Source organism: Dermacentor andersoni, chromosome 1 (assembly GCF_023375885.2).
Source record: "Dermacentor andersoni chromosome 1, qqDerAnde1_hic_scaffold, whole genome shotgun sequence".
NCBI lineage: Eukaryota > Metazoa > Arthropoda > Arachnida > Ixodida > Ixodidae > Dermacentor > Dermacentor andersoni.
In genome coordinates this window covers 373,252,924-373,325,012 of record NC_092814.1, presented here as the reverse complement: position 1 = coordinate 373,325,012, position 72,089 = coordinate 373,252,924, and the positions used below count along the sequence as shown (strand labels likewise).

General features: G+C 44.6%; 2 protein-coding genes and 4 non-coding genes across 6 annotated transcripts; all 6 read right to left on the bottom strand.

Moving 5' to 3' along the window:
* Window positions 1–9,820: 9,820 nt before the first annotated feature.
* Window positions 9,821–9,895, bottom strand: TRNAR-UCU (transfer RNA arginine (anticodon UCU)). The gene has a single exon. It is a non-coding gene; the product is annotated as a tRNA-Arg (tRNA).
* Window positions 9,896–19,837: 9,942 nt separating this feature from the next.
* TRNAR-UCU (transfer RNA arginine (anticodon UCU)) lies at window positions 19,838–19,912 on the bottom strand. The gene has a single exon. It is a non-coding gene; the product is annotated as a tRNA-Arg (tRNA).
* A 16,448-nt stretch (window positions 19,913–36,360) lies between these two features.
* Window positions 36,361–37,566, bottom strand: LOC140219857 (uncharacterized). Its single transcript, XM_072289869.1, has one exon. The coding sequence runs from the start codon at window positions 37,552–37,554 to the stop codon at window positions 36,361–36,363; it is 1,194 nt and encodes a 397-aa protein (XP_072145970.1). The 5' UTR covers window positions 37,555–37,566.
* A 10,022-nt stretch (window positions 37,567–47,588) lies between these two features.
* Window positions 47,589–47,663, bottom strand: TRNAR-UCU (transfer RNA arginine (anticodon UCU)). Its single transcript has one exon. It is a non-coding gene; the product is annotated as a tRNA-Arg (tRNA).
* A 12,742-nt stretch (window positions 47,664–60,405) lies between these two features.
* TRNAR-UCU (transfer RNA arginine (anticodon UCU)) lies at window positions 60,406–60,478 on the bottom strand. The gene has a single exon. It is a non-coding gene; the product is annotated as a tRNA-Arg (tRNA).
* Window positions 60,479–64,091: 3,613 nt separating this feature from the next.
* LOC140215405 (uncharacterized) lies at window positions 64,092–65,338 on the bottom strand. Its single transcript, XM_072285979.1, has one exon. It carries the CDS (start codon window positions 65,324–65,326, stop codon window positions 64,133–64,135), a length of 1,194 nt encoding a protein of 397 aa, XP_072142080.1. The 5' UTR covers window positions 65,327–65,338; the 3' UTR covers window positions 64,092–64,132.
* Between the last annotated feature and the right edge of the window lie 6,751 nt (window positions 65,339–72,089).

The following is a 72,089-nucleotide window of genomic DNA, read 5'->3' as shown; positions in this document are numbered from 1 at the left end:
AGGGTCCGGATAATCATGGTATGCGAAGAACGTGGCAGTTGGTATTACGGTTTCTTGTAACAGGATGACGTGGGGTTTGACTTCGCGGCTGCGGAGGTATTGCTGCAGGGAGGCTTTCTACAAGGCGAAGCTGCTGCAGTTCGACTGCCAGATGCGAAACGCGTCATTTAGCCATGCCATCTTGAATAATGTGGGGGTTGGCACGTGCACCCGGCGGGTGGAAAAGGGCCACGTGAGGGGGTGGACTGGGCGTGGGTGTGCGTAGTGAGACTGGCTTACCCTTGCCGATGGCTGGAGGGACCACGTGTCAGAGATAGTTTTCAACTTGGCCCAGCCGATTACCGTGGTCCGCGAGGATGGACTGCACGAGGGCCATGAACTCGTCGAAGCAGCGGATGCTCTCCTTAATGGCCGAGAGCGAGCTCTTAATATCGTGTAATTCGTGCTTTAGATCAGGCTGGTCGAGGGCGACCGCGCGGTTCTTAGGTGCACTCTCGCCATCGTAGTTACCGGTGCCTACGTGTTGCGGTATGGATGGCGCCACTGTATTGGCAGCATTGGCGGCGGCGGGTGTAGCGGCGCGCGCGATGCTGTCATTTTCCAGTTCAGCGATGGCGGCCGTGAGTTTGTGTATCATTTCTTTCATCAGCGCGTTTTCGTGTTTTGGGAATGCCATCTCAGATGCTTTCAGTATACTCGGTTAGCCTGTTAAGAATTACGCAACAGGCTAACCGAGTATACTGAAAGCTGCTGCCCCATACGTTGATAGGCTTCAGATCAAATCTGTCAACTTAAGACATTATGTGGCAAATTCAGCAAGATATCCTACATCCGGGCCCTATAAGAGCCACCCGTAGAATTCTAGGGCTGGACGTGACTAAAGCGTTCGACAATGTGTCACATGCTTCAATACTTACAAATCTAGCCCAAATGAATGTCGGGAAGCGCAATTATAGCTATATTACAAGCTTTCGCAGGGATAGCACTGCAGAAATACATTTTGGGGACATTAAAAGCGGACAATTTCGTTTAGGTACAAGGGGCACCCCTCAGGGTGCGGTCCTCTCCCCCTTCCTTTTTAATGTAACTATGCGAAACCTCCCTCCATTACTGGAAAGGATCCCGCATATCAAACACTCCATTTATGCCGATGATATCACCATCTGGACCAATAACGGTTCCGATGGAGAAATCACGGAAACATTACAAGCGGCCGCGGATACCGTACAAAATTTTGTGCGACGGAATGGTCTAGCTTGCTCGCCGACAAAATCGGAGCTTCTCGTCATCCGTGATAAATCAACCAAACACGCCACCGAAAAAGACGAGTCAGCTTGGAAGACGGCCCAGTTCCGCCCGTACTGACTGTAAGAGGTCTGAGCATGCTAATTCAACATAACACACATAATTCTGAGGCGATTGTCCGATTACAGACGACAGCCCGCCAAATATGTGGCCTAATCAGACGAGTAGCCACACGACACCGCGGTATGAAGGAGGCTGATATCTGCCATCTGACGCAGGTTTTCCTCATCAGTCGAATCGTGTATTCATTCCCTTACTACCACCTACGCCTTTCTGACAAGAAAAAGGTTAACAGCATCATTCGCACAGCTTAAAAAGCTGCCCTTGGTCTCCCGAGGTACGCAAACACTGAACGATTACTTGAGCTAGGTATATTCAAAACCCTATACGAACTCGTGGAGGCCCATACAACAGCCCAACGTGAACAACTCTCCAGCACCGCAACCGGCAGGGTCATTCTAAGTAAACTCGGGCTGAATCCCGTTATGAATTCAGCAGGAAGAACAACATTACTCGGTGCGGTCAAACGCCGTTTGGTTATAAAACCGTTACCCAAGAACATGCTCCCTGGGAGACACAAGAGGCGGTCTGCCAGAGCCAAGGCCCTTCAAGAAAGGTACAAAAGCAACCAGCACACCGCTTATGTCGATGCAGCAAAGCAAAATCACCAAACTTACGTAGTGAGCGTCATGACCGGAGAGGGAAGTATCCTCAACGCCGCGACCATAAAAACAGTGTCCACCGTGGGGAAGAGACTGCCATTGCTTTGGCCATCATGAATCCCTCCGTGCAAACTATCGTAAGCGACTCAAAAAGTGCAATAGTCAGCTTTTCGAGAGGCAGCATAGGCGTCTGTGCAGCGCGAGTCCTACGGGACTTTACAAATGAAAATGCGGTAGAACTCGTATGGGCCCTTCCCATTCAGGGAATCAAGGGAATGAGGAGGCGCACTGAGTAGCCCGAGGTCTAATCAACCGGGAGGTGTGCCCCTCAGACTCGGATCCCATGGATGAGGCACCGACCACATACCACGAGATAACAAACTACTACAAGCAAAAAAAGGCGAATCTACCCGCCTCCAAACGCAAGCCTCACGCGAGCGCAAGCCTCAATCCTGCGTCGAATCCAGACTAAGTCGTTCCCCAGCCCACATTGGCTGGCCATAATTACCAACGGGCAATGGAACTGAATATGTCAAAATTGCACAAACGAAACATTGGCTACCCAAAATCACATTCTTTGGGGGTGCGAGGGCGTACCCCCTCCCAGGTCGCTCCTGCCAGCTCCCTCACAACAGACGTGGGAGGAGCTGCTCAGAACGCCAGATGAAAAACTACAAAAAGCCTTCGTTGCCTGGGCTTAAATGGTCGCTCCTCGTGAGGGGCCATCCTAGGACTCGGGCGTGCCAGATAACTGAGCAGAATCTCAATAAAGTTGTTACCACCACCACCATCTCAGATGTGGTGTGTGTGTCGGGCTCTGGGAGTGAACCTGACCCTATCTGTGATGTAGCGTTTCCTCTTCCCCGGACGGTGTCCGCCCAAATGAGGGTGCCTTGCTTATTCTTATTGGAGTTGCCTGCAGGTGGAGGGGCCAGTGGGCTGAGCGATCCTTGGGAGACGGAGCGGGTCCCGGGGCGGGAGCCCGAAAGAGACCAGGGACGGCCCCGCGATGCATGGCTCCGCGTGGCGCACTGTAGGAACGGAGCCGAGGACCGCTCCGGGATCTCGATGCGCACTTGGAGCGGCTCCCGAAAAGGCCCCTGGACCGGGACCGGGATCGTTTGCCAACGCAATGGCTATCTCTCGGAAGTTGCGTGCATTCATCGTCATCGGCGCCGGCGTTGGACTTGGACGTTGTAGGACGATCGTCGTCGCCTCGCGTCGAACGCGCCGACTCCCATCGCTGTCGTCGCACTACGTAGGCAATGTGGTGGGCTCCGCCACACAGCTTACACTCTAGTGCACACTGATGCTCCCTATCGGGGTTCGGGGAACCACAGCCTCGGCAGTTAGCGTCCGCAGTGTTGGCGCAAACGTCCGCGCGATGGCCGAGCCCAACGCAGCCATAGCAGATATTTATCTGCCTGCGCTACAGCGTGCATTGCATCAGCACCGACTCATATCGTGCGAAATTGGGCACGCGATGTCCGTCGAAGGGGGCCACAATTACTGCGGTGTTACTGCCGATGCGCTGGGCGGTCAGGGCTAGTGGATTTTTGTCGTTGACGATCTTTGCATTAATGTCCGCCGAACGGTCTTGCACGGGGATCCCACGGATGACGCCTTTACACGAAAATTGCGGTGCCACTTCGTAGGTACTAACCTCGAAGATCTTCTCACGGATGCAGATTTGTTTTACCCGTACATAGCGGTTCGTGTTTCCTCTTTTTGGTGTGCTCGCGACTAAGATGTTCTTTTTGTTGTTAGGACAAAGCGTGTCCGAGTGTTGTGCCTGTAATGTAATGCTTTTAAATAAAAGCAACACATCGTAAATGCTAGCAGTAATATTTTTAAAGTTACTTTTAAAGTTTATTATTTTTAAAGTTAATTTAAAGTTATATTAGTTTAGATTATATGCTCGCGTATCAATTACAGACGCGTCATCTGCACGAGAAAAATTCGGGTAACACTGAATCTTATCATTTTTACTGCGAGGGACACATTGCAACGGCAATACTACTGCCTGGTGATCTGAAGTGCCGTCTGTGACCACACATGAGACGTCATCTTGTATATTTGAACCTACAAAAGATGGATAGAGAACTGCTTTTGAATCTTTGTGGATTCTAGTGAAATGCTTATCTACCTGTTATCCGCCAAAAATCAAAGCAATATCAGTGATTTCACAACGAATATTTGTGGTGGAGCGGGAAGGGAATGTGCTCCACTCGACATTTGGCAGGTTACTCTCACGGGTTAAGATTAGTTTATCTATCTGCTTCTTTAAATTTGGTGTACATCTTTTCTCTTAAGCATTCCAACTCTGCAACAGACGAGTTAGGAGTCTGTATGCGGCACCAAGAATGTATTTGACATTGTTAATAAAAAAGTTGCAGAAAACGCATTTTACTTCCGAGGTGTCGGGCATTATTAATATTTGGGGGGAATGTTTAAAAATGATGGCAACGCCTCCAGCTTTTCTGTCACAGTCTTTCTGTAGTTTATCGGGACAAATTGGCTATCATACATATCATCATATAACCAGGTTTCAGTCAAAACTGCAATATCGGTGTCCAGCGAGCGAAGGATGCCTTCAAGCTGCTCTACTTTGTTGACAACGCTGCGGCATTTAAGGATTAAGATGGTGAATGGTGATTGGCAACGGTTGTCATATTATTTGCTCCTTCATTTTAGCTTACAGCTTTTGTCGTTTTCCAGACAACACAGACAAACATTTCACCATCTATGCTGCATTTATCAAAAACTATTTTAACTTTGGAGGCTTCATCACATCCTTCTTGTGAGCATTGCCATAATTTTTTCCTTATCTCACGAACTTTCAAAGAAATGTCCTCTGTTATAGAAAGTGTTCTTGCAGCTTTTTTGTGCTCTTTCAGCATTGAAATTTTGTCGCAATAGTCCGAGAACCTTAAGAGCATGGGGCGTGCTTTTTCTTTTTTCTTTCCCAGCCGGTGACATCATTCCACATTATTAATAGTAAGTCCATGTCTTTCCTTGAAAACATCTTTTTTGACCACATTCAAGAGACTGTCGTTTGACTCCCCCGTCTTCTTCATTTGGGCCGTACACAATCTCATTGTTTCTTCTACCTCTGTTTACTAGCTCATCTACTTTACATACTAAACCGGAGACGTATTCCAAATCGGTTGCTGTTTTCTTGACATTAGAGACATCAGTTTGCAATAACATTGAAGTACTCGGTTGAGTTTCGGAGAGGAGCATGCGCTCTTTCAAATCAGCGATATCTGTTTCAATTGTACTCCGTTTAGACAGTACATCATTGATACAGGCACTTATGTTACTTTGGCCAGATAAAAGCTGCGACAACACTTACTCAATAACGGCACATGCCAGAAGATTCGTTTTGAAAGGTTACAAAGCTGTCACACCACTGCTTGCAGTCTATAGTCTACTATGCAAACAACTCTGTGGGCAACAAAGCATCACCAGGAATCGAATATCGGATCGGATACAGTACTAGTCGTCCACGTAATGTGCCTGCGCAAGCAAGAAGAAGCGTTCAGGCAGCATGCTGAAGCTGCTGCTGCTGCTGCTGCTGCTGCTGCTGCTGCTGCTGCTGCTGCTGCTGCATTGCCCACTGCCGGGGCGCTGGAACGACGGAGCTTTAATACTGTTGAAGCTTGGCGTCACCGATCCGATGGCGTCACCGGTCGGAGTTGCCGCGCTAGGAGCATCCACGGGAGTGCGCAGAAACACTAAAGAAGGAAGAACGTACGCAGGAAATTCACGCCCATCATACGCCTGGACGATAGGGCTGAACCATGACGAATTGACGGTAATCACCACATGTTCGAGTGGTGCAGGGCGCGCCATGCCCCTGTGACGAACGGCATGGCAAACCAAGAAATCCAGGAGCTGTGGAAACAAGAAGCGTTTAGGCAACATGTTCAAGGTACTGTTGCTGCATTACCCCCTCTACTGTAGAGGGTCTGTAGAAACAGTCGCTAAGGTGTGTTTCTTTTTGTCTACTTCCGCTCTATAGATATCCCATGGACGAATGTCGATACAGTCTCTATTTTTGCCAATTCTATGTTTGTAGACTGTAGGCGAAAGTCGATAAGGTTTCTATTTAATTTTACCTACTCCCGCTTTATAGATTGCATATATCGAAAGTTCATAACCTGTTTGTTCTATTTGTCCGCTTCTGCTCTATAGACTACCTATGCACAAATGTTGACACAGTCTTTATTTAATGTTTCCATTATTTGTCTATAAACTGTCCCGAATATTTTTCACTACTCCAAGCTTAGAAATTGTCTATTTTTTGTCCATACCGAGTCTATACCTTCTTCACACACACACACACACACACACACACACACAAAATAACTAATTAAGTTTTTATAGTAATCACATTATGGCACATATTGCAATTAGCAAATTCTAGCCGTGGAGCTCCTCAGGCTAGGCGAAATATCTTATGGCCCATATTGCAATTTACAAATTCAAACAGTGGATTTCGCGATGCGGATCCACTTGGAACGAATTTTCAAGATGACACCAGTTTCGAGATATAAGTTCCCGCACTTTACGTAGGACTACCATTTAATTGTTAACAAAACGTCATTTCATGCACTGAATCACAGGAGTAACTGGAACGGCAATGCATTTTTCCGCAAAGTTCGGGAATTTATATTTCGAAACTCGTGTATTCCTGAGAATTCGTTCCAAGTAGATCCGTTTTGCTAAATCCACTACTTGAATTTGTAAATTGCAATATGGGGCATAAGATAATTAGCTAAGAAGTTTAGTAATGGATTCTTGTTAATTAGTCGATTTTGTGTTTCAGATTTTAGTCCAAGTAGTATCCGCCGCTTCGAGTAGACCAGTTCCTAAACAAGAATAGAGCTTTACAAAATTTTAAAAATTTGAGATTATTCAATGAAACACACTGTATGTATATATATTGCCACCGTATTGCCGCTCGAGGCACGTACAGGCGCCGACAAAAGTGGTGCACTGCACGCAGATTGCTACTGCAGCGGTGTCGCTCGGTATTTTGGCGAGCTCAAGCACGAAACATTGACACGAGTCAAGCGACATGCCTGCAGATAATAAAGGGCACCCATTGGCTGTCTCGATCCCAGATGCTGCCTGTAGATGGCGTTGAGATGCAGTTTGACATTGCTCCGGCTCCCGCTGCGTGGAGTATACAACTTTTTTTCGGCGCCTGTACATTGCGCCTATTCGCGAGCTTGTTTCATGCCCAGAAAAACACTTTTATGTAGCACATTTTAAGCAACAGAAAGCTGTATCGGGAGTCTCTCACATTCCTCTATAATTTTCTCCCTGTGACTTTTCAATTAAGACTAATTACCTAATTAGGGGAACGCAAAAATAAACTAACTGCTTTAAATCGGCGGAAAACATTACATTTGTTCTCTCCAGCTACGTAGCATCTGTATATTTTAAATTTCGGCTCAATTTAGGTGAAGCATCCTGCATACTTCTTTGCAATTCAAATTATTCGCCACGGTTTCCTATATCACCACCGATGAAGGCCATAGAGCGACACGTCACCAAAGGTTATGTTAACATGAGCGAACATCCCATATACCGACGGTGGTAAGCCGTGAGATGAAGAAGAAGATAGCCGATACTGTAAAAGTCTTATTGCTTTAGGTTTACATGCCGTCTATAGATTGACTGCAGACAAAAGTCGTTCATCGGCGGCCCAACCCGTGTACGCGGTAGGCAAGCGCACATACCGGTGCATAATACGGAGATACGTTAGATATTAGCCACTGAAGTTGTATACTGCTGAGATTGCTTTCGAGCCTATGCTTAGATTTTAGCATACAAACAGTGCATATCTCCGCATTTATTGATCATATGACATGAACTACGTAGTCGCTCTCGGCAATCCCAAGACAGTCTTCACAGTTGTCAAAGCATGACCTTTGCGGCAGTAGAATAAAGAAAACAAAACGCCGATCCAATCCTGCTAACAGATGTTATGAACACCAATTTTAGCTACAAGCGGATTGGAAACAGGCATCAAGCTTACAGCACAGAGACTCGTAATGTTTGTAGCTGACAACGCAGACTTTGTGAGTGTGTGATGAACCGATGTCGCACATTTTGTGTGCGCCTTGTGTGTCTTCCGATACTCGGATACTTTTGACGTTGCCCTCATACCTCTGCTGCGTCAGTAATATCGGGTGGTTTTTCGTAGACTGATATCCGGCTCAATAAAGTCATCAAAGTTTCTCACTCACTTAATTAAGTGCCAAATCATCCGAACCCACCCAGTGCTTCGCAGGAGGTATTCTTGTAGGCCGAGCATATGCGTACACAATTACTGTACAGATTGATTTGACCTATGATTGGATCAGAAAACTTGCACCAACATGTGTGCAGGTATCCCATTTGGCAGTACGCTGGAAGATATGCCAGAAACGCATTGTATCACTTATCCTCGTTGGCAATGATGCAAGCGCCTGACGGGCCTTGTAACGGCTTTTGCAAACACTTAACTCATCAAAGTGTGCGTGTCAGTTCCATACGATAGCCCACAGCGTTTGTAATACAGCGCAGCAATGCCTTTCCTTTATCCATGAAAAATAAAACAGAGAAATAGAAAAGAAAAGCAACCCGTTTCGCGCGCATGGCGCGCAGAGAGAGAGAGAGAGAGACCCAGTAATGAAAAGGGAAAGGGCACTCGGACTTTTCGGAAAAGGGCACTCGCACCCTCGTCGCCCTGGGTGGCAGCTTGAGGGATTTTAGTGGCACACAACGGCGGCGCGCCATGTTTCCACGTCATTTTCAATTCTCAACGTCAGCGCCAGGCGCGTAACGCTTGTTTCAGCGGTGTGCGGTGTCTCCCTGTACCTTGGTGTCTGCCACAAGTCAACTACACGACAAGTACACGACAACTACACTGAACGTTAAGTTTTAGCAAGGATGTTTTCCGTCAATAGCTCATGATTAGGTGAGCGCATTTCGTAGAGCGAACCGGCTGCATATAGTGTAGGCGACTCGGGCATAGTTTCGATTTGTCGTTTGCGTGATATGATAACACGCTCTTGTTTTCGCTTCCATTATATGGAATTTTTTACGGTAAGCGAACAATCACGACTGTTGGTTTTAGCGTCATAGTTGATGTACGTAACAATGAAAATGCACCAAGATTTACCTTGATACTGAGCAGCCATTAAGAGGTGATACTCAGCAGCCATTGGTGTTGAGCAGCCAGTGTGGGTAATCACCGTCTAGTACTGCAACTAGTCCACTGTCGGTGAATATATTGTTTGAAGAGTTGAATATATTGTTTGAAGAGTTGCTTAAACACGCCGACATACCGGGGAAAAAGAATGTCAACAAACTACAAAAGGCTAACAAAAACGTATTTACAAACAGCGCATACGTCTGCAGCCTAAGTATATAGTCAGGGGAATTTCAGGGCTTTTTCTTTGCAAATACCTTCCACAGCGCGTTTTCGACAGGCTTCATGTCGTTTCTTTTCGGGGTGCACATGGAACATGTACTCAGAAAAAAAGAAAATGAAAGCTATGATTGACTGCGTTGTCTCATAAAAATGCGAATGCTGCTTACTTTGCCCCTCTCAACAATATGCATGGCAACGCAGATGATAAAATTGTGTACAAAAATAAGCTTTAAAATCTGAGACTTCCTGCACAAAGAACAGATAAGAACCGAAGAAGCCTTGTAGAAGGCTCCATCAACATTTCGGCTGTAGCAAAAGTAAGAGACGGCATGTGCTTTATTCGTGCTTTGCTTCACTGAAATTTTTAACTGGCGCTGATGACGATTAAAGAAAAAAAAAACGAGAAGCACGAACGCAAAATAAGTGCAACCCCGGCGGGACTCGAACCCGCAATCCTCGGTTTAGAATACCGATGCCTTGTCCATTGGGCTACGGGGGCTCTCGCGCTCAGACCGCAGCTTTGAGTTGGCCAATCCAGGGCAGAGCGTCGCCGCCCCTCGGCGCAACCGCGTGAACGCGCTCGTGCCACGGCTGCCTCCTTCGTCGTCGTCGTCGTCCACAGCTCGTTCCGATGCGGCTCGTCATGCCAGCGTTCCCATACTGCCCCTCCGTCTGCGAAGGCGCTGACGGCGCTGGCCCACTGTCACTTGGTGAGGTGATTTCGGTCTAAATGTCTTTGCCTCAGCATATCGCGAATCGAAAACTCGTATACAGCCGAGCTTAAATTTCGCGTTAGAGAATATCGTAATCGTAGTACATAATTACAGCGAAACTGGTAGCCTCTCATTCGTCTGCATTTTCTGTGTCCACATCCGTCAGCGAAAATGTTGGCCGATCGCGGCGGCGGTCTAGGGCCAGGAGCAGCGCTTCTTGCCCGCTTAAGGCAGAATCTTTAATGTCAGCTAAGTAAAACGAACCGTACATGCATTCTTTGGAATCAAGCACGCAACATACCGAACAGCGCACGTTTCAATAAAGAACAAGTATAAAAACGTCATCCGAACCACTTAATTGACCATAAGGCACTCCTGACAACAATACCAAGCACGTAGAGCTCCCCACATACGTTTCCCGGTGGAGATTGCTGTTTCGCCAGCTGCCACGCAGACGGCAGCTTTCGTCGTGTGGAGGGACGTCCCCAGCCTTTCGTATAAAAGAAGCAGCCTACCAACTAATTTCAATGTTGTTGCAGCACTACTGAAGGCGCCGGCGTGCTGTAAAAAAAATGATTACTCCCGTTACTACCATCCCTTGAAAAAGAGTTTATACTGTCTATAGAAATCTACAGACTTCTTTTAGACGACTTGGCCTTTCTATAGATTTGTTCTTTTGTTGATACAGTCCAGAGTTTGTCTCTAAACGAGAGGCGATAAGGTTTCTATTTCGTTTTGATGTGAGTCTTATTTATTTTTTCAGACAATTTTATTCATAGATACTGGCATCTTTTACAAGATCTTAGCAGGGTGGGAACATACAAGTACATTCATACAAACATACAGTTCAAGCAATCATGTCGATGCTTGAACGCTTCGCACATGCAAAAAGGACAGATTGCATGAAAAAAGGAGCAAAGAAACTATGTGCGATTGAGCCAAGAATGATTGTGCGCCTTAAAACAGAATAACGAATTTAATGTAATGACTTCATCAGGAAGTTTATTCCAATCAACTATTGTTCTTGTAAGATAAGAACATTTGAAGCAATGGCTATGCGGTGTTAACGGGTTCCCTGCTCGAAAGTGTTTATAGCGAGTAGCATAGCCAGTTCAGGGTGTTAAGATGTGCGAGGTATCAATACAATAGAGGCCATTCGTTAGCTGAAAAAATAATTTTATACGGGGAGCACGATTTTGTTCTCTAATCGAACAGAAGCCACAACGTTTATGGAGATCTCTTATAGAAATTGGACCATAAGAATTGTAGATAAATCGGAAAGCTTTCTTTTGAATTCTTTCTAATTTTTCTATATTTAATTTTGTGTAGGGGTCCCAAATGGTGATTGCATATAATAAAGTAGGACGAAGTATTGTATGATATGCCAGGAGGCGCACAGCTCGTGTCGAGTATTTTAACCACCTTCTGAGGGTGAACAATTGGCGAAGACAATTAATCGTTACAGTGTCAGTATGGCTTTAGCAGGGAAGATTGTGAGATATGTGTATGGCCGAGAAATTTATAGCGAGATACCACAGAAATATAAGTGTTCCGGGCAAAATAGTGGAAGAGAAGGGGCTTTTCCGTTAGTGTTATTATCATACAGACGGTCTTTTCATAGTTAACAGAGGTTTGCCATTGATGGCACCTTCCAATTATTTTGCCAAATTCGCTATTTAGCATGACTTAATCTTCCGGTGAGGCAATTTCATCCTATAGTATACAGTCATCCATGTAAAGTTTAATTTTGACAGATACATTACTGCCAATGTGATTTATATAAAGCAAGAATAATAGAGGATCCAGCACGGATCCCTGGGGAATGCCACAAGCAACAGGTAATGTGTCGGAGGAAGTCTCATTTATCCTAACTTATGGGGAGCTGTTGGTTAGGTATGCTTCTATCCATTTTAATTGCTCATTTTTGTGAGTAAATAATTAATTTGTGAGGTAATTAGCTGTGGGTTACATTGTCGAATGATTTATTTAAATCCATGAACATAGCGTCGCTTTGTTTTGTATTATTTATTGTTTTGCAAAATCTTGAATATATTCTAGTAATTGAGTGTTTGTGGTGAAGCCGTGCCGAAATCCACGTTGAGCTTTCGTCAATACGCAACGCTCATCAAAAGAACCAATTACATGCTTATAGATTAGGCGTTCGAAAATTTTGCATGTTGTCGAAGTCAGAGAAATTGATCGATATTTTTTATGCAATTCTTGTTTCCCTATTTATGTAAGTTTTATTATTGCTATTTTCGAGTCATCCGGAAGCATGCCATCCTAAAGCGCTTTACTAAACAAAATTTTCAAGTATATCGCACGCCAATCGCCATAGCGTTTTAAGAAGGAATTTGGCGTACTACCTGGGCCGGGGTTTTCTATTTGGCAATTTTTAACAGTAAGTGACATATACCATGCTCAGAAATAACAATATCCGGAATGGAAGGCCAATCTATATAAAAAGAAGGCTGATAACCTTCATCATATGTGAATAGACGACTGAAATGTTTGTTAAATACAGAACATACAACCTGCTCATCGTGGACATTATTACCGCCTATTATGGACATATAGGAACGGGAAGAAGAATGAGTCATCGTCCTCCAGAATTTCCGTGGAAACGTTTTCATAAAACTAGGAAGCTCTACATTAAAGTAATTCGGTTTGTCATTTATGATCATTTCTTTTAAATTATTTCACGCTTCCTCAATGACCATTTCCTAATTTGCACAAGTTTTCAGTTTTGCGGAACGTTTAAGCTATTTATGCTTGCGTTGCTAGCGCAACGTCTCCCGAGAGATCCAGGTATTCCGACCCGCAGCATTCTTTACAACCTTTAGAACAATGTGAGGGAGACAGTTGAATATAATGCCTTTAAATAAAAGCAACACATCGTACATGCTAGCAGTATTATATTTAAGGTTATCCAGATGAAATGCTCGCGTATCAATTACAAACGCGTCATCTGCACGAGAAAAATTCGGGTAACACTGAATCTTATCTCTTTTACTGCGAGGGGAACATTGCAACGACAATACTGCTGTTTGGTGATCTGAAATGTCGTCTTTGACCATGCACAAGACGTCATCTTGCTCTCATGTCATCTTACGTCAAGCTATTCCGAGACTGCCCCTCTGCGATCCGGTACCACTTCTGAGGTCGCTGACTGTTTCTTGCGCTCGATCGTCCTGCGCGACGGGGTTCTTCGCGTTCTTCTGAGTGACCGTGGCAAAGCGTTTATTTCCCATGTTCTCCAGGAATTTATTCGCACCGCTGATACCGTCCACAAATCTACTTCTACCTATCATCCGCAAACCAATGGCCTTACTCAGTGCGTCCACCGTACGCTGTCTGACATGATTTCCATGTATTTCCGTCCTCACCACACTGACTGGGGTAAAATTCTTCCTTTTCTGACATTCGCATATAATACTACTATTCAACGGACTACCGGCTACAGCCCTTTCTTCCTTGTGTATGGACGATCTCCTTCCACTATATTTGACAGAGAATTCTTTTTAGCATCTTCCTCGCCGATCGCGTCCCTTCCAGAAGATTTTTCTGCCCGAGTTGGACATTGCCGTCAAATCGCCCGGCAACGCACAGAAGCTACCCAAGCTGAGCGCAAACGTCGCTGCGACAGCAAACGCCTCGACCTCCGTTTTCACCCTGGAGACCGAGCCCTGCTTTGGACTCCAGTCCGCATTCCTGTCCTCTGTGAGAAGTTCCTTCAACGCCACATTGGCCCATACACCGTTGTGCAGCAAACATCTGCAATGAACTATCTCGTCCGCCCAATACACTCCGTCACTGGCCGGCACCGCCGGAATGCCGAAATTGTTCACGTCTCGCGGGTGAAGCCCTTCACTCCCCGTTTAGACAATCTCTAATCTGCGTAGACTGGCCACTTCCACGACGGTGGAAGTTATTGTAAGCACTATTCACGTACTTCTTCGTTTTCATTTGTGCATGGCCATCATCACCTTCCCTGTTCGACTTCTTCGCGCATCATCTGGGGCATCTTCGTTATATATATAATATATATATATATATATATATATATATATATATATATATATGGAATATGAACCTGGCAACGTTTAATGCTAGAACGTTATCTAGTGAGACGCGTCTAGCAGTGTTATTGGAAGAATTAGAGGGCAGTAAATGGGATATAATAGGGCTCAGTGAAGTTAGGCGGCCAAAAGAAGCATATATAGTGCTAAAAAGCGGGCACGTCCTGTGCTACCGGGGTTTAGCGCAGAGACGAGAATTAGAAGTCGGAGTCCTGATTAATAAGAATATAGCTGGTAACATACAGGAATTCTGCAGCCTTAACGAGAGCGCGGCATGTCTTGTTGTGAAACTTAATAAATAAGAGGTACAAAATGAAGGTTGTACAGGTCTACGCCCCTACATCTAGTCATGATGACCAGGAAGTCGAAAGCTTCTATGAAGACGTGGAATCGGCGATGGGTAAAGTCAAAACAAAATACACTATACTGATGGTCGACTTCAATGTCAGGGTAAGCAAGAAGCAGGCTGGAGACAAGGCAGTAGGGGAACATGGCATAGGCACAAGGAATAGCGGGGGAGAGTTATTAGTAGAGTTTGCGGAACAGAATAACATGCAGATAATGAATACCTTCTTCCGAAAGCGGGATAGCCGAACGTGGACGTGTAGGAGCCCGAACGGCGATATTAGAAATGAATAGATTTCATACTTTGCGCTAAACCTTGCATCATACAAGATGTGGACGTGCTCAGCAAGGTGCGCTGCAGTGACCATAGGGTGGTAAGAACTTGAATTAGCCTAGACCTGAGGAGGGAACGGAAGAAACTGGTACATAAGAAGCCGGTCAATGAATTAGCGGTAAGAGCGAAAATAGAGGAATTCCGGATCAACCTACAGAACAGGTATTCGGCTTTAACTCAGGAAGAGGACCTTAGTGTTGAAGCAATGAACGAGAATCTTAGGGGCATCATTAAGGAGTGTGCAATAGAAGTCGGTGGTAACTCCGTTAGACAGGGTACCAGTAAGCTATCGCAGGAGACGAAAGATCTGATCAAGAAACGCCAATGTACGAAAGCCTCGTACCCTACAGCTAGAATAGAACTGGCAGAACTTTCGAAGTTAACCAACAAGCGTAAGACAGCTGGCATAAGGAAGCATAATATGGATAGCATTGAACGTGCTCTCAGGAACGGAGAAAGGCTAAAAGCACTGAAGAAGAAACTAGGAATTGGAAAGAATCAGATGTATGCATTAAGAGACAATGCCGGCAATATCATTACTAATATGGATGAGATAGTTCAAGTGCCTGAGGAGTTCTATAGAGATTTATGCAGTACCAGTGTTACCCACGACGATAATGGAAGAGATAATAGTCTAGAAGAATTCGAAATCCCACAGGTAACGCCGGAATAAGTGAAGAAAGCATTGGGAGCTATGCAAAGGGGAAAGGCAGCTGGGGAGGATCAGGTAACAGCAGACTTGTTGAAGGATGTTGGGCAGATTGTTCTAGAGAAACTGGCCGCTCTGTATACGCAATGCCTCATGACTTCGGGCGTACCGGGATCTTGGAAAAACGCTAACATAATCCTAATCCATAAGAAAGGGAACGCCAAAGACTTCAGAAGTTATAGACCGATAAGCTTACTGTCCATTGCCTACAAAGTATTTACGAAGGTAATCACAAACAGGATCAGGAACTCCTTCGACTTCTGTCAACCAAAGGACCAGACAGGATTCCGTAAAGGCTACTCAACAATAGACCATATTCACACTATCACTCAGGTGATAGAAAAATGTGCGGAATATAACCAACCTTTATATATAGCTTTCGTTGAAAACGAGAAAGCGTTTGATTCAGTCGAAACCTCAGCAGTCATGGAGGCATTGCGGAATCAGGGTGTAGACGAGCCGTATGTAAAAATACTGAAAGATATCTATAGCGGCTCCACAGCCACCGTAGTCCTCCATAAAGAAAGCAACAAAATACCACTAAAGAAAGGCGTCAGACAAGGAGATACGATCTCTCATACGCTATTCACAGCGTGTTTACAGGAGGTATTCAGAGACCTGGATTGGGAAGAATTGGGGATAAGAGTTAATGGAGAATACCTTAGTAACTTGCGATTCGCTTATGATATTGCCTTACTTAGTAACTCAGGGGACCAACTGCAATGCATGCTCACTGACCTAGAGAGGCAAAGCCGAAGGGTGGGTCCAAAAATTATTCTGCAGAAAACTAAGGTAATGTTTAACAGTCTCGGAAGAGAACAGCAGTTTACGATAGGTAGTGAGGCACTGGAAGTGCTAAGGGAATACATCTACTTAGGACAGGTAGTGACGGCGGATCCGGGTCATGAGACTGAAATAATCAGAAGAATAAGAATGGGCTGCGGTGCGTTTGGCAGGCATTCTCAGATCATGAACCGCAGGTTGCCATTATCCCTCAAGAGAAAAGTTTATAACAGCTGTGTCTTACCAGTACTCACGTACGGGGCAGAAACCTGGAGGCTTACGAAAAGGGTTCTACTTAAATTGAGGACGACGCAACGAGCTATGGAAAGAAGAATGATAGGTGTAACGTTAAGGGATAAGAAAAGAGCAGATTGGGTGAGGGAACAAACGCGAGTTAATGATATCTTAGTTGAAATCAAGAAAAAGAAATGGGCATGGGCAGGACATGTAATGAGGAGGGAAGATAACCGATGGTCATTAAGGGTTACGGACTGGATCCCAAGGGAAGGGAAGCGTAGCAGGGGGCGGCAGAAAGTTAGGTGGGCGGATGAGATTAAGAAGTTTGCTGGGACGGCATGGCCGCAATTAGTACATGACCGGGGTTGTTGGAGAAGTATGGGAGAGGCCTTTGCCCTGCAGTGGGCGTAACCAGGCTGATGATGATGGATTTCGTTCAAATTATGATAGAAAAGCCCGCGAATCCTTCCTTATGTATAAGTTTGATACCGTAGCGTGAGGCATGAATGAATGTGTAGGAAAATTTAGTTGCCTCTCTTTGTAGCCCGTCACTTGTCCCTTCTTCTACTAGTACGTCACTATTCCCCTTTTTCTGTGTCTGTGTTTGCTTGATAAGATAACACATATTGAGCACATATTGACGTTTTGTTGTCACGTGGCGATTGGTTTTTGTAATTCATTTCGGTGCGTTTTTATGCTTTGTATTTTAGATGATATGTTTGCAATTGCCACCGGTCTATACACGTATCAGCTGTCCTTTGAACAATTCAGATGCATTTTTTTCGCCCATTTTATTCGTTTTTCATGTAAACGTATCTTCATTTGGTTGATATGCATATGTATATTAACTGTACTGACACCATGCAATGTATTCTGATGAAGGCAGGACCCCGGCCGAAACGTCAATAAACTGCTTTATACGCGCGTCTACTTCACTGTGAATATTTACCCAGAACTGGGTAAATATGGGTATATATATATATATATATATATATATGGTACTTGGCAGTTCCGAATATAACTCATAGCAGGCATTCTCTACCAAACGAAGCATGCTTGCAGTTCAGAGTGCTCCTGTTTTTTTTTTTTCTTGGTGCTTGATTTTCCCTCCGATACAGCCTTCGGCGTGGTGCAGCTCCGAGATACAAATCACCAGTATCCGTGCATATGCTCCCCGCAATGCCGGAACACCGCCCATGAGCGCATCTACTCGCCGGCCTGTTCGTGTAGCTGCGCCGTGCCGCAACAACACGAAGCCTCTTGTTGCATATCTTCGTAAGCGTCTGATTTCACTTAGCAATGCTCCTCTGCTCAGCAGTTTGAGAAGGGAGGTTTGAGAGGTTGTAATGTCTTCAGCTGCTGCTCTTGCCGATGTCTCAAGGAATGTAGACGTTGATCCTGGGCGTGTTTCCGTTATTTGTTTCACGAAACACTGTTGTATGTAAGGGTGGTATAAAAGTCACAAACAGGGATAAGGTGATTAAGAAAGGCTGAACAACTTTTCGATAGGAGGACCTGTTATAGTGAAAGGCCTTTGAAGAAGATAGGTCCTACTGTTCCAACGTTGGAGAGCCTTTCTGGCGTACCTTATCCATGCTTAAACTTTTATACCGCTGTGTGATACTCCATCTGTGAGCCCCCCTTCTTGTGGTTGGAAATAAAAGTGCCGTAATTATTGTTCCTTAATTCATGCTGGAAGTTACACTCACAAGGGGCCCTGCCAAACCTTGTCTAGTAAAGTGCATTGTAGCAGACACATGTAGCCTCGATCGCCATTTTACGAATACGCAGCATGCGAGTGGAGTTATCGGTAATCAAAGATTGCCTATTCATTTCTTCCGGGGTGCGACTTCATCAGGAAGTTTATTCCAATCAATTATTGTTCTTCTAATATAAGAGCATTTGAAGCAGTTGCTATGTGGTTATGTGGCTATGTGAAGCCTTCCACAAAGTGTGCGCTCGAGTCTGTGGAGGCAGTGACATTTCCCGCAACGCTCCGCCAAGAATACACGTCATCGTAACGCGGTGTTTCTATTCATGGATCGGAATTTCTTGGACATATATTCTTAGATGACAAACATAACTAACACTGCTCCACACGACAAAAGCGAGACACACGCTGGCGCCGATGTTCTAGCAATAGCGCACGCGTCGCTTCGCCGGACGGCGAGGTGAAGGCATGCAAAAGTCGCACGAGAATTTGACGCTTATACTAAACAAGAAAAGCACACAAGGACAAGCACAGTCTATTAGAAAGCAGTGCAAGCCTCCAATATTTGACAGAGGACTTCGATGAAGCTTGCATAATTTAGTATTCCCGTTTATAGGCTCCTACAAAAAGAGCTAGATAGTCTGTGCTTCCAGATAGAAAAAAAATCCGACTTTCACAATGTGACAGAGTATGACAGTGGCTAGAGTAACAATCCTCCAGGCGTCGTCAATGTTTCCCGAGGCACTGCAAGGGCCGATGAGCTCAAAGCACACAGTATAAGCATACAAGCCTAAGTATATACTCAGGTGAATTTGAGGGGTTTTTCTGTGCAAATAACTTCCAGATCGCGTGGCCGACTGGTCTGATCTCGTTTCTTTTCGGGGTGCACATGGAACATTTTCTCAGACAAAAAGAACACGAAAAGCTATGCCTGCGTTCTGTTTCGCAATATCCTTTTCGCTTTCAGAGAAATGTAATTTCTTAAGTTTCAATGTTCAAATTATTATTTCCCTAGTTTATACACCCAAACTAAACACCCGATTCATCGCCAATCGTCAACTTTGGATATGGACTACAAGAAATCAGGGCAACGACAACAAGGACAACAATCGGCGAAAAAGATGACTGGTTCTGACCTTCAAAGAAGCGGGAATCGTCATCTATAACTGAGGTGAACAAAACTAGCTCCCCGAAGGCGAACTACATTGAAGTTTCTTTACGAGACAGTTCAATCATTGAGTGTGTTGTCTCATAAAAATGCGAATGCTGCAGACTTTACCTCTCTCAACAATATGAATGGCGACGCCGATGATAAAAATTGTGTACAAAAATAAGCTTTAAGATCTCAGACTTCCTGCACAAAGAACTGATAAGAACCGAAGAAGCCATGTATAACGCTTCATCAACATTTCGGCTGTAGCAAAAGTAAGAGACGGCATGTGCTCTATTCGTGCTTTGCTTCACTGAAAATTTTTAGTGGCGCAGATGACGATTTATGAAAAAAAACGAGAAGCACGAACGCAAAATATGTGCAACCCCGGCGGGACTCGAACCCGCAATCCTCGGTTTAGAATACCGATGCCTTGTCCATTGGGCTACGGGGGCTCTCACGCTCAGACCGAAGCTTTGAGTTGGCCAATCCTGGCCAGAGCGTCGCCGCTCCTCGGCGCGACCGCGTGAACGCGCTCGTGCCACTTCTGCCTCCTTCGTCGTCGTCTTCGTCCACAGCTGGTTCCGACGGGGCTCGTCATGCCAGCGTTCGAATGCTGCCCCTCCGTTTGCGAAGGCGCTGACGGCGCTGGCCCACTGTCACTTGGTGAGGTGATTTCGGTCTCAAATTCTTTGCCTCGGCATATCGCGGATCGAAAACTCGTATACAGCCGAGCTCAAATTTCGCATTAGAAAATATCGTAATGTTCGTACACAATTACAGCGAATCTGGTAGCCTCTAAATCATCTCCATTTTCTGTGTCCGCGTCCGTCAGCAAAAATGTTGGCCGATCGCGGCGGCGGTGTTGGGCCAGGAGCAGTGCTTCTTGCCCCCTTAAGGCAGAGTCTTTATTTAGTCAGCTAAGTAAAACGAACCGTACATGCATTCTTTGGAATCAAGCACAAAACTTACCGAACAGCGAACGTTTCAATAAAGAACACCTATAAAAACATCATCCTAACCACTTAATTGACTATAAGGCACTCCTGAAAACAATACCAAGCACGTAGAGCTCCCCACATACTTTTCCCGGTGGAGATTACTGTTTCGTAAGCTGCCCCGCAGACGGCACCTTTCGACGTGTGGAGGGACGTCCCCAGCCTTTCGTATAAAAGAAGCAGCCTACCAACTGATTTCAATGTTGTTGCAGCACTACTGAAGGCGCCGGCGTGCTGTAAATAAAATCATTACTGCCGTTACTACCATCCCTTAAAAGAAGAGTTTATTCTGTCTATAGAAATCTACACATTTCTTATAGACGACTCTGCCTTTCTATGGATTTGCTCTTCTGTTGATACAAAGTCTAGAGTCTGTCTATAGACGAGAGTCGATAGGGTTTCTATTTCTTTTTGCCTGCTCTCATATTTATTTTTTCAGACAATTTTATTTTTACATACTGGGATCTTTTACAAGATTTTAGCAGGGTGGGAACATACAAGTACATTCATACAAACATACAGTTCAAGCAATCATGCCGATGCTTGAATTCAACATGCAAAAGGGACAGATTGCATGAAAAAAAGGAGCATGGGAACTATGCGCGATTGAGCCAAAAATGATTGTGCGCCTGAAAACAGAATAAAGAATTTAGTGTAATGACTTCATCAGGAAGTTTATTCCAATCAACTATTGTTCCTGTAAGATAAGAACATTTAAAGCAATTGCTATGCAGTGTTAACGGTTTCCCTGCTCGAAAGTGTTTATGACGAGTAACATAACCAGTTAAGGGTGGTATGATGTGCGAGGTATCAATATAATTGTGGCCACTCATTAGCTCAAAAATGAATATTAATTGGGAAGCACGATTTGTTCTCAAATCGAAGAGAAGCCACAACGTTTATCGAGATCTGTTATAGAAATCGGACCATAAGAATTGTAGATAAATCGGAAAGCTTTCTTTTGAATTCTTTCTAATTTTTCTATATTTATTTTGTGTAGGGGTCCCAAATGATGACTGCATATTCTAAAGTAAGACGAACTATTGTATGATATGCCAGGAGGCGCACAGCTGGTGTCGAGCATTTTAAACACCTTCTGAGGGTGAACAATTAGCGAAGACAATTAGCCATTACAGTGTCAGTATGTTTTGAGCAGGGAAGATAGTGAAATACGTGTATGGCCGAGATATTTATAGTGAGATACCACAGAAATATAAGTGTTCCGGGCAAAATAGTGGAAGAGAAGGGGCTTTTCTGTTTGTGTTATTATTGTACAGACGGTCTTTTCATAGTTAAGACATTTGCCATTGATGGCACCTTCCAATTATTTTGCCAAATTCGCAGTTTAGCGTGACGATCTTCGGGTGAGGCAATTTCATCGTATAGTGTACAGTCATCCAAGCAAAGTTTAATTTTGACAGATACATTACTGCCAATGTTATCTATATGAAGCAAGAATAATAGAGGACCCAGCACGGATCCCTGGGGAACGCCACAACCAACAGGTAATGTGTCGGAGGAAGTCTCGTTTATCCTAACTTATGGGGAGCTGTTGGTAAGGTATTTTTTTTTAATTGTTGGGTTTTACGTGCCAAAACCACTTTTTGATTATGAGGCACGCCGTAGTGGAGGACTCCGGAAATTTCGACCACCTGGGGTTCTTTAAAGTACACCTAAATCTAAGTACACGGGTTTTTCGCATTTCGCCCCCATCGAAATGGGGCTGCCGTGGCCGGGATTCGATCCCGCGACCTTGTGCTCAGCAGCCTAACACCATAGCCACTGAGCAACCACGGCGGGTTTGGTTAGGTATGCTTGTATTCATTTTTAATAGCTTATTTTTGTGAGTAAAAGCTAAAATTGTAAGGTAATTAGCTGTGGGTTACATTGTCGAATGCTTTACTGAAATCATAAATATAGCGTCGCTTTGTTTTGCATAATTTATTGTTTTGCAAAATCGTGAATATATTCTAGTAATTGAGTGTTTGTGGTAAAGCCCTGCCAAAATCCATGTTGAGCGTTCGTCAATACGCAACGCTCATAAAAAAAACAATTACATGCTTATAGATTAGGTGTTCGAAAATTTTGTATGTTGTCGAAGTCAGAGAAATTGGTCGATATCTTTTATGCAACTTTTGCTTCCCCATTTATGTAAGTCTTATTATTGCTGTTTTCGAGTCATCCGGAAGCATGCCATCCTGAAGCGATTTACTAAAAAAAATTTTCAAGGATATCGCACACCACTCGGCATAGCGTTTTAAGAAGGCATTTGGCATACCACCTGAACAGGGGTTTTCTTTTTGGCAATTTTTAACAGTGTGTGAGATACACCATTTTCAGAAATAACAATATCAGGAATGGAAGGACAATCTATGTAAAAGGAAGGCAGACAACCTCCATTTTTTGTGAATAGAATACTGAAATGATTGTTAAATGCAGAGCATACATCCTGCTCATCGTGGACCTTATTACCGCCTATTATGGACATATCGGAAAGGGAAGAAGAATGAGTCATCGTCCTCCAGAATCTCCGTGGAGACGTTTTCATAAAACTAGGAAGATGTACATTAAACTAATTCCGTTTGTCATTTATTATCGCTTCTTTTGAACATATTTGACGCTTTCTCAATGACCCTTTCATTATTTGTTCAAGTTTTCAGATTTGCGCAACTTTTAAGCCGTTTAAGCTTGCGTTGCTTGAGCAACGCATCGCGAGAGATCCAGGTATTCCGACCCGCAGCATTCTTTACAACCTTTAGAACAATGTGAGGGAGACAGTTGAATATAATGCCTTTAAATAAAAGCAACACATCGTACATGCTAGCAGTATTATATTTAAGGTTATCCAGATGAAATGCTCGCGTATCAATTACAAACGCGTCATCTGCACGAGAAAAATTCGGGTAACACTGAATCTTATCTCTTTTACTGCGAGGGGAACATTGCAACGACAATACTACTGCTTGGTGATCCGAAATGCCGTCTGTAACCATACATGAGACGTCATCTTGTATATTTGCACCTACAAAAAATGGATAGATAACTGCATTGGAATCTTTGTCGCTTCTAGTTAAATGCTTACCTACCTGCGATCCGCCAAAAAAAAGGAATATCAATGATTTCACTACGAATATTTGTGGTGGAGCGGGACAGGAATGTGCTCCAGTCGACATTCGGCAGGTTACTATCAGGGGTTAAGATTGCTTTATCCATCTGCATTCTTTTAATGAATGTACATGTTTTTTTTTGTTAAGCATTCCAAGTCTGCAACCGACGAGTTAGGGGCATGTATGCGGCACCAAGAATGTATTTGACATTGTTAATACAAAAGTTGCAGAAAAAGCTTTTTACTCCCGAGGTGTCGGGCATTCTTAACATTTGAAGGGAATGTTTAAAAAGAATGGCTACGCCTCCTCCTTTTCTGTCACAGTCTTTGCGCAATATTCTGTAGTTTATCGGGACAAATTGGCTATCATACATATTGTGACGCTCTTACGTGCATAGTGGATTCACGCCTCAACAAACAGTATGCGGGAGCACCGAACAGTGGAAAACGAAGAAGAAGACGGGTGGCTGGCTAGCTGAATCTCGACAGGCGTTCAACTGATCAAGGCCATCCGTCTTCTTTTTCGTTTTCCACTCTTCGGTGCCCCCGATGCCGTTCGGGCTCTGTTATGCGCCTGCAACTTTCGAGCGCTTCATGGACAACATCCTGTGTGGTTTGAAGTGGGAAGTATGCATGTGCTATCTAGACGATGTAGTGATTTTCGGGCGCACGTTCAGTGAGCACAACGCACGTCTCGATCTTGTGCTAGACTGCTTGGACAAAGCGGGTTTGGTGCTCAACTCGAAGAAGTGTCATTTTGGAGAGCGCCAAACACTCGTTCTGGGACACCTAGTGGATAAGGACGGTATAGGACCCGATCCAGCAAAGACTGCTACGGTGGAAGCTTTCAAGCAATCTCGTCATGTAAAAGAGCTACGCAGTTTCCTAGGGCTTTGCTCGTACTTCCGCCGGTTTATTCGTGGATTTGCCAACATCGCATATCCGCTGACATGCCTGCTCCAGAAGGGCGTTGCCTTTGAATGGACTCCTGAATGAGAAGCTAGTTTTCGTGAGCTGAAGTCTCGTCTGACGTCCCATCCCATTCTCCGACACTTCGACCATGCGGCTCCCACAGAAGTTTATACGGACGATAGCGGTATTGGCATCGGCGCTGTCCTTATTCAACGCGTCGACACCAAAGAACACGTCGTCGCCTATGCGAGTCGCTCTTTAAGTAAGTCCGAGCGTAACTACACCGTTACAGGGCAAGAATGTCTTGCAGTTATTTTCGCAGTACAGCGCTTCTGGTCGTACCTGTACGGGCGCCCCTTCACTGTGGTGACAGACTATCATTCTCTCTGCTGGCTGGTTAATCTCCGAGATCCGTCGGGCCGGCTTGCGCGTTGGAGACTTCGTTTACAGGAATATAACTTTACCGTTTCTTATTAGAGCGGCCGCCGACACCCCGACGCTGACTGCCTCTCGCGCATGCCGCTTCCAACGACGGACTGCGACGCGGACGATTTCGACTGCTATATCGCATCACTGGAGCCGGGATTTCCTGATATAAATACCTCCAAGGTCGAGCAACAAAAAGAGAGAACTTTAGAACCACTGCTCATTACTGCAAGGCAATCAGCACCATCCACTCGTTTCTGCGTTCGTGATGGGGTTCTTTACAAAAAGAACTATTCTGCTACAGGCCCACGATATCTCATGGTGGTCCCGGAGAGTCTCCGTGTCTCCGTCTTGCGCGCCATGCATGACGATCCAACATCTGGTCATTTGGGTTCTGTGCGAACTCTCTACCGCCTCCAAGAAAGGTTCTACTGGCCTAAAATGCGCCAGACGACCGCCCAGTACGTGTCCAGTTGCAGCGAGTGTCAACGTTACAAGCGTCCGACGAGTGCTCCTCCTGGTCAACTCCATCCAGTGCCAACCACCCCTCCCCCCCCCCACTTCCTTTGAGCAAGTTGGCATCGACCTTCTCGGTGCTTTCCCGCGTTCATCCGATGGTAATCGCTGGATTATCGTGTGTGCCGATCACTTGACACGCTACTGTGAGACAGCTGCAATACCATCGACTACTGCAACCGAAGTGTGTATTTTTCTGCTGTGTTTTGTCATTCTCTGACATGAACCTCCCAGAGTCGTCATCAGCGATCGTGGCCGGCAGTTCGCTGCAGACGTGGGCGAAGCGATGCTTCGTCTATGTGCTTCAAGGTTCGGACATTCCACCCCGTATCATCCATAAAACAAATGGCCTTACGGAACGCACAAATAGAAGTCTTACTAACATGCTGTCCATGTATGTCGCGTCAGAGCATAAGAACTGGGACAGCGTGCTACCTTTCATTACGTACGCATTTAACACCTCAAAGCATGAAGTTACGGGCTACAGTCCCTTCTTTCTTCCTTACGCTCGTCCGCTTCGTTATACACTAGACACTATCTTCCCGTTTTGCAGCCACGATAATCTTTCTATATCAGAGACAGTCTGTCTTGCTGAAGAAGCCCGACGACTTGCTGCTTTACGCACTCTTGTTTCACAAGACCGCTCGAAGGCACGCTGCGACCGCCGACGCCGACACGAGATATATGACCCTGGTGATTTAGTGTTGCTCTGGAAACCAACCAGGAAACGTGGATTATGTGAAAAACTGCTGGCCCACTATGTTGGACCCTATGTTATTACTGAGCGTGTCAGCGAATTAACCTACCGCATGGCACGTCTCACATCAAATGGCCGGCGGTCAGCAAAGACTGAACTTTCGAATGTCACCCGTTTAAAGCCCTTTATTTCTCCACAGCCTGTTTGACTTGCCCGGCGGGCTTCGTCTGCGCGGAGGGAAATGTGACGCTCTTACGTGCATAGTGGGTTCACGCCTCAACAAACAGTATGCGGGGGCACCGAAGAGTGGAAAACGAAGAAGACGGATGGCTGGCTAGCTGAATCTCGACGGGCGCTCAGCTGATCAAGGCCATCGCATCTAACGCTACCCGGCTTCAAAGTAACGCATTTTGTGGGCGTCACAATATCATCATATAACCAGGTTTCAGTCAACACTGCAATGTCGCGGTCCAGCGAGCGAAGGATGCCTTCAAGCTATTCTACTTTGTTAACAACGCTGCAGCAGTTAAGGATTAAGATGGTGAATGGTGATTGGCAACGGTTATCATATTCTTTGCTCTTTCATTGTAGCTTACAGCGTTTGTCGTTTTCCAGATCACACACAAACATTTCACCATCAATGCTGCATTTATCAACAACTATTTTAACTTTGGAGCCTTCATCACCTTGTTCTTGTGAGCATTGCCATAATTCATTTCTTATCTCACGAACTTTCAAAGAAGCGTCCTGTGTTATAGAAAGTGTTCTGCCAGCTTTTTTGTGCTCTTTCAGTATTCAACTTTTGCCGCGGTAGTCTGAGAACCTTAAGAGCACGGGCCGTGCTTTCTTTTTTCTTTCCTAGCCGGTGACATCTTTCCATATTATTAATAGTAAGTCCACGTCTTTCCTTGAAAACACATTTTCTTGACCACATTCAAGAGACTGTCGTTTGACTCCCCGTCTTCTTCATTTGGGCCGTACACGATCTCATTGTTTCTTCTACTTCTGTTTACTAGTTCATCCACTTTACATACCAAACCGGAGACGTTGTATTCCAAATCGGTTGCTGTTTGCTTGACATTAGTTACATCAGTTTGCAATAACATTAAAGTACTCGGATGCATTTCAGAGTTAGGTGCACGTTAAAGAACCCCAGGTGGTCAAAATTTCCGGAGTCCCTCACTACGGCATGCCTCATAATCAAAAAGTGGTTTTGGCACGTAAAACCCCGTAATTAATTAAGTACTCGGTCGAGTTTCGGAGATGAGCATGCGCTCTTTTAAATCAGCCATATCTGTTTCAATTGTAGTCCGTTCAGACAGTACATCATTGCTACAGGCACTTATTTTACTTTGGCTAGATAAAAGCTCCGACAACATTTAGTCAATAGCGGCACATGCCAGAAGATTCGTTTTGAAAGGTTGCAAAGCTGTCACACCACTGCTTACAGTCTGTAGTCTACTACGCAAATAACTCTGTGGGCAACAAAGCATCAGCAAGAATCGATTATCGGATCGGATACAGTACTAGTCGTCCACGTAATGTACCTGTGCAAGCAAGAAGAAGCCTTCGGGCAACATGCTGAACCTGCTGCTGCTGCATTGCCCACTGCCGGCGCGCTGGAACGACGGAGTTTTAATACTTTTGAAGCTTGGCGTCACCGATCCGATGGCATCACCTGTTGGAGTTGCCGCGCTACGAGCATCCACGGGAGTGCGCAGAATCACTAGAGAAGGAAGAACGTGCGCAGGAAATTCACGCCCATCTTACGCCTGGACGATAGGGCTGAACCATGAAGAATTGACGGTAATCACCACATGTTCGAGTGGTGCAGGCGCGCCATGCCCCTCTGACGAACGGCATGGCCAACCAAGAAATCCAGAAGCTGTGCAAACAAGAAGAAGCGTTTAGGCAACATGTACAAGCTGTTGTTGCTGCATTACCCCCTCCACTGTAGAGGGTCTGTAGAAACAGTCGCTAAGGTGTTTGTTTCTTTTTGTCTATTTCCGCTCTATAGATATCCCGTGGACGAATGTCGATACAGTCTCTATTTTTGCCAATTCTATGTTTGTAGACTGTAGGCGAAAGTCGATAAGGTTTCTACTTATTTTTACCTACTCCTGCTTTATAGATTGCATATAGCGAAAGTTCATAACCTGTTTGTTCTATTTGTCCGCTTCTGCTCTATAGACTACCTATGGACAAATGTTGACACAGTCTTTATTTATTGTTTCCATTATTTGTCTATAGTCTGTGTCGAATATTTTCACTACTCCAAGCTTATAAATCGTCTATAGACGAACGTTGATAAGCTGTTTGTTCTATTTGTCCACTTCTACTCTATAGACTACCTATGGACAAATGTTGACACAGTCTTTATTTATTGTTTCCATTATTTGTCTACAGAGTGTCTCGAATATTTTTCACTACTCCAAGCTTATAAATTGTCTATAGATGAACGTTGATAACGTTTCTATTTTTGTCTACTCCCATTATAAAGCCAGCCTATCGAAAAAATTGTTATGATCCCTTTTCCTTTTGTATACCTCCGCCCCACTGATTACCAGTAGAAAAAATTCGATGCAGTATCAATTTATCCTTATTGCTTTTTAGTCTATAGACTGTCTATGGACAAGAGTCGATAAGGTGCATATTTTTTGTCCATGCCGAGTGTATACCTTCTTCGCGTGCACACACACACACACACAGACACACACACACACATATATATATATATATATATATATAATATATATATGTATAGCACAATGGAATAAACTCGACGTACGTGAAAACGCGGTACAACAGCCGCGCAGTTTGACACTAAGAAAAAACGTGTGAACACTAAGAACATACGTGGTGTTTATTCTCTTGTGCTACACCAACGCAGCCAGCGTGCTTTGTTCGCCAGCGCCACACACCACATACATGGTGTGTCAGCGAAGAGTTTCGAATGTCTTTAAAAGTTGCCTGTGGCAGATATCACAATTCTAGTCCATGAGCTGGTCTACTCGAAGCGGCGGACAATACTTGCGCAAACAATTGAGATGCAAGATCGGCTAACGAATAAAAAAATACTAATTACGTTTTTATAGTAATCACATTATGGCACCTATTGCAATTTGCAAATTCTAGCCGTGGAGTTCCTAAGGCTAGGCTAAATATCTTATGGCCGATATTGTAATTTACAAATTTAACAGTGGATTTGGCAAGGCGGATCCACTTGGAACGAATTTTTAAGATGACACCAGTTTCGATATCTAAATATCCGCACTTTACATAGGACTACCATTTAATTGTTAAGAAAACGTCATTTCATGCACTGGAGCACAGGAGTAACTGGAACGCCAATGCATTTTTCCGCAAAGTTCGGGAATTTATATTTCGAAACTGGTGTCATCCTGAGAATTCGTTCCAAGTGGATCCGTTTTGCTAAATCCACTACTTGAATTTGTAAATTGCAATATGGGGCATAAGATAATTAGCTAAGAAGTTTAGTAATGGATTCTTGTTAATTAGTCGATTTTGTGTTTCAGATTTTAGTCCAAGTAGTATCCGCCGCTTCGAGTAGACCAGTTCCTAAACAAGAATAGAGCTTTACAAAATTTTAAAAATTTGAGATTATTCAATGAAACACACTGTATGTATATATATTGCCACCGTATTGCCGCTCGAGGCACGTACAGGCGCCGACAAAAGTGGTGTACTGCACGCAGATTGCTACTGCAGCGGTGTCGCTCGGTATTTTGGCGAGCTCAAGCACGAAACATTGACACGAGTCAAGCGACATGCCTGCAGATAATAAAGGGCACCCATTGGCTGTCTCGATCCCAGATGCTGCCTGTAGATGGCGTTGAGATGCAGTTTGACATTGCTCCGGCTCCCGCTGCGTGGAGTATACAACTTTTTTTCGGCGCCTGTACATTGCGCCTATTCGCGAGCTTGTTTCATGCCCAGAAAAACACTTTTATGTAGCACATTTTAAGCAACAGAAAGCTGTATCGGGAGTCTCTCACATTCCTCTATAATTTTCTCCCTGTGACTTTTCAATTAAGACTAATTACCTAATTAGGGGAACGCAAAAATAAACTAACTGCTTTAAATCGGCGGAAAACATTACCTTTGTTCTCTCCAGCTACGTAGCATCTGTATATTTTAAATTTAGGTGAAACACCCCGTACACTTCTTTGCAATTCGAATTATTTTCCACGGTTTCCTATATTACCGCCGATGAAGGCCATAGAGCGGCACGTCACCAAAGGTTATGTTAACATGAGCGAACATCCCATATACCGACGGTGGTAAGCCGTGAGATGAACAAGAAGATAGCCGATACTGTAAAAGTCCTATGGCTTTGGGTTTGCATGCCGTCTATAGATTGACTACAGACAAAAGTCGTTCATCGGCGGCCCAACCCGTGTACGCTGTAGGCAAGCGCACATACCGGTGCATAATACGGAGATACGTTAGATATTAGCCACTGAAGTTGTATACTGCTGAGATTGCTTTCGAGCCTATGCTTAGATTTTAGCATACAAACAGTGCATATCTCCGCATTTATTGATCATATGACATGAACTACGTAGTCGCTCTCGGCAATCCCAAGACAGTCTTCACAGTTGTCAAAGCATGACCTTTGCGGCAGTAGAATAAAGAAAACAAAACGCCGATCCAATCCTGCTAACAGATGTTATGAACACCAATTTTAGCTACAAGCGGATTGGAAACAGGCATCAAGCTTACAGCACAGAGACTCGTAATGTTTGTAGCTGACAACGCAGACTTTGTGAGTGTGTGATGAACCGATGTCGCACATTTTGTGTGCGCCTTGTGTGTCTTCCGATACTCGGATACTTTTGACGTTGCCCTCATACCTCTGCTGCGTCAGTAATATCGGGTGGTTTTTCGTAGACTGATATCCGGCTCAATAAAGTCATCAAAGTTTCTCACTCACTTAAGTGCCAAATCATCCGAACCCACCCAGTGCTTCGCAGGAGGTATTCTTGTAGGCCGAGCATATGCGTACACAATTACTGTATAGATTGATTTGACCTATGATTGGATCAGAAAACTTGCACCAACATGTGTGCAGGTATCCCATTTGGCAGTACGCTGGAAGATATGCCAGAAACGCATTGTATCACTTATCCTCGTTGGCAATGATGCAAGCGCCTGACGGGCCTTGTAACGGCTTTTGCAAACACTTAACTCATCAAAGTGTGCGTGTCAGTTCCATACGATAGCCCACAGCGTTTGTAATACAGCGCAGCAATGCCTTTCCTTTATCCATGAAAAATAAAACAGAGAAATAGAAAAGAAAAGCAACCCGTTTCGCGCGCATGGCGCGCAGAGAGAGAGAGAGAGAGACCCAGTAATGAAAAGGGAAAGGGCACTCGGACTTTTCGGAAAAGGGCACTCGCACCCTCGTCCCCCTGGGTGGCAGCTTGAGGGATTTTAGTGGCACACAACGGCGGCGCGCCATGTTTCCACGTCATTTTCAATTCTCAACGTCAGCGCCAGGCGCGTAACGCTTGTTTCAGCGGTGTGCGGTGTCTCCCTGTACCTTGGTGTCTGCCACAAGTCAACTACACGACAAGTACACGACAACTACACTGAACGTTAAGTTTTAGCAAGGATGTTTTCCGTCAATAGCTCATGATTAGGTGAGCGCATTTCGTAGAGCGAACCGGCTGCATATAGTGTAGGCGACTCGGGCATAGTTTCGATTTGTCGTTTGCGTGATATGATAACACGCTCTTGTTTTCGCTTCCATTATATGGAATTTTTTACGGTAAGCGAACAATCACGACTGTTGGTTTTAGCGTCATAGTTGATGTACGTAACAATGAAAATGCACCAAGATTTACCTTGATACTGAGCAGCCATTAAGAGGTGATACTCAGCAGCCATTGGTGTTGAGCAGCCAGTGTGGGTAATCACCGTCTAGTACTGCAACTAGTCCACTGTCGGTGAATATATTGTTTGAAGAGTTGCTTAAACACGCCGACATACCGGGGAAAAAGAATGTCAACAAACTACAAAAGGCTAACAAAAACGTATTTACAAACAGCGCATACGTCTGCAGCCTAAGTATATAGTCAGGGGAATTTCAGGGCTTTTTCTTTGCAAATACCTTCCACAGCGCGTTTTCGACAGGCTTCATGTCGTTTCTTTTCGGGGTGCACATGGAACATGTACTCAGAAAAAAAGAAAATGAAAGCTATGATTGACTGCGTTGTCTCATAAAAATGCGAATGCTGCTTACTTTGCCCCCTCTCAACAATATGCATGGCAACGCAGATGATAAAATTGTGTACAAAAATAAGCTTTAAAATCTGAGACTTCCTGCACAAAGAACAGATAAGAACCGAAGAAGCCTTGTAGAAGGCTCCATCAACATTTCGGCTGTAGCAAAAGTAAGAGACGGCATGTGCTTTATTCGTGCTTTGCTTCACTGAAATTTTTAACTGGCGCTGATGACGATTAAAGAAAAAAAAAAACGAGAAGCACGAACGCAAAATAAGTGGAACCCCGGCGGGACTCGAACCCGCAATCCTCGGTTTAGAATACCGATGCCTTGTCCATTGGGCTACGGGGGCTTTTTTTTTTTCTTTTTTTTTTTTTTTAAATTACCGGCTTGGCAAAAGAAAATACAATGTGAGTATTACATGGCCATAAAAAAACAACTAGTCAATGCCAGATCAGTGTGGTGTGATAAGAACGATGTAGGCTAGTCACTTTGTCCAAAGCACTTAGCCAATCAGGACGATCACTCAGTGCACAGAAAAATTCGCGTATATATAACACACTTTCAATGAAATATTCATGTGCTGGGGCCTGAACAATGCGCTCGTGTCTAATATCCATACGCGTTCGCCACACACTGTGCATGCACAGAAGCATTAACAGATCAACAGGCACTCCCTCTGGTTCCGCGCATGGCAGGAAGCGTATTCCGAAAGCACTTAAGGGCAATTCCTTTTTAAGGCTACGTTTTAGAATATCCCACAAAAACACTGCGTCATGACAGTCCAAAAAGATATGCTCAATCGTCTCCGGTTTTTTGCATATAAAGCAATTCACAGACCAAGGTACAAAAATGCCTTTGCTTTGCAGCCACGGTTTCACTGGGAGAGTGCCTGTATGTAGTTGAAAAAAGAAAGATTTAACAGAAGCTCTTACCGGCATTCGTTTAACTCTCTTAAGAACATCTCGTTCTGAACCTAAAATAAATACTGTACGGTACAACGGTACAGGCAAGAATACATCAACAAGATCTTTGTACAACTTCTTACTAGTAACAACGGCCAGGTATTCACTAGAAAATCTTGCTTTTAGTATTCGAAAAGACGCGACCACTTCACGCAAAAAAGCACTCAAAGGCATTGGCCCCGCATACATGGACGACACTACATAATCAGGCAATGAATCACGCAGTCTAGCTTGAATCATTGTTCTCAGAAAAGCATCCTTTTGATCACGCAAAAAAATAAACCTGCTTACAATCTGTTTGAGGAACAAATGTGACAACCCCAGCCCCCCATTCAACACTCTATGGAACAGATTACTACGACTTGTACGTTCCCATGTTGAGGCCCAAATGAACATCGCAAATACTCTATGTAGCTTTTGCACAGACATCCTCGTCAGACACAACGCTTGCATCACATAAAAGATTTTCGCTACTAAAAACAAGTTACACACTGTGGCTCTTGCAAACATTGAAAATTTATGCCCTCCCCATTTGCCGGTGTGGGTTTTCATTCGCACTACTTCATTGTCCCAATATTCTTTGCTATCTCGATAATGTTCGAGGGGGACACCTAAGTAGGTGCCTGGAGTTACCGTCCATTGCATGTTACAAAAAGTCTCAGGCTTGTATTGCCAATTCCCATGCCAAAAACCAAGACACTTCTTCCAGTTAATAGCACTTCCACTTGCAGTACAAAATTCTACAGCCTCTTGTACAACTGCTTTAACACTGTCATAGTCCGTACAAAACACTGCTACATCATCAGCATATGCTAAAACTCGAACTTCAGTTTTATGAAAAGTGTAACCCCGAATGTTTGGGCTCTTCAGCAGCCGCAAACAAAAGGGCTCGAGGTAGAGAGCGAAAAGCAGGGGGGATAAAGGACAGCCTTGTCTCACAGACGACAGCACAGGAATACCATCACTTAACTGCCTATTAATTATCAGCTTCGCTATACAACCATTGTACATCATTTTAACACCTTCTGTAATAACAGTTCCAACATTGATATGGTCTAGGATCAAGAACAGAACTTCGCGTACGACTTTATCGAACGCCTTGTGTAGATCCAATTGCAACATGGCCACGTGCCCATACATTCCGTCACAGCATTCAAGGACAGTTCTAGCTGTGTGAACATTGGTAAAGATTGACCTGCCTTTTATGCCGCATGTCTGATGTGGCCCTACAAGTGACTTAATAACACTTTGAAGGCGTCGAGCTAAAATCTTCATGAATATCTTATAGTCCACGTTTGTTAGACTGATGGGACGGTATGATTCAACAGACTAACTTAATCGGATCATTCGTTTTAGGAATTAGTACTACGTGGGACTCTCGGAAGGATGGAGGACTTGCTTTCATTTCATAGAATTCGCTAATCAGCCTTTCAAGTGCGACTGCCATTTCTGTTCTAAAGGCTTTATATAGAGATGCACCGAGACCGTCTGGCCCAGGCGACTTGTTTGAACTAAGCTCCAGAATCGCTGATTCAATTTCCTCAGCCGTAATACTGGCTTCTAGAGCGTGCACAAGGTCATCCTCTAATCTCGGCATCAGCGATAGGAATTCTGTTCTGAAGTAGTCAGTGTCCGGAGTATTAAGGCTGAAAATATCTGTGTAATGTTCGACAAATGCCTCTTTGATTATTTCTCTTCGATTTGTGATTTCGTTTTGATAGCATATTTCAGTTATCTCTTTCGACAAAGCGTGCCTTTTTTCATCACTGAGCGCGCGTTTGGTAGGCGTCTCTCCGGACCACAGATTCTCGTTACGCGCCCTTATCACTGCGCCACGGTACATTTCTTCGTCTATTGCCTCGAGCTTAGTTTTAGTCTCTTTAATTTCTTTTGTGAACAATCCCGGCTCGTAGCACTCCGTACTTAGCATAAAATCTAGGGCACTCTGCAGCTCTTTAACACGTTGTTTTTCTTTTCGCCGGAGCACACATGATCTATTAATAGCGGCTATTTTAATATCACATTTGAACTGCTCCCATACTTGCATAAAACTTCCGGAGTTACTTCGCAGCATGTTCGCTATATAATCCTTGACTTTAGTCACGTACTCTTCATCTTCCAGTAATTTATCATTAAACTTCCACAAGTCCCAATTAAATTTCACAGCTATTCTCTTCGTACCGATTGTAACCATGACTAGGCAGTGATCACTAAAAGAGACATAGATCGTCTGGTAGTCAGAACATAACAGCGAACATTCGACAGGAACATATATACGGTCCAATCTAGCATGACTGCCTGCCTGAAAGTGAGTGTACATTGCCTGGCCTTCATGCGTCGATATCAAGCCTACATCTTCAAGGTCGTGCTCACCTACAATTTCGGAAAGTAACTCGGCGCTCCGATCTCGAAAGGTACGGTTTGTTGTCCTATCCTCTGGTCTACAGACGCAATTGAAATCACCAAGCAAGATCACCCGCCTTTCAGTAAGCAGGACAGGCTTCACCTGTCGGAAGAAACTCTCCCTTTCAGCAATTGCATTCGGAGCGTATACACACACAGCTCTCCAAGCCACTCCATTCGATTTAAAATCACACATTACTAGACGCCCACTTTCACACGAGAACACAGTATCGACAGCCCCAATACAATTTCTTAAAAAAATAACGCAACCACCCGCTCTTCCAACAGCATGACATACGCAAACGCTGTATCTGCTACGATAGACCGCTACCATTCTGTCTATTTGTTCCTCGTCTTCAATTTTAGTTTCCTGAACCGCGAGCAAATCTATTTCATTTTCTAGCAGAAGGCGGCTCAGTTGCAGTTGCCTTCTACGCGCCGACAGGCCCCTTACATTAAGCGTAGCAACACGTAGGTTGGACGTGAGGTTGGTAGCCATCTAAGCAAAATGGTGACGCCGATAAGTCTACTCACACATCAAACAGGGTGAATCCACATCCATTAAGGCATTTGAGCTTAGTACTGACCCGATCAAAGACCGGGCTTCAACCGTTGTGGCAAAAGACGCCTCCGCTAAGGCGGAGGGAGAGCAGACGCAGTACTGCGTTCCGGTGGCAATTTCGGTTTGGGCTTGAAAGGTCCACGGCGCGTTGAAGGTGCCTTCGGCGGAGGCTCCTCGCCGCGTTCACCGACCAATCTCGGTTCCTGATTATCCGAATCCTCGTGAGCCCGCTTGACTGGTACACTTGACGCTGCGGGCATCTCGGTATCGGCGTCTTCCTGTTTGTCGCCCTGCTGCCCAGTCGTAACCAGGCTTACAGCAGTCACGCTATCCGCTTTTTCCGGAAGGAACGCTGGCTTTGATGCGACGGCCGGCTGGGTTAGGTCCTTACCGGCTTGGCTGGCAAGGGGTGCGGGTGCGGTTTCCTTGGATGTTGACTCCTTGATAGCATCATCTCCCCCACTTCCGCGGGTTGCTTCGACCGCGTCTGCTTCATCCATGATGTGTTCGGCCGCTTCATCACTTCGTGTCTGGCCCGCAACATTAGCGTAGCTGCGCACGCACTGGCTCTCATCGTGGCCGAAACGCCGGCATAGCCCGCAGCGTGGCACCCGACACTCACGGCGTATATGTCCTTTTCCACGGCACCGAAGGCAGAGCGGAGCCCTACCAGGAACATGGACGAGAGCAACGTCCTCACCAACGCGCAACTGATGGGGCAAGTCCTCGATGGTAACACCCACCTTCAGTTTCAGTGTAACCGACCGTGTTGTTGAAGCCTTGTCGACACAGCCTTTAACCTTCCATTTATCGCGGGTTATTTCGGTCACTTTTCCGAACGCTGCTAATGCCACGCGCACGTCGTCGTCTTGCACACCGTGGAGCAGCCAAAACAGCTTCAGCCTGACGCCTCGGTTGGTCGGGTCAATAACCACGCAGCGGTGGTCTTTCACATTGAAAGCTTCGGCCTGCAGAATCTTTGCCTTCGCTCCTTCGCTGTTGAAAGTAACGGCCCACAGGTGGTTCATCTGATATGCCCCAAGGGCAACCACATCCGGCAGCAATGACAGACGCGCTAAAGCGTCGCGAAAATGCTCGACGCGATATGGCCTGGCGGTGACATCACCATGCAAAAATACTGTGTTCAAAACACTCGAACCTGATGGCAGATGCGGGACAACCATTTCATAATCCTGGGCAAGCATTTCAGTGCTCCTGATACCGCGACCCGGCTGGGTCGCTAAAGCCGCTCCTTGAGAGCCCATGAAGCACACGTCCGTCACGCTCGGTGGCCGGAAGTCGACGGGCTACGGGGGCTCTCGCGCTCAGACCGCAGCTTTGAGTTGGCCAATCCAGGGCAGAGCGTCGCCGCCCCTCGGCGCAACCGCGTGAACGCGCTCGTGCCACGGCTGCCTCCTTCGTCGTCGTCGTCGTCCACAGCTCGTTCCGATGCGGCTCGTCATGCCAGCGTTCCCATACTGCCCCTCCGTCTGCGAAGGCGCTGACGGCGCTGGCCCACTGTCACTTGGTGAGGTGATTTCGGTCTAAATGTCTTTGCCTCAGCATATCGCGAATCGAAAACTCGTATACAGCCGAGCTTAAATTTCGCGTTAGAGAATATCGTAATCGTAGTACATAATTACAGCGAAACTGGTAGCCTCTCATTCGTCTGCATTTTCTGTGTCCACATCCGTCAGCGAAAATGTTGGCCGATCGCGGCGGCGGTCTAGGGCCAGGAGCAGCGCTTCTTGCCCGCTTAAGGCAGAATCTTTAATGTCAGCTAAGTAAAACGAACCGTACATGCATTCTTTGGAATCAAGCACGCAACATACCGAACAGCGCACGTTTCAATAAAGAACAAGTATAAAAACATCATCCGAACCACTTAATTGACCATAAGGCACTCCTGACAACAATACCAAGCACGTAGAGCTCCCCACATACGTTTCCCGGTGGAGATTGCTGTTTCGCCAGCTGCCACGCAGACGGCAGCTTTCGTCGTGTGGAGGGACGTCCCCAGCCTTTCGTATAAAAGAAGCAGCCTACCAACTAATTTCAATGTTGTTGCAGCACTACTGAAGGCGCCGGCGTGCTGTAAAAAAAATGATTACTCCCGTTACTACCATCCCTTGAAAAAGAGTTTATACTGTCTATAGAAATCTACAGACTTCTTTTAGACGACTTGGCCTTTCTATAGATTTGTTCTTTTGTTGATACAGTCCAGAGTTTGTCTCTAAACGAGAGGCGATAAGGTTTCTATTTCGTTTTGATGTGAGTCTTATTTATTTTTTCAGACAATTTTATTCATAGATACTGGCATCTTTTACAAGATCTTAGCAGGGTGGGAACATACAAGTACATTCATACAAACATACAGTTCAAGCAATCATGTCGATGCTTGAACGCTTCGCACATGCAAAAAGGACAGATTGCATGAAAAAAGGAGCAAAGAAACTATGTGCGATTGAGCCAAGAATGATTGTGCGCCTTAAAACAGAATAACGAATTTAATGTAATGACTTCATCAGGAAGTTTATTCCAATCAACTATTGTTCTTGTAAGATAAGAACATTTGAAGCAATGGCTATGCGGTGTTAACGGGTTCCCTGCTCGAAAGTGTTTATAGCGAGTAGCATAGCCAGTTCAGGGTGTTAAGATGTGCGAGGTATCAATACAATAGAGGCCATTCATTAGCTGAAAAAATAATTTTATACGGGGAGCACGATTTTGTTCTCTAATCGAACAGAAGCCACAACGTTTATGGAGATCTCTTATAGAAATTGGACCATAAGAATTGTAGATAAATCGGAAAGCTTTCTTTTGAATTCTTTCTAATTTTTCTATATTTAATTTTGTGTAGGGGTCCCAAATGGTGATTGCATATAATAAAGTAGGACGAAGTATTGTATGATATGCCAGGAGGCGCACAGCTCGTGTCGAGTATTTTAACCACCTTCTGAGGGTGAACAATTGGCGAAGACAATTAATCGTTACAGTGTCAGTATGGCTTTAGCAGGGAAGATTGTGAGATATGTGTATGGCCGAGAAATTTATAGCGAGATACCACAGAAATATAAGTGTTCCGGGCAAAATAGTGGAAGAGAAGGGGCTTTTCCGTTAGTGTTATTATCATACAGACGGTCTTTTCATAGTTAACAGAGGTTTGCCATTGATGGCACCTTCCAATTATTTTGCCAAATTCGCTATTTAGCATGACTTAATCTTCCGGTGAGGCAATTTCATCCTATAGTATACAGTCATCCATGTAAAGTTTAATTTTGACAGATACATTACTGCCAATGTGATTTATATAAAGCAAGAATAATAGAGGATCCAGCACGGATCCCTGGGGAATGCCACAAGCAACAGGTAATGTGTCGGAGGAAGTCTCATTTATCCTAACTTATGGGGAGCTGTTGGTTAGGTATGCTTCTATCCATTTTAATTGCTCATTTTTGTGAGTAAATAATTAATTTGTGAGGTAATTAGCTGTGGGTTACATTGTCGAATGATTTATTTAAATCCATGAACATAGCGTCGCTTTGTTTTGTATTATTTATTGTTTTGCAAAATCTTGAATATATTCTAGTAATTGAGTGTTTGTGGTGAAGCCGTGCCGAAATCCACGTTGAGCTTTCGTCAATACGCAACGCTCATCAAAAGAACCAATTACATGCTTATAGATTAGGCGTTCGAAAATTTTGCATGTTGTCGAAGTCAGAGAAATTGATCGATATTTTTTATGCAATTCTTGTTTCCCTATTTATGTAAGTTTTATGATTGCTATTTTCGAGTCATCCGGAAGCATGCCATCCTAAAGCGATTTACTAAACAAAATTTTCAAGTATATCGCACGCCAATCGCCATAGCGTTTTAAGAAGGAATTTGGCGTACTACCTGGGCCGGGGTTTTCTATTTGGCAATTTTTAACAGTAAGTGACATATACCATGCTCAGAAATAACAATATCCGGAATGGAAGGCCAATCTATATAAAAAGAAGGCTGATAACCTTCATCATATGTGAATAGACGACTGAAATGTTTGTTAAATACAGAACATACAACCTGCTCATCGTGGACATTATTACCGCCTATTATGGACATATAGGAACGGGAAGAAGAATGAGTCATCGTCCTCCAGAATTTCCGTGGAAACGTTTTCATAAAACTAGGAAGCTCTACATTAAAGTAATTCGGTTTGTCATTTATGATCATTTCTTTTAAATTATTTCACGCTTCCTCAATGACCATTTCCTAATTTGCACAAGTTTTCAGTTTTGCGGAACGTTTAAGCTATTTATGCTTGCGTTGCTGGCGCAACGTCTCCCGAGAGATCCAGGTATTCCGACCCGCAGCATTCTTTACAACCTTTAGAACAATGTGAGGGAGACAGTTGAATATAATGCCTTTAAATAAAAGCAACACATCGTACATGCTAGCAGTATTATATTTAAGGTTATCCAGATGAAATGCTCGCGTATCAATTACAAACGCGTCATCTGCACGAGAAAAATTCGGGTAACACTGAATCTTATCTCTTTTACTGCGAGGGGAACATTGCAACGACAATACTGCTGTTTGGTGATCTGAAATGTCGTCTTTGACCATGCACAAGACGTCATCTTGCTCTTATGTCATCTTACGTCAAGCTATTCCGAGACTGCCCCTCTGCGATCCGGTACCGCTTCTGAGGTCGCTGACTGTTTCTTGCGCTCGATCGTCCTGCGCGACGGGGTTCTTCGCGTTCTTCTGAGTGACCGTGGCAAAGCGTTTATTTCCCATGTTCTCCAGGGATTTATTCGCACCGCTGATACCGTCCACAAATCTACTTCTACCTATCATCCGCAAACCAATGGCCTTACTCAGTGCGTCCACCGTACGCTGTCTGACATGATTTCCATGTATTTCCGTCCTCACCACACTGACTGGGATAAAATTCTTCCTTTTCTGACATTCGCATATAATACTACTATTCAACGGACTACCGGCTACAGCCCTTTCTTCCTTGTGTATGGACGATCTCCTTCCACTATATTTGACAGAGAATTCTTTTTAGCATCTTCCTCGCCGATCGCGTCCCTTCCAGAAGATTTTTCTGCCCGAGTTGGACATTGCCGTCAAATCGCCCGGCAACGCACAGAAGCTACCCAAGCTGAGCGCAAACGTCGCTGCGACAGCAAACGCCTCGACCTCCGTTTTCACCCTGGAGACCGAGCCCTGCTTTGGACTCCAGTCCGCATTCCTGTCCTCTGTGAGAAGTTCCTTCAACGCCACATTGGCCCATACACCGTTGTGCAGCAAACATCTGCAATGAACTATCTCGTCCGCCCAGTACACTCCGTCACTGGCCGGCACCGCCGGAATGCCGAAATTGTTCACGTCTCGCGGGTGAAGCCCTTCACTCCCCGTTTAGACAATCTCTAATCTGCGTAGACTGGCCACTTCCACGACGGTGGAAGTTATTGTAAGCACTATTCACGTACTTCTTCGTTTTCATTTGTGCATGGCCATCATCACCTTCCCTGTTCGACTTCTTCGCGCATCATCTGGGGCATCTTCGTTATATATATAATATATATATATATATATATATATATATATATATATATATATATATATATATATATATATATATATATATATATATATATGGAATATGAACCTGGCAACGTTTAATGCTAGAACGTTATCTAGTGAGACGCGTCTAGCAGTGCTATTGGAAGAATTAGAGGGCAGTAAATGGGATATAATAGGGCTCAGTGAAGTTAGGCGGCCAAAAGAAGCATATATAGTGCTAAAAAGCGGGCACGTCCTGTGCTACCGGGGTTTAGCGCAGAGACGAGAATTAGAAGTCGGAGTCCTGATTAATAAGAATATAGCTGGTAACATACAGGAATTCTGCAGCCTTAACGAGAGCGCGGCATGTCTTGTTGTGAAACTTAATAAATAAGAGGTACAAAATGAAGGTTGTACAGGTCTACGCCCCTACATCTAGTCATGATGACCAGGAAGTCGAAAGCTTCTATGAAGACGTGGAATCGGCGATGGGTAAAGTCAAAACAAAATACACTATACTGATGGTCGACTTCAATGTCAGGGTAAGCAAGAAGCAGGCTGGAGACAAGGCAGTAGGGGAACATGGCATAGGCACAAGGAATAGCGGGGGAGAGTTATTAGTAGAGTTTGCGGAACAGAATAACATGCAGATAATGAATACCTTCTTCCGAAAGCGGGATAGCCGAACGTGGACGTGTAGGAGCCCGAACGGCGATATTAGAAATGAATAGATTTCATACTTTGCGCTAAACCTTGCATCATACAAGATGTGGACGTGCTCAGCAAGGTGCGCTGCAGTGACCATAGGGTGGTAAGAACTTGAATTAGCCTAGACCTGAGGAGGGAACGGAAGAAACTGGTACATAAGAAGCCGGTCAATGAATTAGCGGTAAGAGCGAAAATAGAGGAATTCCGGATCAACCTACAGAACAGGTATTCGGCTTTAACTCAGGAAGAGGACCTTAGTGTTGAAGCAATGAACGAGAATCTTAGGGGCATCATTAAGGAGTGTGCAATAGAAGTCGGTGGTAACTCCGTTAGACAGGGTACCAGTAAGCTATCGCAGGAGACGAAAGATCTGATCAAGAAACGCCAATGTACGAAAGCCTCGTACCCTACAGCTAGAATAGAACTGGCAGAACTTTCGAAGTTAACCAACAAGCGTAAGACAGCTGGCATAAGGAAGCATAATATGGATAGCATTGAACGTGCTCTCAGGAACGGAGAAAGGCTAAAAGCACTGAAGAAGAAACTAGGAATTGGAAAGAATCAGATGTATGCATTAAGAGACAATGCCGGCAATATCATTACTAATATGGATGAGATAGTTCAAGTGCCTGAGGAGTTCTATAGAGATTTATGCAGTACCAGTGTTACCCACGACGATAATGGAAGAGATAATAGTCTAGAAGAATTCGAAATCCCACAGGTAACGCCGGAATAAGTGAAGAAAGCATTGGGAGCTATGCAAAGGGGAAAGGCAGCTGGGGAGGATCAGGTAACAGCAGACTTGTTGAAGGATGTTGGGCAGATTGTTCTAGAGAAACTGGCCGCTCTGTATACGCAATGCCTCATGACTTCGGGCGTACCGGGATCTTGGAAAAACGCTAACATAATCCTAATCCATAAGAAAGGGAACGCCAAAGACTTCAGAAGTTATAGACCGATAAGCTTACTTTCCATTGCCTACAAAGTATTTACGAAGGTAATCACAAACAGGATCAGGAACTCCTTCGACTTCTGTCAACCAAAGGACCAGACAGGATTCCGTAAAGGCTACTCAACAATAGACCATATTCACACTATCACTCAGGTGATAGAAAAATGTGCGGAATATAACCAACCTTTATATATAGCTTTCGTTGAAAACGAGAAAGCGTTTGATTCAGTCGAAACCTCAGCAGTCATGGAGGCATTGCGGAATCAGGGTGTAGACGAGCCGTATGTAAAAATACTGAAAGATATCTATAGCGGCTCCACAGCCACCGTAGTCCTCCATAAAGAAAGCAACAAAATACCACTAAAGAAAGGCGTCAGACAAGGAGATACGATCTCTCATACGCTATTCACAGCGTGTTTACAGGAGGTATTCAGAGACCTGGATTGGGAAGAATTGGGGATAAGAGTTAATGGAGAATACCTTAGTAACTTGCGATTCGCTTATGATATTGCCTTACTTAGTAACTCAGGGGACCAACTGCAATGCATGCTCACTGACCTAGAGAGGCAAAGCCGAAGGGTGGGTCCAAAAATTATTCTGCAGAAAACTAAGGTAATGTTTAACAGTCTCGGAAGAGAACAGCAGTTTACGATAGGTAGTGAGGCACTGGAAGTGCTAAGGGAATACATCTACTTAGGACAGGTAGTGACGGCGGATCCGGGTCATGAGACTGAAATAATCAGAAGAATAAGAATGGGCTGCGGTGCGTTTGGCAGGCATTCTCAGATCATGAACCGCAGGTTGCCATTATCCCTCAAGAGAAAAGTTTATAACAGCTGTGTCTTACCAGTACTCACGTACGGGGCAGAAACCTGGAGGCTTACGAAAAGGGTTCTACTTAAATTGAGGACGACGCAACGAGCTATGGAAAGAAGAATGATAGGTGTAACGTTAAGGGATAAGAAAAGAGCAGATTGGGTGAGGGAACAAACGCGAGTTAATGATATCTTAGTTGAAATCAAGAAAAAGAAATGGGCATGGGCAGGACATGTAATGAGGAGGGAAGATAACCGATGGTCATTAAGGGTTACGGACTGGATCCCAAGGGAAGGGAAGCGTAGCAGGGGGCGGCAGAAAGTTAGGTGGGCGGATGAGATTAAGAAGTTTGCTGGGACGGCATGGCCGCAATTAGTACATGACCGGGGTTGTTGGAGAAGTATGGGAGAGGCCTTTGCCCTGCAGTGGGCGTAACCAGGCTGATGATGATGGATTTCGTTCAAATTATGATAGAAAAGCCCGCGAATCCTTCCTTATGTATAAGTTTGATACCGTAGCGTGAGGCATGAATGAATGTGTAGGAAAATTTAGTTGCCTCTCTTTGTAGCCCGTCACTTGTCCCTTCTTCTACTAGTACGTCACTATTCCCCTTTTTCTGTGTCTGTGTTTGCTTGATAAGATAACACATATTGAGCACATATTGACGTTTTGTTGTCACGTGGCGATTGGTTTTTGCAATTCATTTCGGTGCGTTTTTATGCTTTGTATTTTAGATGATATGTTTGCAATTGCCACCGGTCTATACACGTATCAGCTGTCCTTTGAACAATTCAGATGCATTTTTTTCGCCCATTTTATTCGTTTTTCATGTAAACGTATCTTCATTTGGTTGATATGCATATGTATATTAACTGTACTGACACCATGCAATGTATTCTGATGAAGGCAGGACCCCGGCCGAAACGTCAATAAACTGCTTCATACGCGCGTCTACTTCACTGTGAATATTTACCCAGAACTGGGTAAATATGGGTATATATATATATATATATATATATATATGGTACTTGGCAGTTCCGAATATAACTCATAGCAGGCATTCTCTACCAAACGAAGCATGCTTGCAGTTCAGAGTGCTCCTGTTTTTTTTTTTTCTTGGTGCTTGATTTTCCCTCCGATACAGCCTTCGGCGTGGTGCAGCTCCGAGATACAAATCACCAGTATCCGTGCATATGCTCCCCGCAATGCCGGAACACCGCCCATGAGCGCATCTACTCGCCGGCCTGTTCGTGTAGCTGCGCCGTGCCGCAACAACACGAAGCCTCTTGTTGCATATCTTCGTAAGCGTCTGATTTCACTTAGCAATGCTCCTCTGCTCAGCAGTTTGAGAAGGGAGGTTTGAGAGGTTGTAATGTCTTCAGCTGCTGCTCTTGCCGATGTCTCAAGGAATGTAGACGTTGATCCTGGGCGTGTTTCCGTTATTTGTTTCACGAAACACTGTTGTATGTAAGGGTGGTATAAAAGTCACAAACAGGGATAAGGTGATTAAGAAAGGCTGAACAACTTTTCGATAGGAGGACCTGTTATAGTGAAAGGCCTTTGAAGAAGATAGGTCCTACTGTTCCAACGTTGGAGAGCCTTTCTGGCGTACCTTATCCATGCTTAAACTTTTATACCGCTGTGTGATACTCCATCTGTGAGCCCCCCTTCTTGTGGTTGGAAATAAAAGTGCCGTAATTATTGTTCCTTAATTCATGCTGGAAGTTACACTCACAAGGGGCCCTGCCAAACCTTGTCTAGTAAAGTGCATTGTAGCAGACACATGTAGCCTCGATCGCCATTTTACGAATACGCAGCATGCGAGTGGAGTTATCGGTAATCAAAGATTGCCTATTCATTTCTTCCGGGGTGCGACTTCATCAGGAAGTTTATTCCAATCAATTATTGTTCTTCTAATATAAGAGCATTTGAAGCAGTTGCTATGTGGTTATGTGGCTATGTGAAGCCTTCCACAAAGTGTGCGCTCGAGTCTGTGGAGGCAGTGACATTTCCCGCAACGCTCCGCCAAGAATACACGTCATCGTAACGCGGTGTTTCTATTCATGGATCGGAATTTCTTGGACATATATTCTTAGATGACAAACATAACTAACACTGCTCCACACGACAAAAGCGAGACACACGCTGGCGCCGATGTTCTAGCAATAGCGCACGCGTCGCTTCGCCGGACGGCGAGGTGAAGGCATGCAAAAGTCGCACGAGAATTTGACGCTTATACTAAACAAGAAAAGCACACAAGGACAAGCACAGTCTATTAGAAAGCAGTGCAAGCCTCCAATATTTGACAGAGGACTTCGATGAAGCTTGCATAATTTAGTATTCCCGTTTATAGGCTCCTACAAAAAGAGCTAGATAGTCTGTGCTTCCAGATAGAAAAAAAATCCGACTTTCACAATGTGACAGAGTATGACAGTGGCTAGAGTAACAATCCTCCAGGCGTCGTCAATGTTTCCCGAGGCACTGCAAGGGCCGATGAGCTCAAAGCACACAGTATAAGCATACAAGCCTAAGTATATACTCAGGTGAATTTGAGGGGTTTTTCTGTGCAAATAACTTCCAGATCGCGTGGCCGACTGGTCTGATCTCGTTTCTTTTCGGGGTGCACATGGAACATTTTCTCAGACAAAAAGAACACGAAAAGCTATGCCTGCGTTCTGTTTCGCAATATCCTTTTCGCTTTCAGAGAAATGTAATTTCTTAAGTTTCAATGTTCAAATTATTATTTCCCTAGTTTATACACCCAAACTAAACACCCGATTCATCGCCAATCGTCAACTTTGGATATGGACTACAAGAAATCAGGGCAACGACAACAAGGACAACAATCGGCGAAAAAGATGACTGGTTCTGACCTTCAAAGAAGCGGGAATCGTCATCTATAACTGAGGTGAACAAAACTAGCTCCCCGAAGGCGAACTACATTGAAGTTTCTTTACGAGACAGTTCAATCATTGAGTGTGTTGTCTCATAAAAATGCGAATGCTGCAGACTTTACCTCTCTCAACAATATGAATGGCGACGCCGATGATAAAAATTGTGTACAAAAATAAGCTTTAAGATCTCAGACTTCCTGCACAAAGAACTGATAAGAACCGAAGAAGCCATGTATAACGCTTCATCAACATTTCGGCTGTAGCAAAAGTAAGAGACGGCATGTGCTCTATTCGTGCTTTGCTTCACTGAAAATTTTTAGTGGCGCAGATGACGATTTATGAAAAAAAACGAGAAGCACGAACGCAAAATATGTGCAACCCCGGCGGGACTCGAACCCGCAATCCTCGGTTTAGAATACCGATGCCTTGTCCATTGGGCTACGGGGGCTCTCACGCTCAGACCGAAGCTTTGAGTTGGCCAATCCTGGCCAGAGCGTCGCCGCTCCTCGGCGCGACCGCGTGAACGCGCTCGTGCCACTTCTGCCTCCTTCGTCGTCGTCTTCGTCCACAGCTGGTTCCGACGGGGCTCGTCATGCCAGCGTTCGAATGCTGCCCCTCCGTTTGCGAAGGCGCTGACGGCGCTGGCCCACTGTCACTTGGTGAGGTGATTTCGGTCTCAAATTCTTTGCCTCGGCATATCGCGGATCGAAAACTCGTATACAGCCGAGCTCAAATTTCGCATTAGAAAATATCGTAATGTTCGTACACAATTACAGCGAATCTGGTAGCCTCTAAATCATCTCCATTTTCTGTGTCCGCGTCCGTCAGCAAAAATGTTGGCCGATCGCGGCGGCGGTGTTGGGCCAGGAGCAGTGCTTCTTGCCCCCTTAAGGCAGAGTCTTTATTTAGTCAGCTAAGTAAAACGAACCGTACATGCATTCTTTGGAATCAAGCACAAAACTTACCGAACAGCGAACGTTTCAATAAAGAACACCTATAAAAACATCATCCTAACCACTTAATTGACTATAAGGCACTCCTGAAAACAATACCAAGCACGTAGAGCTCCCCACATACTTTTCCCGGTGGAGATTACTGTTTCGTAAGCTGCCCCGCAGACGGCACCTTTCGACGTGTGGAGGGACGTCCCCAGCCTTTCGTATAAAAGAAGCAGCCTACCAACTGATTTCAATGTTGTTGCAGCACTACTGAAGGCGCCGGCGTGCTGTAAATAAAATCATTACTGCCGTTACTACCATCCCTTAAAAGAAGAGTTTATTCTGTCTATAGAAATCTACACATTTCTTATAGACGACTCTGCCTTTCTATGGATTTGCTCTTCTGTTGATACAAAGTCTAGAGTCTGTCTATAGACGAGAGTCGATAGGGTTTCTATTTCTTTTTGCCTGCTCTCATATTTATTTTTTCAGACAATTTTATTTTTACATACTGGGATCTTTTACAAGATTTTAGCAGGGTGGGAACATACAAGTACATTCATACAAACATACAGTTCAAGCAATCATGCCGATGCTTGAATTCAACATGCAAAAGGGACAGATTGCATGAAAAAAAGGAGCATGGGAACTATGCGCGATTGAGCCAAAAATGATTGTGCGCCTGAAAACAGAATAAAGAATTTAGTGTAATGACTTCATCAGGAAGTTTATTCCAATCAACTATTGTTCCTGTAAGATAAGAACATTTAAAGCAATTGCTATGCAGTGTTAACGGTTTCCCTGCTCGAAAGTGTTTATGACGAGTAACATAACCAGTTAAGGGTGGTATGATGTGCGAGGTATCAATATAATTGTGGCCACTCATTAGCTCAAAAATGAATATTAATTGGGAAGCACGATTTGTTCTCAAATCGAAGAGAAGCCACAACGTTTATCGAGATCTGTTATAGAAATCGGACCATAAGAATTGTAGATAAATCGGAAAGCTTTCTTTTGAATTCTTTCTAATTTTTCTATATTTATTTTGTGTAGGGGTCCCAAATGATGACTGCATATTCTAAAGTAAGACGAACTATTGTATGATATGCCAGGAGGCGCACAGCTGGTGTCGAGCATTTTAAACACCTTCTGAGGGTGAACAATTAGCGAAGACAATTAGCCATTACAGTGTCAGTATGTTTTGAGCAGGGAAGATAGTGAAATACGTGTATGGCCGAGATATTTATAGTGAGATACCACAGAAATATAAGTGTTCCGGGCAAAATAGTGGAAGAGAAGGGGCTTTTCTGTTTGTGTTATTATTGTACAGACGGTCTTTTCATAGTTAAGACATTTGCCATTGATGGCACCTTCCAATTATTTTGCCAAATTCGCAGTTTAGCGTGACGATCTTCGGGTGAGGCAATTTCATCGTATAGTGTACAGTCATCCAAGCAAAGTTTAATTTTGACAGATACATTACTGCCAATGTTATCTATATGAAGCAAGAATAATAGAGGACCCAGCACGGATCCCTGGGGAACGCCACAACCAACAGGTAATGTGTCGGAGGAAGTCTCGTTTATCCTAACTTATGGGGAGCTGTTGGTAAGGTATTTTTTTTTAATTGTTGGGTTTTACGTGCCAAAACCACTTTTTGATTATGAGGCACGCCGTAGTGGAGGACTCCGGAAATTTCGACCACCTGGGGTTCTTTAAAGTACACCTAAATCTAAGTACACGGGTTTTTCGCATTTCGCCCCCATCGAAATGGGGCTGCCGTGGCCGGGATTCGATCCCGCGACCTTGTGCTCAGCAGCCTAACACCATAGCCACTGAGCAACCACGGCGGGTTTGGTTAGGTATGCTTGTATTCATTTTTAATAGCTTATTTTTGTGAGTAAAAGCTAAAATTGTAAGGTAATTAGCTGTGGGTTACATTGTCGAATGCTTTACTGAAATCATAAATATAGCGTCGCTTTGTTTTGCATAATTTATTGTTTTGCAAAATCGTGAATATATTCTAGTAATTGAGTGTTTGTGGTAAAGCCCTGCCAAAATCCATGTTGAGCGTTCGTCAATACGCAACGCTCATAAAAAAAACAATTACATGCTTATAGATTAGGTGTTCGAAAATTTTGTATGTTGTCGAAGTCAGAGAAATTGGTCGATATCTTTTATGCAACTTTTGCTTCCCCATTTATGTAAGTCTTATTATTGCTGTTTTCGAGTCATCCGGAAGCATGCCATCCTGAAGCGATTTACTAAAAAAAATTTTCAAGGATATCGCACACCACTCGGCATAGCGTTTTAAGAAGGCATTTGGCATACCACCTGAACAGGGGTTTTCTTTTTGGCAATTTTTAACAGTGTGTGAGATACACCATTTTCAGAAATAACAATATCAGGAATGGAAGGACAATCTATGTAAAAGGAAGGCAGACAACCTCCATTTTTTGTGAATAGAATACTGAAATGATTGTTAAATGCAGAGCATACATCCTGCTCATCGTGGACCTTATTACCGCCTATTATGGACATATCGGAAAGGGAAGAAGAATGAGTCATCGTCCTCCAGAATCTCCGTGGAGACGTTTTCATAAAACTAGGAAGATGTACATTAAACTAATTCCGTTTGTCATTTATTATCGCTTCTTTTGAACATATTTGACGCTTTCTCAATGACCCTTTCATTATTTGTTCAAGTTTTCAGATTTGCGCAACTTTTAAGCCGTTTAAGCTTGCGTTGCTTGAGCAACGCATCGCGAGAGATCCAGGTATTCCGACCCGCAGCATTCTTTACAACCTTTAGAACAATGTGAGGGAGACAGTTGAATATAATGCCTTTAAATAAAAGCAACACATCGTACATGCTAGCAGTATTATATTTAAGGTTATCCAGATGAAATGCTCGCGTATCAATTACAAACGCGTCATCTGCACGAGAAAAATTCGGGTAACACTGAATCTTATCTCTTTTACTGCGAGGGGAACATTGCAACGACAATACTACTGCTTGGTGATCCGAAATGCCGTCTGTAACCATACATGAGACGTCATCTTGTATATTTGCACCTACAAAAAATGGATAGATAACTGCATTGGAATCTTTGTCGCTTCTAGTTAAATGCTTACCTACCTGCGATCCGCCAAAAAAAAGGAATATCAATGATTTCACTACGAATATTTGTGGTGGAGCGGGACAGGAATGTGCTCCAGTCGACATTCGGCAGGTTACTATCAGGGGTTAAGATTGCTTTATCCATCTGCATTCTTTTAATGAATGTACATGTTTTTTTTTGTTAAGCATTCCAAGTCTGCAACCGACGAGTTAGGGGCATGTATGCGGCACCAAGAATGTATTTGACATTGTTAATACAAAAGTTGCAGAAAAAGCTTTTTACTCCCGAGGTGTCGGGCATTCTTAACATTTGAAGGGAATGTTTAAAAAGAATGGCTACGCCTCCTCCTTTTCTGTCACAGTCTTTGCGCAATATTCTGTAGTTTATCGGGACAAATTGGCTATCATACATATTGTGACGCTCTTACGTGCATAGTGGATTCACGCCTCAACAAACAGTATGCGGGAGCACCGAACAGTGGAAAACGAAGAAGAAGACGGGTGGCTGGCTAGCTGAATCTCGACAGGCGTTCAACTGATCAAGGCCATCCGTCTTCTTTTTCGTTTTCCACTCTTCGGTGCCCCCGATGCCGTTCGGGCTCTGTTATGCGCCTGCAACTTTCGAGCGCTTCATGGACAACATCCTGTGTGGTTTGAAGTGGGAAGTATGCATGTGCTATCTAGACGATGTAGTGATTTTCGGGCGCACGTTCAGTGAGCACAACGCACGTCTCGATCTTGTGCTAGACTGCTTGGACAAAGCGGGTTTGGTGCTCAACTCGAAGAAGTGTCATTTTGGAGAGCGCCAAACACTCGTTCTGGGACACCTAGTGGATAAGGACGGTATAGGACCCGATCCAGCAAAGACTGCTACGGTGGAAGCTTTCAAGCAATCTCGTCATGTAAAAGAGCTACGCAGTTTCCTAGGGCTTTGCTCGTACTTCCGCCGGTTTATTCGTGGATTTGCCAACATCGCATATCCGCTGACATGCCTGCTCCAGAAGGGCGTTGCCTTTGAATGGACTCCTGAATGAGAAGCTAGTTTTCGTGAGCTGAAGTCTCGTCTGACGTCCCATCCCATTCTCCGACACTTCGACCATGCGGCTCCCACAGAAGTTTATACGGACGATAGCGGTATTGGCATCGGCGCTGTCCTTATTCAACGCGTCGACACCAAAGAACACGTCGTCGCCTATGCGAGTCGCTCTTTAAGTAAGTCCGAGCGTAACTACACCGTTACAGGGCAAGAATGTCTTGCAGTTATTTTCGCAGTACAGCGCTTCTGGTCGTACCTGTACGGGCGCCCCTTCACTGTGGTGACAGACTATCATTCTCTCTGCTGGCTGGTTAATCTCCGAGATCCGTCGGGCCGGCTTGCGCGTTGGAGACTTCGTTTACAGGAATATAACTTTACCGTTTCTAATTAGAGCGGCCGCCGACACCCCGACGCTGACTGCCTCTCGCGCATGCCGCTTCCAACGACGGACTGCGACGCGGACGATTTCGACTGCTATATCGCATCACTGGAGCCGGGATTTCCTGATATAAATACCTCCAAGGTCGAGCAACAAAAAGAGAGAACTTTAGAACCACTGCTCATTACTGCAAGGCAATCAGCACCATCCACTCGTTTCTGCGTTCGTGATGGGGTTCTTTACAAAAAGAACTATTCTGCTACAGGCCCACGATATCTCATGGTGGTCCCGGAGAGTCTCCGTGTCTCCGTCTTGCGCGCCATGCATGACGATCCAACATCTGGTCATTTGGGTTCTGTGCGAACTCTCTACCGCCTCCAAGAAAGGTTCTACTGGCCTAAAATGCGCCAGACGACCGCCCAGTACGTGTCCAGTTGCAGCGAGTGTCAACGTTACAAGCGTCCGACGAGTGCTCCTCCTGGTCAACTCCATCCAGTGCCAACCACCCCTCCCCCCCCACCCCCCCCCCACTTCCTTTGAGCAAGTTGGCATCGACCTTCTCGGTGCTTTCCCGCGTTCATCCGATGGTAATCGCTGGATTATCGTGTGTGCCGATCACTTGACACGCTACTGTGAGACAGCTGCAATACCATCGACTACTGCAACCGAAGTGTGTATTTTTCTGCTGTGTTTTGTCATTCTCTGACATGAACCTCCCAGAGTCGTCATCAGCGATCGTGGCCGGCAGTTCGCTGCAGACGTGGGCGAAGCGATGCTTCGTCTATGTGCTTCAAGGTTCGGACATTCCACCCCGTATCATCCATAAAACAAATGGCCTTACGGAACGCACAAATAGAAGTCTTACTAACATGCTGTCCATGTATGTCGCGTCAGAGCATAAGAACTGGGACAGCGTGCTACCTTTCATTACGTACGCATTTAACACCTCAAAGCATGAAGTTACGGGCTACAGTCCCTTCTTTCTTCCTTACGCTCGTCCGCTTCGTTATACACTAGACACTATCTTCCCGTTTTGCAGCCACGATAATCTTTCTATATCAGAGACAGTCTGTCTTGCTGAAGAAGCCCGACGACTTGCTGCTTTACGCACTCTTGTTTCACAAGACCGCTCGAAGGCACGCTGCGACCGCCGACGCCGACACGAGATATATGACCCTGGTGATTTAGTGTTGCTCTGGAAACCAACCAGGAAACGTGGATTATGTGAAAAACTGCTGGCCCACTATGTTGGACCCTATGTTATTACTGAGCGTGTCAGCGAATTAACCTACCGCATGGCACGTCTCACATCATATGGCCGGCGGTCAGCAAAGACTGAACTTTCGAATGTCACCCGTTTAAAGCCCTTTATTTCTCCACAGCCTGTTTGACTTGCCCGGCGGGCTTCGTCTGCGCGGAGGGAAATGTGACGCTCTTACGTGCATAGTGGGTTCACGCCTCAACAAACAGTATGCGGGGGCACCGAAGAGTGGAAAACGAAGAAGACGGATGGCTGGCTAGCTGAATCTCGACGGGCGCTCAGCTGATCAAGGCCATCGCATCTAACGCTACCCGGCTTCAAAGTAACGCATTTTGTGGGCGTCACAATATCATCATATAACCAGGTTTCAGTCAACACTGCAATGTCGCGGTCCAGCGAGCGAAGGATGCCTTCAAGCTATTCTACTTTGTTAACAACGCTGCAGCAGTTAAGGATTAAGATGGTGAATGGTGATTGGCAACGGTTATCATATTCTTTGCTCTTTCATTGTAGCTTACAGCGTTTGTCGTTTTCCAGATCACACACAAACATTTCACCATCAATGCTGCATTTATCAACAACTATTTTAACTTTGGAGCCTTCATCACCTTGTTCTTGTGAGCATTGCCATAATTCATTTCTTATCTCACGAACTTTCAAAGAAGCGTCCTGTGTTATAGAAAGTGTTCTGCCAGCTTTTTTGTGCTCTTTCAGTATTCAACTTTTGCCGCGGTAGTCTGAGAACCTTAAGAGCACGGGCCGTGCTTTCTTTTTTCTTTCCTAGCCGGTGACATCTTTCCATATTATTAATAGTAAGTCCACGTCTTTCCTTGAAAACACATTTTCTTGACCACATTCAAGAGACTGTCGTTTGACTCCCCGTCTTCTTCATTTGGGCCGTACACGATCTCATTGTTTCTTCTACTTCTGTTTACTAGTTCATCCACTTTACATACCAAACCGGAGACGTTGTATTCCAAATCGGTTGCTGTTTGCTTGACATTAGTTACATCAGTTTGCAATAACATTAAAGTACTCGGATGCATTTCAGAGTTAGGTGCACGTTAAAGAACCCCAGGTGGTCAAAATTTCCGGAGTCCCTCACTACGGCATGCCTCATAATCAAAAAGTGGTTTTGGCACGTAAAACCCCGTAATTAATTAAGTACTCGGTCGAGTTTCGGAGATGAGCATGCGCTCTTTTAAATCAGCCATATCTGTTTCAATTGTAGTCCGTTCAGACAGTACATCATTGCTACAGGCACTTATTTTACTTTGGCTAGATAAAAGCTCCGACAACATTTAGTCAATAGCGGCACATGCCAGAAGATTCGTTTTGAAAGGTTGCAAAGCTGTCACACCACTGCTTACAGTCTGTAGTCTACTACGCAAATAACTCTGTGGGCAACAAAGCATCAGCAAGAATCGATTATCGGATCGGATACAGTACTAGTCGTCCACGTAATGTACCTGTGCAAGCAAGAAGAAGCCTTCGGGCAACATGCTGAACCTGCTGCTGCTGCATTGCCCACTGCCGGCGCGCTGGAACGACGGAGTTTTAATACTTTTGAAGCTTGGCGTCACCGATCCGATGGCATCACCTGTTGGAGTTGCCGCGCTACGAGCATCCACGGGAGTGCGCAGAATCACTAGAGAAGGAAGAACGTGCGCAGGAAATTCACGCCCATCTTACGCCTGGACGATAGGGCTGAACCATGAAGAATTGACGGTAATCACCACATGTTCGAGTGGTGCAGGCGCGCCATGCCCCTCTGACGAACGGCATGGCCAACCAAGAAATCCAGAAGCTGTGCAAACAAGAAGAAGCGTTTAGGCAACATGTACAAGCTGTTGTTGCTGCATTACCCCCTCCACTGTAGAGGGTCTGTAGAAACAGTCGCTAAGGTGTTTGTTTCTTTTTGTCTATTTCCGCTCTATAGATATCCCGTGGACGAATGTCGATACAGTCTCTATTTTTGCCAATTCTATGTTTGTAGACTGTAGGCGAAAGTCGATAAGGTTTCTACTTATTTTTACCTACTCCTGCTTTATAGATTGCATATAGCGAAAGTTCATAACCTGTTTGTTCTATTTGTCCGCTTCTGCTCTATAGACTACCTATGGACAAATGTTGACACAGTCTTTATTTATTGTTTCCATTATTTGTCTATAGTCTGTGTCGAATATTTTCACTACTCCAAGCTTATAAATCGTCTATAGACGAACGTTGATAAGCTGTTTGTTCTATTTGTCCACTTCTACTCTATAGACTACCTATGGACAAATGTTGACACAGTCTTTATTTATTGTTTCCATTATTTGTCTACAGAGTGTCTCGAATATTTTTCACTACTCCAAGCTTATAAATTGTCTATAGATGAACGTTGATAACGTTTCTATTTTTGTCTACTCCCATTATAAAGCCAGCCTATCGAAAAAATTGTTATGATCCCTTTTCCTTTTGTATACCTCCGCCCCACTGATTACCAGTAGAAAAAATTCGATGCAGTATCAATTTATCCTTATTGCTTTTTAGTCTATAGACTGTCTATGGACAAGAGTCGATAAGGTGCATATTTTTTGTCCATGCCGAGTGTATACCTTCTTCGCGTGCACACACACACACACACAGACACACACACACACACACACACATATATATATATATATATATATAATATATATATGTATAGCACAATGGAATAAACTCGACGTACGTGAAAACGCGGTACAACAGCCGCGCAGTTTGACACTAAGAAAAAACGTGTGAACACTAAGAACATACGTGGTGTTTATTCTCTTGTGCTACACCAACGCAGCCAGCGTGCTTTGTTCGCCAGCGCCACACACCACATACATGGTGTGTCAGCGAAGAGTTTCGAATGTCTTTAAAAGTTGCCTGTGGCAGATATCACAATTCTAGTCCATGAGCTGGTCTACTCGAAGCGGCGGACAATACTTGCGCAAACAATTGAGATGCAAGATCGGCTAACGAATAAAAAATTACTAATTACGTTTTTATAGTAATCACATTATGGCACCTATTGCAATTTGCAAATTCTAGCCGTGGAGTTCCTAAGGCTAGGCTAAATATCTTATGGCCGATATTGTAATTTACAAATTTAACAGTGGATTTGGCAAGGCGGATCCACTTGGAACGAATTTTTAAGATGACACCAGTTTCGATATCTAAATATCCGCACTTTACATAGGACTACCATTTAATTGTTAAGAAAACGTCATTTCATGCACTGGAGCACAGGAGTAACTGGAACGCCAATGCATTTTTCCGCAAAGTTCGGGAATTTATATTTCGAAACTGGTGTCATCCTGAGAATTCGTTCCAAGTGGATCCGTTTTGCTAAATCCACTACTTGAATTTGTAAATTGCAATATGGGGCATAAGATAATTAGCTAAGAAGTTTAGTAATGGATTCTTGTTAATTAGTCGATTTTGTGTTTCAGATTTTAGTCCAAGTAGTATCCGCCGCTTCGAGTAGACCAGTTCCTAAACAAGAATAGAGCTTTACAAAATTTTAAAAATTTGAGATTATTCAATGAAACACACTGTATGTATATATATTGCCACCGTATTGCCGCTCGAGGCACGTACAGGCGCCGACAAAAGTGGTGTACTGCACGCAGATTGCTACTGCAGCGGTGTCGCTCGGTATTTTGGCGAGCTCAAGCACGAAACATTGACACGAGTCAAGCGACATGCCTGCAGATAATAAAGGGCACCCATTGGCTGTCTCGATCCCAGATGCTGCCTGTAGATGGCGTTGAGATGCAGTTTGACATTGCTCCGGCTCCCGCTGCGTGGAGTATACAACTTTTTTTCGGCGCCTGTACATTGCGCCTATTCGCGAGCTTGTTTCATGCCCAGAAAAACACTTTTATGTAGCACATTTTAAGCAACAGAAAGCTGTATCGGGAGTCTCTCACATTCCTCTATAATTTTCTCCCTGTGACTTTTCAATTAAGACTAATTACCTAATTAGGGGAACGCAAAAATAAACTAACTGCTTTAAATCGGCGGAAAACATTACCTTTGTTCTCTCCAGCTACGTAGCATCTGTATATTTTAAATTTAGGTGAAACACCCCGTACACTTCTTTGCAATTCGAATTATTTTCCACGGTTTCCTATATTACCGCCGATGAAGGCCATAGAGCGGCACGTCACCAAAGGTTATGTTAACATGAGCGAACATCCCATATACCGACGGTGGTAAGCCGTGAGATGAACAAGAAGATAGCCGATACTGTAAAAGTCCTATGGCTTTGGGTTTGCATGCCGTCTATAGATTGACTACAGACAAAAGTCGTTCATCGGCGGCCCAACCCGTGTACGCTGTAGGCAAGCGCACATACCGGTGCATAATACGGAGATACGTTAGATATTAGCCACTGAAGTTGTATACTGCTGAGATTGCTTTCGAGCCTATGCTTAGATTTTAGCATACAAACAGTGCATATCTCCGCATTTATTGATCATATGACATGAACTACGTAGTCGCTCTCGGCAATCCCAAGACAGTCTTCACAGTTGTCAAAGCATGACCTTTGCGGCAGTAGAATAAAGAAAACAAAACGCCGATCCAATCCTGCTAACAGATGTTATGAACACCAATTTTAGCTACAAGCGGATTGGAAACAGGCATCAAGCTTACAGCACAGAGACTCGTAATGTTTGTAGCTGACAACGCAGACTTTGTGAGTGTGTGATGAACCGATGTCGCACATTTTGTGTGCGCCTTGTGTGTCTTCCGATACTCGGATACTTTTGACGTTGCCCTCATACCTCTGCTGCGTCAGTAATATCGGGTGGTTTTTCGTAGACTGATATCCGGCTCAATAAAGTCATCAAAGTTTCTCACTCACTTAAGTGCCAAATCATCCGAACCCACCCAGTGCTTCGCAGGAGGTATTCTTGTAGGCCGAGCATATGCGTACACAATTACTGTATAGATTGATTTGACCTATGATTGGATCAGAAAACTTGCACCAACATGTGTGCAGGTATCCCATTTGGCAGTACGCTGGAAGATATGCCAGAAACGCATTGTATCACTTATCCTCGTTGGCAATGATGCAAGCGCCTGACGGGCCTTGTAACGGCTTTTGCAAACACTTAACTCATCAAAGTGTGCGTGTCAGTTCCATACGATAGCCCACAGCGTTTGTAATACAGCGCAGCAATGCCTTTCCTTTATCCATGAAAAATAAAACAGAGAAATAGAAAAGAAAAGCAACCCGTTTCGCGCGCATGGCGCGCAGAGAGAGAGAGAGAGAGAGACCCAGTAATGAAAAGGGAAAGGGCACTCGGACTTTTCGGAAAAGGGCACTCGCACCCTCGTCCCCCTGGGTGGCAGCTTGAGGGATTTTAGTGGCACACAACGGCGGCGCGCCATGTTTCCACGTCATTTTCAATTCTCAACGTCAGCGCCAGGCGCGTAACGCTTGTTTCAGCGGTGTGCGGTGTCTCCCTGTACCTTGGTGTCTGCCACAAGTCAACTACACGACAAGTACACGACAACTACACTGAACGTTAAGTTTTAGCAAGGATGTTTTCCGTCAATAGCTCATGATTAGGTGAGCGCATTTCGTAGAGCGAACCGGCTGCATATAGTGTAGGCGACTCGGGCATAGTTTCGATTTGTCGTTTGCGTGATATGATAACACGCTCTTGTTTTCGCTTCCATTATATGGAATTTTTTACGGTAAGCGAACAATCACGACTGTTGGTTTTAGCGTCATAGTTGATGTACGTAACAATGAAAATGCACCAAGATTTACCTTGATACTGAGCAGCCATTAAGAGGTGATACTCAGCAGCCATTGGTGTTGAGCAGCCAGTGTGGGTAATCACCGTCTAGTACTGCAACTAGTCCACTGTCGGTGAATATATTGTTTGAAGAGTTGCTTAAACACGCCGACATACCGGGGAAAAAGAATGTCAACAAACTACAAAAGGCTAACAAAAACGTATTTACAAACAGCGCATACGTCTGCAGCCTAAGTATATAGTCAGGGGAATTTCAGGGCTTTTTCTTTGCAAATACCTTCCACAGCGCGTTTTCGACAGGCTTCATGTCGTTTCTTTTCGGGGTGCACATGGAACATGTACTCAGAAAAAAAGAAAATGAAAGCTATGATTGACTGCGTTGTCTCATAAAAATGCGAATGCTGCTTACTTTGCCCCCTCTCAACAATATGCATGGCAACGCAGATGATAAAATTGTGTACAAAAATAAGCTTTAAAATCTGAGACTTCCTGCACAAAGAACAGATAAGAACCGAAGAAGCCTTGTAGAAGGCTCCATCAACATTTCGGCTGTAGCAAAAGTAAGAGACGGCATGTGCTTTATTCGTGCTTTGCTTCACTGAAATTTTTAACTGGCGCTGATGACGATTAAAGAAAAAAAAAACGAGAAGCACGAACGCAAAATAAGTGCAACCCCGGCGGGACTCGAACCCGCAATCCTCGGTTTAGAATACCGATGCCTTGTCCATTGGGCTACGGGGCTTTTTTTTTTTTTCTTTTTTTTTTTTTTTTTTTTAATTACCGGCTTGGCAAAAGAAAATACAATGTGAGTATTACATGGCCATAAAAAAACAACTAGTCAATGCCAGATCAGTGTGGTGTGATAAGAACGATGTAGGCTAGTCACTTTGTCCAAAGCACTTAGCCAATCAGGACGATCACTCAGTGCACAGAAAAATTCGCGTATATATAACACACTTTCAATGAAATATTCATGTGCTGGGGCCTGAACAATGCGCTCGTGTCTAATATCCATACGCGTTCGCCACACACTGTGCATGCACAGAAGCATTAACAGATCAACAGGCACTCCCTCTGGTTCCGCGCATGGCAGGAAGCGTATTCCGAAAGCACTTAAGGGCAATTCCTTTTTAAGGCTACGTTTTAGAATATCCCACAAAAACACTGCGTCATGACAGTCCAAAAAGATATGCTCAATCGTCTCCGGTTTTTTGCATATAAAGCAATTCACAGACCAAGGTACAAAAATGCCTTTGCTTTGCAGCCACGGTTTCACTGGGAGAGTGCCTGTATGTAGTTGAAAAAAGAAAGATTTAACAGAAGCTCTTACCGGCATTCGTTTAACTCTCTTAAGAACATCTCGTTCTGAACCTAAAATAAATACTGTACGGTACAACGGTACAGGCAAGAATACATCAACAAGATCTTTGTACAACTTCTTACTAGTAACAACGGCCAGGTATTCACTAGAAAATCTTGCTTTTAGTATTCGAAAAGACGCGACCACTTCACGCAAAAAAGCACTCAAAGGCATTGGCCCCGCATACATGGACGACACTACATAATCAGGCAATGAATCACGCAGTCTAGCTTGAATCATTGTTCTCAGAAAAGCATCCTTTTGATCACGCAAAAAAATAAACCTGCTTACAATCTGTTTGAGGAACAAATGTGACAACCCCAGCCCCCCATTCAACACTCTATGGAACAGATTACTACGACTTGTACGTTCCCATGTTGAGGCCCAAATGAACATCGCAAATACTCTATGTAGCTTTTGCACAGACATCCTCGTCAGACACAACGCTTGCATCACATAAAAGATTTTCGCTACTAAAAACAAGTTACACACTGTGGCTCTTGCAAACATTGAAAATTTATGCCCTCCCCATTTGCCGGTGTGGGTTTTCATTCGCACTACTTCATTGTCCCAATATTCTTTGCTATCTCGATAATGTTCGAGGGGGACACCTAAGTAGGTGCCTGGAGTTACCGTCCATTGCATGTTACAAAAAGTCTCAGGCTTGTATTGCCAATTCCCATGCCAAAAACCAAGACACTTCTTCCAGTTAATAGCACTTCCACTTGCAGTACAAAATTCTACAGCCTCTTGTACAACTGCTTTAACACTGTCATAGTCCGTACAAAACACTGCTACATCATCAGCATATGCTAAAACTCGAACTTCAGTTTTATGAAAAGTGTAACCCCGAATGTTTGGGCTCTTCAGCAGCCGCAAACAAAAGGGCTCGAGGTAGAGAGCGAAAAGCAGGGGGGATAAAGGACAGCCTTGTCTCACAGACGACAGCACAGGAATACCATCACTTAACTGCCTATTAATTATCAGCTTCGCTATACAACCATTGTACATCATTTTAACACCTTCTGTAATAACAGTTCCAACATTGATATGGTCTAGGATCAAGAACAGAACTTCGCGTACGACTTTATCGAACGCCTTGTGTAGATCCAATTGCAACATGGCCACGTGCCCATACATTCCGTCACAGCATTCAAGGACAGTTCTAGCTGTGTGAACATTGGTAAAGATTGACCTGCCTTTTATGCCGCATGTCTGATGTGGCCCTACAAGTGACTTAATAACACTTTGAAGGCGTCGAGCTAAAATCTTCATGAATATCTTATAGTCCACGTTTGTTAGACTGATGGGACGGTATGATTCAACAGACTAACTTAATCGGATCATTCGTTTTAGGAATTAGTACTACGTGGGACTCTCGGAAGGATGGAGGACTTGCTTTCATTTCATAGAATTCGCTAATCAGCCTTTCAAGTGCGACTGCCATTTCTGTTCTAAAGGCTTTATATAGAGATGCACCGAGACCGTCTGGCCCAGGCGACTTGTTTGAACTAAGCTCCAGAATCGCTGATTCAATTTCCTCAGCCGTAATACTGGCTTCTAGAGCGTGCACAAGGTCATCCTCTAATCTCGGCATCAGCGATAGGAATTCTGTTCTGAAGTAGTCAGTGTCCGGAGTATTAAGGCTGAAAATATCTGTGGAATGTTCGACAAATGCCTCTTTGATTATTTCTCTTCGATTTGTGATTTCGTTTTGATAGCATATTTCAGTTATCTCTTTCGACAAAGCGTGCCTTTTTTCATCACTGAGCGCGCGTTTGGTAGGCGTCTCTCCGGACCACAGATTCTCGTTACGCGCCCTTATCACTGCGCCACGGTACATTTCTTCGTCTATTGCCTCGAGCTTAGTTTTAGTCTCTTTAATTTCTTTTGTGAACAATCCCGGCTCGTAGCACTCCGTACTTAGCATAAAATCTAGGGCACTCTGCAGCTCTTTAACACGTTGTTTTTCTTTTCGCCGGAGCACACATGATCTATTAATAGCGGCTATTTTAATATCACATTTGAACTGCTCCCATACTTGCATAAAACTTCCGGAGTTACTTCGCAGCATGTTCGCTATATAATCCTTGACTTTAGTCACGTACTCTTCATCTTCCAGTAATTTATCATTAAACTTCCACAAGTCCCAATTAAATTTCACAGCTATTCTCTTCGTACCGATTGTAACCATGACTAGGCAGTGATCACTAAAAGAGACATAGATCGTCTGGTAGTCAGAACATAACAGCGAACATTCGACAGGAACATATATACGGTCCAATCTAGCATGACTGCCTGCCTGAAAGTGAGTGTACATTGCCTGGCCTTCATGCGTCGATATCAAGCCTACATCTTCAAGGTCGTGCTCACCTACAATTTCGGAAAGTAACTCGGCGCTCCGATCTCGAAAGGTACGGTTTGTTGTCCTATCCTCTGGTCTACAGACGCAATTGAAATCACCAAGCAAGATCACCCGCCTTTCAGTAAGCAGGACAGGCTTCACCTGTCGGAAGAAACTCTCCCTTTCAGCAATTGCATTCGGAGCGTATACACACACAGCTCTCCAAGCCACTCCATTCGATTTAAAATCACACATTACTAGACGCCCACTTTCACACGAGAACACAGTATCGACAGCCCCAATACAATTTCTTAAAAAAATAACGCAACCACCCGCTCTTCCAACAGCATGACATACGCAAACGCTGTATCTGCTACGATAGACCGCTACCATTCTGTCTATTTGTTCCTCGTCTTCAATTTTAGTTTCCTGAACCGCGAGCAAATCTATTTCATTTTCTAGCAGAAGGCGGCTCAGTTGCAGTTGCCTTCTACGCGCCGACAGGCCCCTTACATTAAGCGTAGCAACACGTAGGTTGGACGTGAGGTTGGTAGCCATCTAAGCAAAATGGTGACGCCGATAAGTCTACTCACACATCAAACAGGGTGAATCCACATCCATTAAGGCATTTGAGCTTAGTACTGACCCGATCAAAGACCGGGCTTCAACCGTTGTGGCAAAAGACGCCTCCGCTAAGGCGGAGGGAGAGCAGACGCAGTACTGCGTTCCGGTGGCAATTTCGGTTTGGGCTTGAAAGGTCCACGGCGCGTTGAAGGTGCCTTCGGCGGAGGCTCCTCGCCGCGTTCACCGACCAATCTCGGTTCCTGATTATCCGAATCCTCGTGAGCCCGCTTGACTGGTACACTTGACGCTGCGGGCATCTCGGTATCGGCGTCTTCCTGTTTGTCGCCCTGCTGCCCAGTCGTAACCAGGCTTACAGCAGTCACGCTATCCGCTTTTTCCGGAAGGAACGCTGGCTTTGATGCGACGGCCGGCTGGGTTAGGTCCTTACCGGCTTGGCTGGCAAGGGGTGCGGGTGCGGTTTCCTTGGATGTTGACTCCTTGATAGCATCATCTCCCCCACTTCCGCGGGTTGCTTCGACCGCGTCTGCTTCATCCATGATGTGTTCGGCCGCTTCATCACTTCGTGTCTGGCCCGCAACATTAGCGTAGCTGCGCACGCACTGGCTCTCATCGTGGCCGAAACGCCGGCATAGCCCGCAGCGTGGCACCCGACACTCACGGCGTATATGTCCTTTTCCACGGCACCGAAGGCAGAGCGGAGCCCTACCAGGAACATGGACGAGAGCAACGTCCTCACCAACGCGCAACTGATGGGGCAAGTCCTCGATGGTAACACCCACCTTCAGTTTCAGTGTAACCGACCGTGTTGTTGAAGCCTTGTCGACACAGCCTTTAACCTTCCATTTATCGCGGGTTATTTCGGTCACTTTTCCGAACGCTGCTAATGCCACGCGCACGTCGTCGTCTTGCACACCGTGGAGCAGCCAAAACAGCTTCAGCCTGACGCCTCGGTTGGTCGGGTCAATAACCACGCAGCGGTGGTCTTTCACATTGAAAGCTTCGGCCTGCAGAATCTTTGCCTTCGCTCCTTCGCTGTTGAAAGTAACGGCCCACAGGTGGTTCATCTGATATGCCCCAAGGGCAACCACATCCGGCAGCAATGACAGACGCGCTAAAGCGTCGCGAAAATGCTCGACGCGATATGGCCTGGCGGTGACATCACCATGCAAAAATACTGTGTTCAAAACACTCGAACCTGATGGCAGATGCGGGACAACCATTTCATAATCCTGGGCAAGCATTTCAGTGCTCCTGATACCGCGACCCGGCTGGGTCGCTAAAGCCGCTCCTTGAGAGCCCATGAAGCACACGTCCGTCACGCTCGGTGGCCGGAAGTCGACGGGCTACGGGGGCTCTCGCGCTCAGACCGCAGCTTTGAGTTGGCCAATCCAGGGCAGAGCGTCGCCGCCCCTCGGCGCAACCGCGTGAACGCGCTCGTGCCACGGCTGCCTCCTTCGTCGTCGTCGTCGTCCACAGCTCGTTCCGATGCGGCTCGTCATGCCAGCGTTCCCATACTGCCCCTCCGTCTGCGAAGGCGCTGACGGCGCTGGCCCACTGTCACTTGGTGAGGTGATTTCGGTCTAAATGTCTTTGCCTCAGCATATCGCGAATCGAAAACTCGTATACAGCCGAGCTTAAATTTCGCGTTAGAGAATATCGTAATCGTAGTACATAATTACAGCGAAACTGGTAGCCTCTCATTCGTCTGCATTTTCTGTGTCCACATCCGTCAGCGAAAATGTTGGCCGATCGCGGCGGCGGTCTAGGGCCAGGAGCAGCGCTTCTTGCCCGCTTAAGGCAGAATCTTTAATGTCAGCTAAGTAAAACGAACCGTACATGCATTCTTTGGAATCAAGCACGCAACATACCGAACAGCGCACGTTTCAATAAAGAACAAGTATAAAAACATCATCCGAACCACTTAATTGACCATAAGGCACTCCTGACAACAATACCAAGCACGTAGAGCTCCCCACATACGTTTCCCGGTGGAGATTGCTGTTTCGCCAGCTGCCACGCAGACGGCAGCTTTCGTCGTGTGGAGGGACGTCCCCAGCCTTTCGTATAAAAGAAGCAGCCTACCAACTAATTTCAATGTTGTTGCAGCACTACTGAAGGCGCCGGCGTGCTGTAAAAAAAATGATTACTCCCGTTACTACCATCCCTTGAAAAAGAGTTTATACTGTCTATAGAAATCTACAGACTTCTTTTAGACGACTTGGCCTTTCTATAGATTTGTTCTTTTGTTGATACAGTCCAGAGTTTGTCTCTAAACGAGAGGCGATAAGGTTTCTATTTCGTTTTGATGTGAGTCTTATTTATTTTTTCAGACAATTTTATTCATAGATACTGGCATCTTTTACAAGATCTTAGCAGGGTGGGAACATACAAGTACATTCATACAAACATACAGTTCAAGCAATCATGTCGATGCTTGAACGCTTCGCACATGCAAAAAGGACAGATTGCATGAAAAAAGGAGCAAAGAAACTATGTGCGATTGAGCCAAGAATGATTGTGCGCCTTAAAACAGAATAACGAATTTAATGTAATGACTTCATCAGGAAGTTTATTCCAATCAACTATTGTTCTTGTAAGATAAGAACATTTGAAGCAATGGCTATGCGGTGTTAACGGGTTCCCTGCTCGAAAGTGTTTATAGCGAGTAGCATAGCCAGTTCAGGGTGTTAAGATGTGCGAGGTATCAATACAATAGAGGCCATTCATTAGCTGAAAAAATAATTTTATACGGGGAGCACGATTTTGTTCTCTAATCGAACAGAAGCCACAACGTTTATGGAGATCTCTTATAGAAATTGGACCATAAGAATTGTAGATAAATCGGAAAGCTTTCTTTTGAATTCTTTCTAATTTTTCTATATTTAATTTTGTGTAGGGGTCCCAAATGGTGATTGCATATAATAAAGTAGGACGAAGTATTGTATGATATGCCAGGAGGCGCACAGCTCGTGTCGAGTATTTTAACCACCTTCTGAGGGTGAACAATTGGCGAAGACAATTAATCGTTACAGTGTCAGTATGGCTTTAGCAGGGAAGATTGTGAGATATGTGTATGGCCGAGAAATTTATAGCGAGATACCACAGAAATATAAGTGTTCCGGGCAAAATAGTGGAAGAGAAGGGGCTTTTCCGTTAGTGTTATTATCATACAGACGGTCTTTTCATAGTTAACAGAGGTTTGCCATTGATGGCACCTTCCAATTATTTTGCCAAATTCGCTATTTAGCATGACTTAATCTTCCGGTGAGGCAATTTCATCCTATAGTATACAGTCATCCATGTAAAGTTTAATTTTGACAGATACATTACTGCCAATGTGATTTATATAAAGCAAGAATAATAGAGGATCCAGCACGGATCCCTGGGGAATGCCACAAGCAACAGGTAATGTGTCGGAGGAAGTCTCATTTATCCTAACTTATGGGGAGCTGTTGGTTAGGTATGCTTCTATCCATTTTAATTGCTCATTTTTGTGAGTAAATAATTAATTTGTGAGGTAATTAGCTGTGGGTTACATTGTCGAATGATTTATTTAAATCCATGAACATAGCGTCGCTTTGTTTTGTATTATTTATTGTTTTGCAAAATCTTGAATATATTCTAGTAATTGAGTGTTTGTGGTGAAGCCGTGCCGAAATCCACGTTGAGCTTTCGTCAATACGCAACGCTCATCAAAAGAACCAATTACATGCTTATAGATTAGGCGTTCGAAAATTTTGCATGTTGTCGAAGTCAGAGAAATTGATCGATATTTTTTATGCAATTCTTGTTTCCCTATTTATGTAAGTTTTATTATTGCTATTTTCGAGTCATCCGGAAGCATGCCATCCTAAAGCGATTTACTAAACAAAATTTTCAAGTATATCGCACGCCAATCGCCATAGCGTTTTAAGAAGGAATTTGGCGTACTACCTGGGCCGGGGTTTTCTATTTGGCAATTTTTAACAGTAAGTGACATATACCATGCTCAGAAATAACAATATCCGGAATGGAAGGCCAATCTATATAAAAAGAAGGCTGATAACCTTCATCATATGTGAATAGACGACTGAAATGTTTGTTAAATACAGAACATACAACCTGCTCATCGTGGACATTATTACCGCCTATTATGGACATATAGGAACGGGAAGAAGAATGAGTCATCGTCCTCCAGAATTTCCGTGGAAACGTTTTCATAAAACTAGGAAGCTCTACATTAAAGTAATTCGGTTTGTCATTTATGATCATTTCTTTTAAATTATTTCACGCTTCCTCAATGACCATTTCCTAATTTGCACAAGTTTTCAGTTTTGCGGAACGTTTAAGCTATTTATGCTTGCGTTGCTGGCGCAACGTCTCCCGAGAGATCCAGGTATTCCGACCCGCAGCATTCTTTACAACCTTTAGAACAATGTGAGGGAGACAGTTGAATATAATGCCTTTAAATAAAAGCAACACATCGTACATGCTAGCAGTATTATATTTAAGGTTATCCAGATGAAATGCTCGCGTATCAATTACAAACGCGTCATCTGCACGAGAAAAATTCGGGTAACACTGAATCTTATCTCTTTTACTGCGAGGGGAACATTGCAACGACAATACTGCTGTTTGGTGATCTGAAATGTCGTCTTTGACCATGCACAAGACGTCATCTTGCTCTTATGTCATCTTACGTCAAGCTATTCCGAGACTGCCCCTCTGCGATCCGGTACCGCTTCTGAGGTCGCTGACTGTTTCTTGCGCTCGATCGTCCTGCGCGACGGGGTTCTTCGCGTTCTTCTGAGTGACCGTGGCAAAGCGTTTATTTCCCATGTTCTCCAGGGATTTATTCGCACCGCTGATACCGTCCACAAATCTACTTCTACCTATCATCCGCAAACCAATGGCCTTACTCAGTGCGTCCACCGTACGCTGTCTGACATGATTTCCATGTATTTCCGTCCTCACCACACTGACTGGGATAAAATTCTTCCTTTTCTGACATTCGCATATAATACTACTATTCAACGGACTACCGGCTACAGCCCTTTCTTCCTTGTGTATGGACGATCTCCTTCCACTATATTTGACAGAGAATTCTTTTTAGCATCTTCCTCGCCGATCGCGTCCCTTCCAGAAGATTTTTCTGCCCGAGTTGGACATTGCCGTCAAATCGCCCGGCAACGCACAGAAGCTACCCAAGCTGAGCGCAAACGTCGCTGCGACAGCAAACGCCTCGACCTCCGTTTTCACCCTGGAGACCGAGCCCTGCTTTGGACTCCAGTCCGCATTCCTGTCCTCTGTGAGAAGTTCCTTCAACGCCACATTGGCCCATACACCGTTGTGCAGCAAACATCTGCAATGAACTATCTCGTCCGCCCAGTACACTCCGTCACTGGCCGGCACCGCCGGAATGCCGAAATTGTTCACGTCTCGCGGGTGAAGCCCTTCACTCCCCGTTTAGACAATCTCTAATCTGCGTAGACTGGCCACTTCCACGACGGTGGAAGTTATTGTAAGCACTATTCACGTACTTCTTCGTTTTCATTTGTGCATGGCCATCATCACCTTCCCTGTTCGACTTCTTCGCGCATCATCTGGGGCATCTTCGTTATATATATTATATATATATATATATATATATATATATATATATATATATATATATATATATATATATATATATATATATATATATATATATATATATATGGAATATGAACCTGGCAACGTTTAATGCTAGAACGTTATCTAGTGAGACGCGTCTAGCAGTGCTATTGGAAGAATTAGAGGGCAGTAAATGGGATATAATAGGGCTCAGTGAAGTTAGGCGGCCAAAAGAAGCATATATAGTGCTAAAAAGCGGGCACGTCCTGTGCTACCGGGGTTTAGCGCAGAGACGAGAATTAGAAGTCGGAGTCCTGATTAATAAGAATATAGCTGGTAACATACAGGAATTCTGCAGCCTTAACGAGAGCGCGGCATGTCTTGTTGTGAAACTTAATAAATAAGAGGTACAAAATGAAGGTTGTACAGGTCTACGCCCCTACATCTAGTCATGATGACCAGGAAGTCGAAAGCTTCTATGAAGACGTGGAATCGGCGATGGGTAAAGTCAAAACAAAATACACTATACTGATGGTCGACTTCAATGTCAGGGTAAGCAAGAAGCAGGCTGGAGACAAGGCAGTAGGGGAACATGGCATAGGCACAAGGAATAGCGGGGGAGAGTTATTAGTAGAGTTTGCGGAACAGAATAACATGCAGATAATGAATACCTTCTTCCGAAAGCGGGATAGCCGAACGTGGACGTGTAGGAGCCCGAACGGCGATATTAGAAATGAATAGATTTCATACTTTGCGCTAAACCTTGCATCATACAAGATGTGGACGTGCTCAGCAAGGTGCGCTGCAGTGACCATAGGGTGGTAAGAACTTGAATTAGCCTAGACCTGAGGAGGGAACGGAAGAAACTGGTACATAAGAAGCCGGTCAATGAATTAGCGGTAAGAGCGAAAATAGAGGAATTCCGGATCAACCTACAGAACAGGTATTCGGCTTTAACTCAGGAAGAGGACCTTAGTGTTGAAGCAATGAACGAGAATCTTAGGGGCATCATTAAGGAGTGTGCAATAGAAGTCGGTGGTAACTCCGTTAGACAGGGTACCAGTAAGCTATCGCAGGAGACGAAAGATCTGATCAAGAAACGCCAATGTACGAAAGCCTCGTACCCTACAGCTAGAATAGAACTGGCAGAACTTTCGAAGTTAACCAACAAGCGTAAGACAGCTGGCATAAGGAAGCATAATATGGATAGCATTGAACGTGCTCTCAGGAACGGAGAAAGGCTAAAAGCACTGAAGAAGAAACTAGGAATTGGAAAGAATCAGATGTATGCATTAAGAGACAATGCCGGCAATATCATTACTAATATGGATGAGATAGTTCAAGTGCCTGAGGAGTTCTATAGAGATTTATGCAGTACCAGTGTTACCCACGACGATAATGGAAGAGATAATAGTCTAGAAGAATTCGAAATCCCACAGGTAACGCCGGAATAAGTGAAGAAAGCATTGGGAGCTATGCAAAGGGGAAAGGCAGCTGGGGAGGATCAGGTAACAGCAGACTTGTTGAAGGATGTTGGGCAGATTGTTCTAGAGAAACTGGCCGCTCTGTATACGCAATGCCTCATGACTTCGGGCGTACCGGGATCTTGGAAAAACGCTAACATAATCCTAATCCATAAGAAAGGGAACGCCAAAGACTTCAGAAGTTATAGACCGATAAGCTTACTGTCCATTGCCTACAAAGTATTTACGAAGGTAATCACAAACAGGATCAGGAACTCCTTCGACTTCTGTCAACCAAAGGACCAGACAGGATTCCGTAAAGGCTACTCAACAATAGACCATATTCACACTATCACTCAGGTGATAGAAAAATGTGCGGAATATAACCAACCTTTATATATAGCTTTCGTTGAAAACGAGAAAGCGTTTGATTCAGTCGAAACCTCAGCAGTCATGGAGGCATTGCGGAATCAGGGTGTAGACGAGCCGTATGTAAAAATACTGAAAGATATCTATAGCGGCTCCACAGCCACCGTAGTCCTCCATAAAGAAAGCAACAAAATACCACTAAAGAAAGGCGTCAGACAAGGAGATACGATCTCTCATACGCTATTCACAGCGTGTTTACAGGAGGTATTCAGAGACCTGGATTGGGAAGAATTGGGGATAAGAGTTAATGGAGAATACCTTAGTAACTTGCGATTCGCTTATGATATTGCCTTACTTAGTAACTCAGGGGACCAACTGCAATGCATGCTCACTGACCTAGAGAGGCAAAGCCGAAGGGTGGGTCCAAAAATTATTCTGCAGAAAACTAAGGTAATGTTTAACAGTCTCGGAAGAGAACAGCAGTTTACGATAGGTAGTGAGGCACTGGAAGTGCTAAGGGAATACATCTACTTAGGACAGGTAGTGACGGCGGATCCGGGTCATGAGACTGAAATAATCAGAAGAATAAGAATGGGCTGCGGTGCGTTTGGCAGGCATTCTCAGATCATGAACCGCAGGT

Excerpts from the sequence above, each read along its gene's own strand:
- LOC140215405 (XM_072285979.1), bottom strand. The coding sequence starts at position 65,326 with ATGGGCTCTCAAGGAGCGGCTTTAGCGACCCAGCCGGGTCGCGGTATC.
- LOC140219857 (XM_072289869.1), bottom strand. The coding sequence starts at position 37,554 with ATGGGCTCTCAAGGAGCGGCTTTAGCGACCCAGCCGGGTCGCGGTATC.